General features: G+C 40.2%; 1 protein-coding gene across 1 annotated transcript; it reads right to left on the bottom strand.

Moving 5' to 3' along the window:
- Nucleotides 1-18,326: 18,326 nt before the first annotated feature.
- On the bottom strand, nucleotides 18,327-44,124 carry LOC142465471 (uncharacterized). Its single transcript, XM_075569430.1, has 5 exons — nucleotides 44,007-44,124; nucleotides 20,894-21,199; nucleotides 19,425-19,502; nucleotides 18,381-19,061; nucleotides 18,327-18,334 (listed from the first exon to the last, which is right to left on the bottom strand). Exons 1-5 carry the CDS (start codon nucleotides 44,122-44,124, stop codon nucleotides 18,327-18,329), a joined length of 1,191 nt encoding a protein of 396 aa, XP_075425545.1.
- Nucleotides 44,125-72,089: the final 27,965 nt, after the last annotated feature.

A 72,089-nucleotide genomic window follows, 5' to 3' on the forward strand; every position in this document is an offset into this window, starting at 1 on the left:
AACAAAATGTTTAAGCTCATTAAAAAAATTCAACCCGTGCATTCACTTTTATGAATTGTACCTTATCAAATTAAAGTAGGATATAGAGATACATTTTTACTAAATAAGAGCTACGTTATAAAAATGACTCTTAATAAACCCTATATATGAGACTTTCATTTTTGTTTGCGCAGTAAGATAAATTACACAAATCCTTTTCCCTTATTTATATTTCTAGACAACATTTGGCCTTTCGAGGTGACGCAAGGGCTGGTCTTTGTTTGGGTTTCGAACCCGCAAACGTGCCCCTCCTCGGCATCCAACTATTATTGATTGCGTACATTCCAAATATTATTTATTCTTTTCCCCTCCTGTAACCTATCTGCAAATGTCATGTTAATTACTGTAGATATACTGTAAGGTAGCATGGCACCTCAGCACGTTAATGTGTAGAGCCTCACATACTGTACTGTAACTGAATCATGGGACGAAAATGAGCACGTGAAACATTTTTGCTCAGTTAGAAAACAATGAATATACAAATATATTCGGGGACAGAACAAGGAGTTTTTCATCCCCAGAGCAATACAAAGGACACGGGACCATCCCTTTACTGTAGATTGGAGGAAAGGAGTTCACCAGCAACAAATGGTTCTTTACAGTAAGGGCAGTTACAATGTGGAATTCAGTACCCATGGAGACTGTGATGGCAGATACAATAGATATCTTCAAAAAAAGGTTGGACATCTTTTTAGAAAGGAAAGATATACAAGGATACCCAAATAAGTAAACATGGGAAGGATGTTGATCCAGGGAGTAATCTGATTGACAATTCTTGGAGACAGGGAGGAATATATTTTTCCGCTTATGAAATATCATTGGATGATATTTCACTGGGGTTTTTTGTTTGCCTTCCTCTGGATCAATATAGGGATATAGGATAAAGTATCTGTCATCTAAATTTATCATAGGTTGAACTTGGACATATGTCTAAGGTCCAATTATAAGGATTGAAATGTTGGCTAATAAACCAACCTAATTATTAATCTCAACGTGGAGGGCTAATCAGTTATTTTACCTATAGGTCTAAATACTGGTTTACCGCAGTGGGGAGCTTGGCACCCAAAAATTCATTTTGAAATAATATTTTTTTGCGATTCATAGGGAGTGTGCTAGTATATTTCATGTTTCCATAACAGACACCCTAAAAGGAATTTATCAGAGTGCCGACAAAATCCAACATAGTATTAAATGATACAGAAACTGGAAATATGTTAACAGATGTCAAAGAACAACAGGTTTATCCAACAAGTGAAAGGTAGTTGTTGACTGTTGAGTAAAGATATGTTTTCAAAGTAAACTGCTGCAGTTTGATTTCTTAACTGCAGTTAAAGTATTAGTAATATCCATGTCTGTATTATACGTTTCAGAAAAGAAAACAAAGAGAAAAGAAAACAAAAGATTGGTAAATGTGATAATGCATTTTGTGCAGTACTTTACTAAATATACTTATTATGGCAGCTGCAATTTTTTCTCATGCATCTACACTAATTATCCTGGCTAATTACAGTAGGGATGTAGAATTAGAATCTGTGTGCTACATTAAAACGAGAGAAATTAAAACAACCATTTTACAGAACAATTATGTTCTTTGGGGGACTGTAGTTCCTAGTGATGCATTGGCTAATTAAAAACACCAGGATAGTTCCTGAATAAACCATTAAAGCTAAAGGTTACTTTCACACTTGAGTGGTATATGTCAAAACACCTATTTTTCTGCAATTTGTGGCTCAGTAGCCAATGTAATGTGGTGACAAAATATAAAACATTTCTATTTACAGTTTTAATTTAATACAGATATTTGCTAGAGATGCCAATCTATTTTTATATCACAGCGATAGAGCATTATCGATTGTTTCCAAATGGTAAAAAAAAAAAAACAAGTTAACAAAACAATTATTTAAAATGTGTGTGTCGAATGAAAGTTAAGGTTATCACAGACCTTGATATTTAAATACTGCTAATGAGAACAAAAATGATTCAAGAAATTGTAATTCTGTTAGAAACTACTATGAAATAAATTGGACAAATGTATCAAGATGTTTTAATTTGCTCCATAACATAAAGTTAGATGTTTCTCTTGTGTAAATTTGCACCATCAGTGCACTGTACTGTATGTTATTTGAATGTCTTACATCTATTGCTGGGCTCTTCTTAAACAGAGATTCATACCAGCAGAATTCTGCTCTTTTATTTGAAGGTGATAAGTACTTGTTTTGTTATATTTTATGATCATGTATTTTTGTTTATAAGAAGAAGAACATAATATACTGTATAACCCGTACTTTACAATATTTTTTTTAACTTGGGATTCCCCATAGAAACATACAATTTTACAGCAGATCAGAAACACTTTGTTTTTCTTAATTAAGAATATAAAAATTTCTGTGTAGCTTTTTTTTCTATTACGAACACAGTTATACAGTATCATTGTGTATTCTAGTGCTTCTTTTCCAACCTCTGCTGCCTAGATCAGTTTGTTTCCATTCAGGTATGGCATAGTACTGGATATTCTACTCGTACAGATGGTATTTTCATTGGAGTATACCAGAAAAGTTGAGAGGATTTGATGAGGGTGTCCTTTACCAAAAGGTTTCTGTCATATGGATAGGAAAACTTCATTCACATTTAACAAACTTGAGTTGATGTTATCTTTATCTGACACAATTTTCTGATAATTGAATGATTGATGTCCTAGATCTTTTTATGCTATAATTGTGTTATACTGTATGTTTTACATTACCTTTTAATTAAAAAATAAATAAATACAGCATAACGAAAACTTTGTGAATGTGGTTGTAACTTATGATTAAAGAAAAAGGGTGTTATGGTAGCGCCAACCGTAATTTGACGTACACGTAAATATTCAGTCCCACACACAATGAAGTCCTGCTGCCAGAGTTCTTAGAGGTGATTCAGCATCCTCTAAACAATATCAGTCATGGAAAAAAGGGAGATTCTCCGGCGCATGGTTACACTCGTGATTCCAGGACACATGAAATAAGAAAAGAGAACAAAACCACAATGAGGAGTGGTCAGAGTAAAACAGAATATAACTTGGTTAGTTCATTTAGGAAAATGCACTCTCATCAAAAAGTTGCTCCTTAGGAGGGATGGGAAAAAGTTCCTGATGGTGCCTCAAAGTACAAGGAAGAAAAAGAAGACATAGGGGGCTATGCACTAAGCAGTGATAAGTCGTTTTAAGAGCGCAAAGTGCTCTTAGAACGTGAAGTTCTGCCGAGCGCTATTCACTAAGCCGTGCAAACAGGCACTTTGCGCTCTAAAACTGACTTTTTCCTGGAAATGTTTCAAAGTCCAACTTTGCTCGTACGATGAGCTGTTTGCGCTGAATCCTGCCCTTCTGCGGGATTCACTAAGCAACGCAAACTTATCGTACATGAAAGTTGCGCTGAATAAAGCTCACCAGCTAAAGGCAGGTGATACAAAAAGCAGGACTTAGAAAAAATTCTTTGTTTACCTTTTTGCAGGAGAAAAACCAATACAACAGGCCGGTGGGTGTCCCCGAGGGAGGCCGGGGGTCGCGCGGGTGTCCCCAGCTGACCCCGCGGCTGTCCCGGGGTCCCCGCGGGCCTGCGGTACCAATGTTGTGCCTACAAAAATATTAAACATTATTTCTAACTAAATACACCCCCCTAACACATACCGTACAATAATGTGCAAAATAACTATTATCCAGATATGGACAATAGATTATTTGCCCATTATTAAACTCTGCATTAGCATACCTAAATAAAGTAAATAAAAACAGTAGCCAGCTAATCCAATGAATACAAGCAGTAACAACATCAACAATGAATTAATTAAACCATTAACCAATTAAACCAATTAATTCCTAAACCAACTCAAAATTAATAGTAACACTAACCAATCAAACCAATGAATTACTACAACATTAATGAATGTAAACATTAAAAGACAAAGAAATAAATTCAAACAATATCTGAAATAACCATAAAACGCTTTATCTAACATAATACAACATTAACTACAAATGAACACCAATCGCAAACATTTTATTAACATTAAGCAGGAAAAAAAAAACAATCACATCCACATAAGAAATTGAAATTAAAAAAACCAACAGCAATACCAAGCCACAAATGCCCCCCAAATATTGTCATAATAATGTATTAATCTGTACCCTAAAGTGGTACAGATTAATATATTATCAGTCAATGTGCCTCCCCCAAAAATAAAAAAACACATCCAATGAAGAAACCTGTAAAAAGAGACATTTACAAACATTCAATATATTACTTACCATTAGAAGCGGTGGCCCTCACGTACCTTGAAGGCCTCCAACAGCATCCGATGCCATCCGCCATGAAGATCCGAATCAGTTACCCAAATCTTCTTTTTTCTTTCTTTAATCACCTTCTTCTATCTTCATCTGTCTCCATTTCTTGATCTTCTTTATCTTCTATCTTCATCTGTCAATCCAAAAAAACCCATGGTAAATCCCGACCGATGTTGTCTCATCGTCTTCTTGGGCTCAAATGAAGCGTCACGGCCTTAAATAGGGCTTGTGACGTGACATTTGGCCTCACAATGGTTAACAGCCACCTGATTGGCATTTTGAGTTGGTTTAGGAATTAATTGGTTTCATTGGTTAATAGTTTAATTAATTAATTGTTGATGTTGTTACTGCTTGTTTTCATTGGATTAGCTGGCTATTGTTTTTATTTACTTTATTTAGTTATGCTAATGCAGTGTTTAATAATGGGCAAATAATCTATTATCCACATCTGGATAATAGTAATTTTGCACATTATTGTACTGTATGTGTTAGGGTGGATGGGGGGGGGGGGGGTGTCGTGTATTGATGTTTGTTAAATCTTTTTTTTAATATACATCTGTTTCATAGTGTAGATGTGCAGGGGGTCTCCGGAGCTGAACCGCATTGGTTTCAGGTCCGAGGACCCCCTACTTCAGGAGATACATGCCTGGTTATTTGGTGCCGGTATCCCCTGCACTTTCAAGCGTCCGCGTCACGTGACCGGGACATTGAAATTCTGCAGGGGATACCGGCACCCCATAACGGGGCATGTATCTCCTGACATAGGGGGTCCTCTGACCTGAAACCAATGCTGTTCAGCTCCGGAGACCCCCTGCTCATGTACACTATTATTCAAATGTTTTTATTTAGTGTTTGATCGCCTGTAACAGCCTTGCATGGAGATGGCAAATCTCCATGCAAATGTTACATGCGGCTTATTTTTTCTATCAGCTAGCGTATGGGAAGTTTCAGTGCGCTAGCAGAGGGAAAAAAAACATTGCACGCACGATAAGCCAGTTTTGGGTACGTCCCATACAAAATGGGCTGAGGGCCTTAGTGAATCGCGCCGCCGGCTTCATTTTTTATCGGACGTGATAATTTTTTTCAGGCCGGCGTGAAAGCACGGAGCTTAGTGCATAGCACCCTTAGTGTAAAACCATTTATTAACAATAAATAAAAAAATCTCCCTTTTTTCCATAACTTATGATTAAATGACTTGTACTTGTAAATTAATCTTTGTACGTTTTCAACTTATTAGAGCAGTTCATAGCATTATTTCTTTGTATTTTGTAATGCAAATACAAATACCCCTTGTTGGCACATTCGCATGTCTCAGTCAGGTCTGCAACCCGGCCTTTCCCCATTATCGCTTAGCATGCAATGCTTCCACTGTAGCCCGGGATTCTGGGTAATGACATGAAAATGAGCACTCACAATATTTTGTAATGGGAACCCAATATGACAAAGCCCACAAGTGAATCTTCTTGACATAACATTGATTACTCAGTTACTATATCTGTGTAAAATGTTCAGACTTCTCCAGATGGTCAATGACCCCTTTTATTATCGAGCTAGCAGTCTCATAATAATAATGGTAGAAACAGCTTGCTGAAACATTTTTTCTATAATAAGGGTTTAATGTAATAGCTTGAATAAGAATCTGCTATTGAAATGGTTTCACTGCTTGCTATAAAAGGTGATGATTTTATGCTGGATACACTTTCCATTTCTCATCTGATATTTTGGTGAGATTTTAACGTTAGAACACATTTTTATACATTAGATTTTAATTTTAAACAGATGACTATAATATAGAAATGTGCACTTGACCCTGTGTTTTAGTGGTATGTTTTTGCATGGATTTTTTTTTCAAAAACTTATCAGTACGTTTTGTATAATGAGGAAAAAAAGGCATTTGATTTTTTTTAAAAAGGCATGTAATCTGTAGCAATTTTTTGCTTCCTATTTAATTATTCATCATTTACAATCTATATAGCAAAAATAATGATACTCAATTATGTGGTTTATGTATGTTTCCAAGTCTGACAAAGAACAGGATGAGAAAAACAAAGACATGACAAGAGTAGTTACAACAAGGAGACTGTTTAGAAAGACTGTTTGATCAAATCAAGTATGCTATGTTGGAGACTGTGTGCATGAATGATGTTGTTTCCAGATAAGATAGGACAAGACTACTACTTGGAGATGGAGATTACTATGGTGATTAAATCAAATAAAGTATGGTATCCTGGAGGCTGAAACATCCTCCTTCATGCATCCTGTCTCTAAGATACTTGACTTGATTGAATAAGTCATAGGAGTTCCCCAACTCCAACTCCAATAGGTAGTCTTGCCTTGTCTTACTTTAAAACATCATCCTTTATGCACCTTAAGTTAGGCCAGGTCCCCGCTGGCTACTGCAGCGCCTGCTGTGGCAGACGCTGCAGGGACAAGAGCCGCCCCACAATGGGACCGGGACCACTGTGAGGGGGGGCTGCTGTGCTGCGCCGAGAGAAACTCCTGCTTTCAAGAAAATTGAGAGCAGGAGTCGCGACGGAGCGCTAGGCCACCCCCCCCGGCGATTCAGACAATGAGGGCGAACCTGCCGGGTGATGTCATGCCCCTGTCACTCCCCGGGCCCCTGTCACTCCCCAGTCACTCCCCCCTGTCTTTCCCTCTGCAGATCTCTGCAGACCTGGGAATTCGGCTGCAAGCGCCGCCTGCCTCGCAGACGCGCATGCAGTGGAAGCAGCGGGGCCGCAGCCTAAGATAGGACAAGACTGCTACAGTGTAGCAGGCGTTATTGAACCTGCTTGGGTGTGCCAACGAGCACAATAATGTATTAGCCCTGCCCCATTTTTGCGCACAGCTAATTGCTACACAATGGTATTTGCTCCTGCTGGCACATTATGTGTGTCCCGCGACAATGCCCCAACTGGACCAATAATGGCTGCTGCATCTGTAGTTTCAGATGGAGTCTACTATGACCATTCAGTAAAATCAAATATAGTATGTTATGTTGGAGATGAAGTGCATACGAGATGTTGTTTCTAGGTACGACAGGCCAAGACTAATAGATGGAGATGGAGACTACTATGACCATTAAATTAAAACAAGTATGTTATGGCCGAGATGGAGTGTATAAAAGATGCAATTTACTTTGTGGCCTTTCATCCCGCAAAAATTCTCTCGCTAGACCAAACTGATGTGGCAGCTGTCACATAACTATTTTCTGTACAATGTACATGTATATATTTTTCACAGGGGAAAGAAGAAAATAACAGGCGAGTCCTTTAGTCATCCATCCCACACACATCACAAATTAAACTGGACAAACATGTAGAACAAGCCACGCGCTGTACCCACAAGGATGTCACATCTGTGACTGGCCTTGCTGTATGAGGGCTGACATGATTGGGCCCCAAAACTAGAAAAAAAAAGGAAATTATGCCACTGGTGGTGGTGGTAAAATGGGTGCTGCTGGGAGTAGTAATATGCCATGGGCTGGAATGCACTGGGGTCAGCTTAGTCAGTCAGTTCAGTCAGCAGCTGCTTAGCTTATAAGCCTCAGGTTCTCCCTGCTGATGGGCAGCAGCCACAATAAACTGGTCTGTACAATGTACAGTATATGTACAGATGTAGCAGACTTCATTGGTCCCACTGATAACACAACATATCTCGTTACAATGCAGAATATTACAGTTTTTATATGATTCAATGGCATCGATAGCGCAGAATATCATAGAATATCTCATCAAGCAAGACGCCCGCAGAAGCAAAGGCTTTTGATAGATCTGTGTAAGCTTTGCAGGAATAAAAAAAAAACTTAAATGGACTAGAAGGTAGACCCTCGCTCCCAACATTGCATAACAGATGAGGCAGTTAATACATACATGGAACAAGCCAAGTAATGTACCTACATGGATGATACCTCTGTGGTTAGCAATGCTGGTCTGCTTGTTTGTGCCCTCACAAAATTACCAGGGTGACCACCAACTTCCCAACTCTCCTCTTTTTCCAATATACAACTAGACATTATTTTCTGCTGTGTGTATATCTGTCAGAATACACGCTCCCTTCCCAACTCTATAAACCAAATGGCTTTCTTCGCTCGTTGTAATTTCATGCTGGCATTTTAGCACCTCTTAGACCACTACTTTTTCTAGACGTGGTCAAGGGGATTAGCCCATTACGTATTAACGGAAGGATTCAAATGGATTTGTATATTATCAGCAATCTCTTCTGTCCTTTGGGCATGTCCTTAACGTCGGCCAGATATCTTTATCTCTGTCTCTGATTCTGCGATTACATCCTGGTTTTATATATATATATATATATATATATATATATATATATATATATATATTTTGCTAATTGGCACCATAACTTTTACCCACAGCAGAAGACACCGAAGTTTGAGGAGAAGCTGAAGGAGATGGTACATGTGACTTTTGAGCTGACACCTTGGCAACAAGGATCTCTTTGCAGGTGTTTACACTGTGTCTGGTAGAAGGAAAGAAGACATGCTTGCTCTAAACCAAGCATAGTTACCAAATTGTACTCAGATCTCAGAACAGTTTAAATCCTTGAGTTCTCATTAAGCACAGAAAGAACATAATGAACAAGGCCAAGGAATCTAGAACCATATTTTTTCATATTGTCCTTCTCCAGTCACTTTTAAGTCGCTTACACAAATCTGCAAGGACTTGCCAGCATGCTGGAGTAAAATCATTAATTTATCTCACTACCTGCTGTGTTGCTCATGGTAAATTGTACCTTGTTGCTGTTCCTGAACTCACTGAAGCATGTAGAGGGGGGAATTCCACCTTGTTACAACCTCTCGCTTCAGTTTATGGAGTGACAGATTATACTTTTTTTTCGGGCAGCTGTTGCAGTATTCTGCAAATGCCAAAAATGAGCAGAGATTTTATGTGAGACATCCACCATCTCTTGTACAGAGCATGTTTCAGAAATTGATAGTGTGTGCAAAACAACTAATATATTCAAAGTCTCCAAATCGTAGTGCACATACAGGGTTTGCTCTATTATCTGAAATGATGAATTCTTTGCAGGAGGAGTAAGGCATTCTGCATGGGATGTTGGGTATGTTTCTTCCACAAGTTGAAAATCAACATCACATTTTTTTTCTCCAAGCTTGATAGAGATTTTTGGGACTTTTTCGGGGAGCCCGGCTGCCAAGCCTCTAGTTGCCCCTGGGCCCAGCTCTCCCCCAGCTGCGGGCCTCCCTCCCTGACTGTCACATGCTAAGCTTCTGATGGCACGTGCCGGACCTCTCTGATGTCAGCACGCACCGGAAGAAAGCTGGGCTCAGGTTCCGGTATGCACCATGCATGCAAGAGAGGCCCGGCACGCACTGATATCAGAAGCTCTGTGTAGGACAGTCAGTGAAGAAGGCCTGCAGTTGGGGGAGAGCCAGGCCCAGCAGCAGATAGAAGACCGCCAGCCTAGTCCTCCACAGCCACCAGGCCTAGCTAGAGGCCTGGGACCATCCCCAATGTAAGTCTGTATTTTACATGTAGGTGGCAGATTTTTTTTATATGCATTTGGGGTGTGTTTTTTACATGTATATTTATATATATATATTTTTGCATTTGGAGGGGGTGTTATATGTATTTGGGGGGTGGGGGAGCACTATAGAGTCCGCAGCTAACGTCATACATAATTCACAAGTGAAGACGCCCTGTTTGATGTGTTGTCACATACAATACGTAATACGTGCAACAAATACAACTTTATTAAAGAAACAAAAAATATATATGAAAGAAATCTAGAACATCAGAAATATAAAAAGAACCCACAGAATAATTCTATAAATAATCCAATGACCACAATGTTTAAAAATACATACATATAGTTGAACATTGTCTGTCTGTATAATTATGTCTATTGAAAAGCCTTGATAAATAGCAAGGCCATGTCAAACCTAACACAGACTGCACTGCATATGGAGAGGGTACATGTTAGAACATTATAATCTCACAATCAATTGACACATACTATATATTATATATATATCCTGGAGTTTACAGTTTTTGTTGATCTCTCTGTTTTCATTCATGCATATTAGTTCTCGTTTTTACAGAGATCTGCTCCCCTCCCTTTACCCTTTTTGTGTTTCACTTAAGCACTATGGGCCTCATGCAGTAAGCGTTGATAAGGGAAATATGGCCATGTTATAGCCAAAATTGGGTTTGAGATTCAGTAAGCGCCGATAAGTGCTTCATATCGCCAGGTTTCGGAGCCGATAATTTGGTTATGGCCAGTCGCCTGCCGATAAGCCTGTTTTCGACACTGATCGCCACTTTTTTAAATCGGCTGGATTCAACAAAAAAAAACAGCTTATCGGGGCTGATCGGCACTACGAAATTGAGATGTTATGGCCGATTTCTCCCGCCAACTAAAGTTGGCATTTTGGACGGGAGAACGATCGCTAAGGCTGCCGGAACGGCACTTAGAAAAAAAAAATCTTCTGTACATCAATGGAAGTCAATGGAGCGGGGACGTATAACAGTATAGTACTGTTTACGTTTCATTGCTCACAATACAAGGGGGATTTGCATTACAGTGTGGGGGCATTCCCTGCATTGTGTCACAGCTGACGTGTCTTATTTGCATAACATTCGACTTTTACATGTTTTCAGCATTTGCGGGTCACATTACTCATCATGTGATGATGTGGCAAGGGAAAATACTATACTACACTCTTAAAGGAGAACCTCACATCATATCACACATTTTACTCAACTCAGCGACAATTATTTACATGATGTCACACATGTCACACATGTCACACATACACAGTATATTCATCTTCCTTTACATTACACAATGCTTGTAATGTGACACGCATCTTTAAACGTTCATGTACATCTGTATTCTCATGTTTACATATACTTTTGGGTCCTCCCTATTTTCATGACGTCACTTATTGGACGCTCAATCACATTGCATGTTTACATTGTAACCGTTGCATTACAAGCACTTCAACCTAACTTATACACACATGTACAGTAATTCATCATTGGGACACCTTGTAAACTCATTCTATACCAACTATCCTCCTTACACAAATGCATGCATATGCACACGACTATTCATTGTTGCCAACATGTCACAATAACATGGATAATTACACATGTTACACAAAACTTTTCCCACGTCAATCTCAGCCTTTTTGTCTCATTACATGACTGACTCTTGCGTTCACAAGTGTTACATGCATTGCACATGCAACTATTTATTTGCAAGCAATCTTTGTACAAAGCTTCACGTCACATCATTGCCAAATATCATCATTCCCTGCAGAATACACACAACAAATACTTAGAACAACAAGTGCACACAGCTTGCCACAGAAGTACTTTATTATGTTAATGTAACACCTTGCATTTTACTATGTCACCTGACATCATCACATACCTATTTAAAGGACGCACATTACCTGCTCATTCACAGCTACTCATTTCAAAATGTTGCGAATGTTTAGGAGACGCAGGAACATTCTTTTCTATGACATGCTTGATGATCAAGAGAATCATATAGGGCAAGGTAGGGACACACCGAGGGACAGTGACAGTGACGCGGATACGACAGGGACAGGGAGAGGGACAGGCCGAGGGACAGGTAGAGGGACAGGAGATCAGAGGAGAAGACAGAGGAGACAACTTGTGCCTCGTCCGCGTCTGTACAGGGAGAGAACCCTGTTAGATGGGATGAGTGAGGAGGAGATTGTAAGTCGCTATCGTTTGAGTTCAGCAGCAATCTTAGCTCTTTATGAGGAGATAAGGGGGGATTTAGATTTTTTCACAGCCAGAGGTCGTGCAGTCCCTGGGCTTGTTAAAATGCTGTGCTCATTACATTATCTTGCTTCCGCGTCATACCAGACAACTGTGGGCATAGTGGGCGGGGTCTCGCAATCTACATTCTCGCGGGCCTTGACCCAGTTTCTCTATGCACTCAATAGACGCGCTAGGAATTATATTCATTTTCCTACAGAGGCGACAGAGTGGCTGGAAGTCAGGACTGGCTTTTATAATATAGCAGGGATACCATCTGTGCTGGGTGCAATCGATTGCACACATGTTGCTTTGATTGCACCTAGTCAGAGTGAGCATGTGTACCGCAATCGGAAGCACTACCATTCACTCAATGTACAGGTGGTATGTGATGCGACGATGAGGATAATGCATGTGGTACCCAAGTTCCCTGGTTCCAGTCACGATTCCTCTATCCTGAGGAACTCTTCAGTCTTCCATGCGTTCGAAGAGGGACATTTTGAACCTGGTTGGCTGCTGGGTGAGTACATATTTACATGTTCTAACACAAAACCCATGTTGATTTAGGAATGTTGGCATTGTACAATTTGATCACTAATGTCAGCTTATGTGTGCTCCATTCATTATAGGTGACTCAGGATACGGAATTAGGCCGTGGCTCTTGACTCCGGTGCTAAACCCTCAAACTGAAGCAGAGGACAGGTACAATGCAGCCCATATATCTACAAGATCTGTTATAGAGAGGACATTTGGCCTACTCAAGACCAGGTTTAGGTGTCTGGACAGAACTGGTGGGGCTCTTCTATACAAGCCTCAAAAAGTGTCTGATATTATCCTTGCCTGTTGCATTTTGCACAATGTTGCACTCAGGCACAATGTACAGTCAGACCTAGCTGAGGCTTTGGTAGACGAGCATCCCACCCATGTAGCTGCTGAAAATGAACAAACAGCCAGTGGTGGCCAGACACGACAGAATCTCATCAATTCATTTTTTTCTTGTAAGTACAAACTCATATGTTCCTAGTACTACTTTTATAGTTTAATTATGTTATATTAACAATAATGTTTCTTTATATAACCTTCTGTTAGGACACAGATGAATATGGGTTGCACACCTTTCTTTTCTCTGCTGTGTGCACAAAGGGATGTGGCACCGGTATGTTATTGTTGCACAGGTTATATAATCCCTCTTCAATTGTACTTTAGTTGTGTGTATGTGAATACAACTTGGGTAACAAAGCAATAATATTGTAGCATTGTGTTATTCCTTATGCTAAGACAAAACACATATTATGCCCATAATCATTCATGCTTCTAGTATGCTTACATACAATGTTATTGGTGCAGTGTAACATGTACATCCATATGATGTGTACACCAGGCTGATTTACATTTTGAATGTCATGAAATATACATGGTGTTGTACATTTAACACCAAATACACACTTTGCTGTGTTGTTTACGGTACTGAAGATGGCATGTCAATGTTTGCAATTTATATATTGTTCCTTTGCATTATAGGTATATCTCCAGTATGACTGATCATGGTATGTATATTTGCTGACATCTCTCATAAGATGTGGCTACCTCAATCTTCCTATAATTATTGGAACTAAAAACCCAACATATTGGTTTAAACACAAATGTTACATATATGTACTTTCTGTATCATGTATATGCATTTAGCTACTCTTGAGCTTTCATGTGCATTGTATTACAAAATGATTACTCACATTTCATCACATTTTATGTATGTTTCCTTATAATTTCCATTAATGTAATATAGAGGTGGTTGGAGAAAAGGGGATAACTGTACTTATTTGTTTACTTACGGGAGCACATTCATCACTAGCATAGACACACTTTTTAAGACAACTGTTTGTGTCTCTATCAATTGGTGTAGGATCCATGTATAACACCGACAAATGATAACACCAGCTTTATTATGGTAGCTTATATCATCATATTGACTATACTATGTATTTCTAAACGATTAATAAACACAGTAAACTATAGTTAGTTAGGTTAATGAAATATACACAGAAACGTACTTCATAACATGATGGTGATGTCATATTCAGAACATCATGCATTGGAGGGGACCATAACATCTGGCCAGTAACATTATTTGCTACAGTCCCAAACCATTTTATCTACATACCCATGTAACAAGAGATTTTAAAAATAAATGGCTACTTGGTTGTAAGTGTCCTTTACATTGGGAGAAGGAGTGGCTCACTGAGTAAAGACACACACTGGCACTGATAGTTTGAAGCAGGGGAGTCTGGTTCAATTCCCGGTGTGGGCTCCTTGTGACCTTGGCCAAGTCACTTTATCTCCCTGTGCCTCATGCGGCAAAAAAACATTTGTACGTTCCACGGGCCAGGGACCTCAGGCTGAAACATGTGTCTGTAAATCGCTGCGTACAACTAGCAGCCCTATACATGAACATGCTCATATTATTATTATTATTGTTACATAGTTTCGACAGTCATACGTTCCATTACATATTAGAATACACAAATGTGTTAGCAGAGTGGGAATGGTTGTTATATATAAAACACACCATGTCATAAAATGTTAGTAGTCATTAAAGAACACTCAATAAAAATTCATGAGGCACTCTTTTGCAACATCATTATGTTAATTAAGTGCTTATGCAATATAGGCATAAGGGTATCACATTTTTAATTGTTTGTTAATAAGCGCTGCAAGCAATATAAAATTAGTTCCATATGTAGTATAGTAGTCGGTGGCTCCTCCTCACAATCATCTCATATAAAGGTAGACTCTTCTGAAATCATACATTGATCCGATTGTATCTTCCCCGACATCTCTGAAATACAGCAAACACATGATGGTCAAAGATGGCACCTTACTAGATATGCATCCGTGACAACGCGTTACGCAGCTCTATATGATTGTGTAGATACACACGTCACTCACTTATATGTTAGATTAAAACTGTTCATCAGTATGTAATGTTTCTTTAAATTTGTAGCAGGCATAACTATGTATAAGAAGTGAACGTTGCCTGTATACTGAAAGATGTGCGCGCACATCTTTGTGTGCGCACGCACTTCACGCTTGGCTCCACTAACTGTTAGCGCATGCGCAAAACAAAGCGTACGTTGTGCGTTCAATACATGTTGAAAATACCAGTAAACATAACATCTTTATTTCAAATACAATGAAGACGAAACTACATTCGTTCTAAACGAGTACATCTGTATTCTTTTTAAACAGACGTGTTTGAACAGAAAGCACGGCCGATAACACAATGCGCAAATGCAATACGTGTGACGTCATGTTAAGCCAGCGTGAAACGCACGCTAACACTCCTCCCACTCAATTAACATTCGGCTAACGCCCAGGGTACGCCTACAAACACTGAGCCGCACGCATCACACACTGCAGTTACCGTTACTATAACAAAACATGACAGCCAATAGGCTTTGAGGCGCGCACGTCGCTTGGGGGCGGGACTTACATCACTAATCCTTTTTAAGGACGCCTTGGCCCATGACAAGGGTCCCACGTCATACGTGGTGGACCCGGTTTTCTATGTTGTAGATGTTGCATGATAACAAAACAGGTATGTGTTAGAGTAATGGTAAAATGTTGCTAATATGTTTAAAGGGATAGGAAAGTACGTATATTTATTCCGTCAGCAATGTGTACTACTCTTTCAGGTCCTACTATATTGTATTAGGAAACAATTTGTTTGTGATCGCTACATGTTATGCAGTCTGCAATGTTACGCTGTATCCACGCATTGAAAGTGAAAATGGTGGTTACAAAAAAAAAAAAAATTTAAACGCAGAGTCAACGCATAACGATTGTTATATTTACCATTCTTCTAGAATTAACTCTTCGCCTGGCTGCAACTGGTCGCTCCAGAAATGCAAGCCATTTTCATCCACGCTTAACCCAACCGCTGAATCCAGTATGGCACATATCTCCTCCAGGATGCGCTCATAGGAATCGCCACTGCTTTCTTCAAATAATTGGTCGGGAGGTAGGTTCATTTCTTCCGGTTCCCATTCCAATGCAATTTCAGCTGAAAGGCTTGGTACATAATCATAGTACTTTTGTTCTTGTACAATGTGGGTTTCAGGAATGGAGGCTGCAGATATTGCAGCACGTATCGATTCAAACGGATCAGTAGTAGCGGATACATTGCTATTGCCATTAGGAATAAATATGCCTTTCACGACAATATAAGTGCCGTCTTTCAGGATAAATTGTTTTTCCGGGGCAATCTTCCAGAAACCATAGGTGTGTTGTAGCTTATCCTGGTCACGTTCAAAAAAGTCATTACTTGATAAAGTGAATCTTATTGAGGAATTAAAATTCCGTGCATGCTTACGGTCTTGGTAATAAGGATATTTTGCTCGAATGAAATCATCGATTTGGCGTGTGCTTGCTTTCTGTCCGCGACTGTTCAAGATGGCTTCACAGATCATGTACTTATACCCTAAAAGGGGATTAATATTGTTAACGAATTCATCAGCCATGTCTGAGTAGCACAAAAGCTGTGTGCAGGTCTGTGTTATTTGCTCATCAAAATGAATGTGCTGAATGGCTAACAAACTCCTGTTTTTCCTTGTCAAGGTCAACAAAAGTAACTACTTTGACTCCTTATTTCAAACGCCAATTGGATTTGTTTGTCTAATTGGGTTAACAGTTGTGGTTCGTGATATGGGACTGTGGGAGAAACATTTCTCCTTCTTTTATCTCGTTTGTGAAAAACATCCCTAGACTGTGAATGCGTTCACATAGTGTTTTTTTGAAAACTAACAAAGACCAGTGTGTGAAAATATTTCTTAGCCAGGCATATCAGTAAAAACACACCTGCAAAAAGAAATGTTTTTTCCCCGCTTACATTTCTGTGTGTATGTGAAAGTCTGGTTAACTCCCTGTCTGCATGAGTTTAAATACGTGTGTATATATATATATATATATATATATATATATATATATATAAATATATCTCTTATAAAAATATATATATATTTATATATAATATTTTTTTTTTTTTTATATTGCAGGAGTACACACAACATTGATGGCATTAAGTATACCTTGTATGAAACCTATTTAAATGGTGAGAAACATGATTGAATTAAGTAATAAACATTTGTTTAAGCACAATACTGTTAGAGTCTCATACTTAGGATATTTCTCAAACATTAGGCCTGTATTATTAAAATAGTGTTTTCACAAGGAAGCATGAAGTGTATTAGTTTGTGTATACCAGTTTATATAGTACTATATATATATATATATATATATATATATATATATATATATATATATATATATATATATATATATATATATACACTCACACACTCACACTCACACTCACTCAGTGTGTGTGTGTGTGTGTGTGTATATATATATTATTATACATTCTGAGATGTTATAGAAACGAACACACAACTGATTAAAGGACAAAATTACAATGGCCAAGCAAGGCAAAGGTAAGTAATAATTTACACATAATCCTGCTGTACACGTACAAGAAAGATGTTTGCAGTTACTTAGGTGTTTTAATAATTGCATGTGACTAATATGCATATGCAATTCTTACATCAATTAACACACCCAAATGCAATGTTTTGCTGCAAAGTCAATGGCAGCTTCTCTAAACTTAGCAACTGGCTCCTGGTGGACCATTACTGAACAGACGATTACAACATAAATATTTATAACACAATTAATTATGAGTGTTAACATTTCCAAAACTTCACGTGTACAAGAACATAGTTGAAAGTTTGGAAACAACACAGTCTTCAGCATACATACAATAGTAATTAGATAATCTGAAGTCAACAAAACAAGGCCAAACACATATTTTCTGAATTATAACATTTATTTTTTTTGTTCCTTTTGCGAGCGAGTAACAGGCCTGCTTGTTGTCTCTTGAATTTTCCTTTTTCTTTTGCCACCAACTTTAGGCACAACAGAGCCACTTTGAGTGGCCTCTGGCACTTCACGGGCAGGGCTTGTGGCCAGTGACTGTTCACCTACGGGGCTTGTGGCCAGTGACTCACCTACAGGGCTTGTGGCCAGTGACTCACCTACAGGGCTTGTGGGCAGTGATTCACCTACAGGGCTTTTGGGCAGCGATTCACCTACAGGGCTTTTGGGCAGCGATTCACCTACAGGGCTTTTGGGCAGCGACTCACCTACAGGGCTTTTGGGCAGCGATTCACCTACAGGGCTTTTGGGCAGCGACTCACCTACAGGGCTTTTGGGTAGTGACTGTTCACGGACAGGGCTTGTGCCCAGTGACACATGTGAGCAAGTTGGTAGACACTGCACAAGTGATGGTTGGTCTGTTTCATGTGTGTCTTGTTTTGTTTTTGTCGCCTCCTTTGTAGGTGTCTGCTGCTGAATTTGTACAGATGGCAGCGGTAGGATGTCATCAGGAACCTGCACAGCAATGTCTGCTACTTGACCGGTAACATTTGGGCCTGGTGAATGAATATCAGATGAATGTGGTGAAAACTGACCTGCATGAACAGATCCTGGCTGGGAGGTGTTGAATTGTGGTACATTAGTCATTCTCCAGTAATTAGCTTGTGTTTGCTGAACAACTAATGCTTCGAATGAGGTGTTGATTTTTTGCAACTGTTTAGGCACTTCAATGAAGACTCTGTGGAGATGTGCCAATTGTGATACTGTTTCTTCCTGCAGTCCAATCATCCTTTCCAGCACTGTCATCATGTCTGAATGGCGACGATTTTCTGCGTCCACTATTTTTCCCTCTGAAGCTACAATTGCATCGTATGTGGAAGTTGATGGACGATTTGGCGGTACAACAGTTTCTATTGGCACCTCTTCATGGTCACATGATTGTATTTCAGTCTCTTCTGTGGCGTCATCCTCATCATACTCATCATCCTCATCACCATGATGTTCTAAAAAGAAATGTACACATTATTAAATGGCATGTTAATGTATGCTGTGTTACTATGTAATTGTACTGTGTCCTAAGTAACACCTAACATGTTAGCATACGTTTTATAACCTCATTAAAAACTACCTTGACTTACGAATAATGTTTGGACTCAGTATGAAATATGAATGAATGAAAAGTTGCTCTAAACTCAGAAGTCCTACATGATAATTAACATCACTAACACAATACATGTTGCCTTACACTTAATTTTCACTGACACTAAGTAATCCTATTTAAAGAAGATGTGCAAAACAAATAATGCACATGACAACATAACATATAGAAGAGCACATATTATATGGCCAGCAAATGATACACTCACCTTCTAGTAGTGTTGAGCTGGCTGACCCAGGTGAAGACACTTGTTCCATCTCAGGTGACACATGTCCTCCAGGGGCAACTATATATAACAATAACATAAGTTTTACATTTACATGTGTAAATATTGAACAAACACTTATTGTATGTTCTGTATTTATGATTAACTAACAACATCAGTTCCTTAACCGAAAATGTGTGTGAAAGTGAACATAAATAGTTGTAATAACACTGTACATGCCTGTGTACTTAGAATTTTTGAGTTCCCTAACATACAACATACTATGTTTCTGCAGTAATGCGTGAGGATAAATAGATTAAATGAGTACATAAAAATCATATGTTGTGTAGTGATATCAGTATCATAATGTACATAACTATCATGAGATGACCATTCACAATGGTTATCATGAAGGTGGTCATATTGCAAAAAGTGTTGTTTTTGGTAGAGGATATGTGTGGTACATTAATCGAAGATGTGGCACACCTGAATGTGGCTGTGACTCAACAAGACAACACATGCAGTGTGTGATAATGTGTCTTTCATAGTAGTTCAACTATAGATATGAGTGAACTAATGTGTGACGTACGCTTTGATAAGTAATGAGTTGTTGGGGCATTTAGTAGCTAGAGTTAAGCTTTCAAATGAGTGTGATTAACTTCAGTTGTGCTATTCAGGTTGTAAGAAAGGTATTCCCTTCCCCAAAAAGCCTAATCAGCCACACCTTTCAATGACTTGAAACAGGTGCAAATGGTGTGAACTAAGTTGACCGTGAAATGAGGCTGTAATTAGTGTGTGTGCTGAACCCCACCCCCTCTGTTGAAGTGTATGCTGTGATGAGATATTAATTGCAGCTGCTTTAACACAATGGTAGATGAGCTAAGTAGTCATCTGCAGTGTTTAAGTTATGAAAACAATGACATAACATATGCTACGTGTGCCTCATTATGCTGTCTGTATATGACATAAAGCAAAAATGGACCTTTTCATAAGCAACTATAGATGTGTTAGTGCCAGTGATGTTTGTAGGCCGTTACATGCAATTTCTTTGATGCATGCTTAAAATAGGCAGTAATGTCATGTTTGTCGGAGTAAAATCAATAAAATACACAATAACATGATACATATTTCTGTTCTGTACCTGTAGCTACTAATAATTTCTCATGAACATGTGTTACACATGTGTACTACCCTGTTGTTCCCCATCTTCGCCCACCATCAATTGCTTCCACTGCAGCTATGCATTTTGGGAATTCACATGTAAATGAGCACGCAATGGCACGTGCTATATTAGTTACTGCTTTTAGTAGGACTACTACATATATGTCTATTTTGAGATATATATATACAGAATCAGACATATACATATATAGATGCAGGTATGCTTATATTGTGAAGACAGTATAAAAAGCAGTGTAACTATGCAAAATAACTGTAAGCAACGACACGCCTAGTACAGTAATATTTATCACCTGCTGGAAATTGTGACGGATAAATTCCAATGTCACGGTCACCAGCCAAGCCTTCCACGACGACGGTAAGTAATTTTGGCCGAAGCAGCTCCTCCAATGGAGTCAATATGAGACGTTGTGGTGTGGGCCCACCTCCAGTGCCAGTAGCATGCACGCGTTGGTCTTGTATTTTCTTTTTCAATTTGGACCTAATATCATCAAATCTTTTCCGACAATGATACTTGTCCCTGACACTATTCCCACAGGCATTGACACCAATGACTATTGTGTCCCACATTTCTTTTTTGCTTGCTGCACTTGTCCGCCCTTGAAAAACATATAAAAGATATGAGGTAAATGAATAATAATATAAGCACCAGTTTCCTACACTGCTAGCTGTTCCAAGTGATAGCAAACATGCTGTTTTATGTGTAATATGTGCAGCACATGAGCATTCACTACTAAACCTATACATGTAAGCAAGGTTGCATTCATATTGTATGCAGTTCTGGCAAATTGACCGCCTGTGTTTATTTGTCCTTGTAAGGCATGATAAAAAGCTGTGTTTCCACACTAATGAACATAGAAAGATATTGTGTACCCATATTTGCATATGAACAAAACTCAGATGACCTAGGATCACATGTATTTGAATAATAAATGTAAAGTTACACTTACCTACTAAATGTCCATATATACTGTCATAGTGCTCCAGAATGCCAGTGACAAGAGCCCTATTTTCCTGGTCATTGAAGCGAGGATTACGTGGCTTCTCCACACGTTTTTTCCGAGCAGGTTTAGGGTCAGAGCTTGGCTGGTGCTGACTGGACTCTCCTTCTTCCAATGGAAGAGCCTCCAAAAGCTGGCCACCAGCAAGCACGCCACCACCATCCACCCCATCAGCAACTGCGCCACCAGCAGCACTCCCAGCACCAGCACTCCCACTCCTAGCACCAGCACTCACACTCCTAGCACCAGCACTCACACTCCTAGCACCAGCACTCCCACTCCCAGCAACAGCACTCCCACTCCCAGCAACAGCACTCCCACTCCCAGCAACAGCACTCCCACTCCCAGCAACAGCACTCCCACTCCCAGCAACAGCACTCCCACTCCCAGCAACAGCACTCCCACTCCCAGCAACAGCACTCCCACTCCCAGCAACACCACTCGGTGCACCAGCAACATCACTCCCCTGAACAGTACGTTCACTCCGACGCGTACTCCCACGAGTAGCACTCCCACTCCCACCAGCATCACTCTTCCCACGCTTTGCGGGCATACTTCCAGCACTCACAAAAAACAGACAATAAATGTACAGGCAATCACACGACCCACTTCCACATATAAAACAAGACAAAGATGTAAACAAAACAACAAAGGACAAAGCTCACCCAATACACAACAAGTCTCTCAGTCAATATGCAAATGTTCAATCGTCCAGCTCTGTGCGTCTCTCTCTCTCTCTCACTCCCAACAACACAGAGAATGATTAGCAGTACACGTTGCCTTTAAATATGGCGCGCAATCAAAAACATGCTTGTTTCGCCTGATTCAGCAAGATTTGTGATTGTGCAACCTAACAGCACCCCGCCACGCACGCCGATACACCTGTGTGTGATCGGCTCATCATCGTGAGAGTGGGCGGATTTGTTTTCTGGTTGATTTTGAATGTATTCGGCACTTACTGCATACGGAGAGGGAAAAACGCCAATAACATGACTAATCGATAAGCTTGCCGATTTCACATAATCGTCGCTTACTGCATGAGGCCCTATGTGTCCACTGCACTGCACTCCCCCCGGTGGCTTGTTGTTTTATTGCATGTTCTTCGTCTTGATGTCTCTCTTCAGACACTGCTCGCAGCACTTGTACTGTGCTGCGCTTTGCTCATGGAGGTCAGGTGGTGGCCTAGGTGATGGATGAAGCCTGTGCTTGATCAGCTTGCACATTCAGCAGCTGGGGCTCGCTCCGGAGCACTGACTGCAGAGGCAGCTGTTTCTAATTGGTTGTCGGCAGCAATTAGCATAGTTGGAAAGTCATTATGTGGCTACAATCAGTGTTTGCATTGTTTTCAGGTGATGGGTTCACAGGGGTTTAGGGTATTTAGTCACAGTAAGTCTTAGGCATCACTGCACACCCAGGAAGAAGATCCCTCTGTGGGCTCGAAACGTTGGTTTTTTTTTTCTGTTACAATACAATTCTTTATACACTTAGCTCTAAGTGCTGCCTCACTTTGCTGTTCCACTGCCCTTCTGGATGGTAACCTTAAAAAATTAATGAAACAAATACAAATAAATAAATATATAATATATATATTTTTTAAATTGTTTTTTAATATATATATATATATATATATATATATATATATATATATATATATATATATATATATATATTATATATATATCTCAACTGTAAATATTACTGTATGTTCATTTGCATGTCTTAGACAGGTCTGCAACCCTGTCTTTCCCCATTATCACCCAGCATACAGCGCTTCCACTGCAGCAAGGGATTCTGGGAAATGACATGCAAATGAGCACTCAGTGCCACCTTTTTTCTCAAACTCGTATTACACAAGCAAATCCTCAAGCCAATGCATGCAGTTTTAAACACAGCTTTTAGACAGAGGCTGGGATGAGATGCAAAGCCATTAAACCCACTCACAGACATGTTTCAACCTTGATGGATATCATCAGTGTGAGGTTGGTTGTAATGGCTAAGCTGGTTTGAGACTATAGACTAGGTAATCACCACAATTATTAAGGTTATGGTGGGTAAAAAAAGTGACAAAAACCCTCCACAGTAAAGCATAATACGAGCTTGAGACAAAAGGTGGCACTGAGTGCTCATTTGCATGTCATTTCCCAGAATCCCTTGCTGCAGTGGAAGCGCTGTATGCTGGGCGATAATGGGGAAAGACAGGATTGCAGACCTTTCTAAGACATGCAAATGAACATACAGTAATATTTACAGTTGCTTTATGCTTTACTGTGGAGGGTTTTTGTCACTTTTTTTACCCACCATAACATATATATATATATATATATATATATATATATATATATATATATATATATATATATATATATATATATATATATATATACTTTAAGAGATTACTTACTAATATAAATTCGATGTGTGGCCCTTGTTAAACTTGGATTATATACTTATATACAATCTTTCTCATTGCTTATTTGAATGGTATATCTTTGTGTCCACATTATACATTTGGACAGTATCTCACTGAATCTATCCACTATTGTTGTATCTATGACTCAGATGATTAGTATCAGAGGAACAGTATAAATTGACTCATCCATTTATGATGACATCATGTATCTTTAATGGATTATGTCTGCACATGTATTTAATAGATTGAACAATATCTATCCACATACATATTCATTTGCGGTTTTACTCTTGTTTCATGACTTCTCTTTGTGTCTTCATCATTATTAATTCTTTTGCATTAATTACATCATGCCAGAAGGAGATATATCTATATCTATATATGTGTGTCAATTGATTGTGAGATTATAAGGTTCTAACATGCACACTCTCAATATGCAGTGCAGTCTGTGTTAGGTTTGAAATGGTCCTGATATTTATCAAGGCTTTCCAACATACATAATTATACAGACAGGCAATGTTCAATTATATATATGCTAGATATTATTTTAAACATTGTTGTTATTGGATTCATCTATAGAATTATCCTATGGGTTCTTTTTATTTTATTTCTTTATTTATATAGTGCTGCACAGTAGTAATACATGACAATCATATAAATAATAAATAATACAAATAACAGGTCATGGGAATAAGTGCTTCAGACATAAATGTAACATTTAGGAAGAGGAGTCCCTGCTCCGAGTAGTTTAATATCTAATTTGTAGGTAGGAAGAACGTACAGAGACAGAGGGAATTCTGGTAAGTGCGTCTGCAAGGGGCCAAACATGATGTATCATGTGTATAGTATTAGCCACGGTGGTATTGATATGTTTCTTTAAGCAACTGTGTCTTAAGCTGGGTCTTAAAGGTGGATAGAGAGGGCGCTATTCGGGTATTGAGGGGAAGGGCATTTAAGAGGTGTGGGCAGTCAGTGAGAAAGGTTTAAGGCTGGAGAGGGCTTTAGATACAAAGGGGGTAGAGAGAAGACATCATTGAGCAGAACGCAAGAGTCGGGATGGTGCATAGCGAGAAATTAGTGCTGTGATGTAAGGAGGGGCAGACATGTGTAAAACTTTAAATGTGAGGAGGAGAATTGAGTGTGAGATGCGGGATTTTATCGGAAGCCAGGAGAGTGATTTCAGCAAGGGAGACGCTGAAACAGATTTAGGAAAGAGTAGAGTGATTCTGGCAGCAGTGTTTAGGATAGATTGTAGGGGAGAGAGGTGAGTGGCAGGAAGGCTGGACAGCAGGAGGTTACAGTAATCGAAATGGGAGAGGATGAGAGCTTGAGTCAGAGTTTTAGCAGTCGAGCAACAGAGGAAAGAGCGTATCCTTGTAATATTGAGGAGTAAAAGGCGACAGGTTTTAGAAACATTTTGAATGTGAGAGGAGAATGTGAGAGAGGAGTTGAAGGTGACCCTTAATCAGCGTGCTGGGCTACCGGGTGAATGATCGTACTTCCAACAGTAATGTGGAAGGAGGTAGTAGGGCCAGGTTTGGGAGGAAGTATGAGGAGCTCTGTTTTTGCCATGTTAATTTTAAGTCGGCGGAGGCCCATCCATGTTTAGGATAGATTGTAGGGGAGAGAGGTGAGTGGCAGGAAGGCTGGACAGCAGGAGGTTACAGTAATCGAAATGGGAGAGGATGAGAGCTTGAGTCAGAGTTTTAGCAGTCGAGCAACAGAGGAAAGAGCGTATCCTTGTAATATTGAGGAGTAAAAGGCGACAGGTTTTAGAAACATTTTGAATGTGAGAGGAGAATGTGAGAGAGGAGTTGAAGGTGACCCTTAATCAGCGTGCTGGGCTACCGGGTGAATGATCGTACTTCCAACAGTAATGTGGAAGGAGGTAGTAGGGCCAGGTTTGGGAGGAAGTATGAGGAGCTCTGTTTTTGCCATGTTAATTTTAAGTCGGCGGAGGCCCATCCAGGATGATATCGCAGAGAGACATTCAGAAACTTTGGTCTGTACAGCAGGTGTAATGTCGGGGGTTGAAAAGCAAATTTGTGTGTCGTCAGCCAAGAGGGGATATTTAAACCAAAGAGATGTTTTTAGGTAACCTAGAGAAAGTGTGTACAGAGAAAAGAGAAGAGGTCCCAGGACAGAGCCCTGGGGTACCCCCACAGAGAGATCGATAGAGGAGAGGGAGGTGTTAGCAGAAGAGACAATGAAGTATGATGGAGAGGTAAGAGGTGATCCAGGATAGAGCTTTGTTATGAATACAAAGAGTATGGAGAATGTGAAGGAGAAGAGAATGGTCAGGAGGGAGACACGTCAATAGTTATAAAGACAGGTAAGTCAAGCTTCTGTTTTTGAGTAATGGTATAACTGTTGCATGCTTGATGGAGGATGGAAAGGTACCAGAGTAGAGGGAGGAGTTAAAAATGTATGTAAGTGTACGGATTATAGAAGAGCAAGAGGTTTAAGGAGATGGGAGAGAATGGGGTCAATAGGGCAAGTGGTGGAGGGAGAAGAGGAGATCAACAGTGACACATCCTCCTCTGAGACAGTTGAAAAAGAGTCAAGGAAGGCAGGAGGAGAGTTAGGAACCAGTGTAGGATGGGAGGAGGAAAAAAAGAGGATGTTCTGACTTATGGATTCCACCTTTTCCTTAAAACAGTCAGCAAAGTCCTGAGGTGAGATGGAGGAAGAAGAGGCAGCTGAGGGTGGTTTAGTAGCTTGTCAAAGACAGAGAAGAGTCGACGTGGGTTAGACTTGTGCGTGTTGATTAATGAAGAAAAGTTGGTTTGTTTAGCTTGAGAGAGGGCAGAGTTGAAACAGAATAGCATAAATTTGTAGTGAATGAAGTCTGCGAGAGTGTGAGATTTCCTCCAAAGGAATGAGTGGAGAAACGCTGCATGCGCATGTGGGAATTTAGCCAGGGTCTGGGGTTAGAAGGGCAAGGATGGCAGAGAGAAAGCGGGCATGTAGGTCAAGAGAGGAGGCTAAGGCAGAGTTGTAGTTCCTGACCAGATTGTCAGGGTCTGTAGCAGAACTGAGATAGGAGAGGGAGGAGCATAAAGTGGAATCAAAGGTTGGTAGGTTAATAGCGCGCAGGTTTCTGTAGAACCGAGGGGTAGATGGAGGTGGGGAAGGGGAGAAGCGAGAGAGAGAGAGAATGAGATGAGGTGATGGTCAGAGAGAGACAGGAAAGGGGGACATGGAGAAATCGGAGAGAGGTTTTTAGTGAAACCTTGGTCTAGGTATTGGTCATCTTTGTGGGTGCTGGCTGCAATCCACTGTTGAAGGCCAAAAGAAGAGGTTGAGAGAGAAAGCGGGAAGCCCAAGGGAGCGAGGGATCATCAATGTGGCAGTAGAAGTTGAGAAGAACAGGGGAGTCTGAGGAGAGAACTAAAGGGAGCCAGGATTCAAAGTGAGAGGGAAAGGCAGAAGGGGGAGGAGTAGAGGTAGATGAGCGATAGATGACTGCCACGTGGACAGGGAGAGGAGAGACGATCTAGACAGTCTGAGCCTCAAAGGAGGGAAAAGTAAGAGAGGGAGAAATAGGAACGGTAAGGTAACGGCAGAGAGAGGAGAGCAGGAGCCCCACGCCTCCACCACTGCCATCAGGGTGTGGAGTGTGGGAGAAAGACAGGCCACCATAAGAGAGGGCAGATTCCAGAGCAGAGTCAGACTGAGTGAGCCAGGTTATAGGTCTCAGTTATAGCAAAGAGAAGCAGGGAGTGAGAGAGAAAGAAGTCATGCACAGAGAGGAACTTGTTAGAAAGGGAGCGAGCATTCCAAAGTGCACAGGAGAAAGGGAGAGAGGTGGGAGGATGGGTATGAGGTTGGAGGGGTTGACACCAGAAGGAGTAAAAGTTGCATTTGGTAGGCAAGGACGAGAGCATGTAGAAATAAGGCAGGGACCAGAATTGGGAGAGATATCCCCAGAATCAAGGAGGAGAATCTCCCGATTGGCTGGATACATTGGCACATTAGATACATCAGGAGGTATGAGATGTTTGCCAATTTCAAACTTTTTTGAAACTTTAAAAATGCCTTTTTTTAGCTGCTTACAATATATCTAAAAAATGTGAAAAGTGTTTATTTTATTTTGTACAGAATGTAGGGCTGGTGCCAAAGTGCCTTTTGGTATTTTGTATACAGTATATATATATATTAATGAAATGTGGTATGTGAGAAATCTGTGGTTCTTAAACTTATTTTCACCCATGGATTTTTTTCCTCATAGGAGGAAACATAATGAGCTGAAAAGCAAACTGACATACATTTTGCATTCCACATCATGTCTCTCCTCTCTGTTAGCACCACACTGCAAGCTGCCCCCCCCGCAGAATGTCTTTCCCCCACTAATTTCAGAACCTCACCCTCCTACTCACTCTTATCAGCATCTGCCTACCCTTGTGCAGTAAGGATAACAAAACTATCTATTTTGAAATAGTTATCATTTGGAAGTCTGTGGTGTTAAATAACGAAACATACAAGAGTGAGTTGAGTGTAGCGTCAAAGTCATGTAATTCTAACAGATTCCGATTACATAAAATGAGATAAGATTCAGGCCCATGGTTATTAAGCAGTCTTCTGCCATCTGACCCCCTTACAACTAGAGTTGGGCGAAACGGTCAAAATCCATTTTGTGGAATTTCCCAAGCTTTCCATTCAAAATCCGTTCCGCGGTGTAAAATCCGTCGACGGCTTGTTCCAGTTTCAATCCGTGCGCATTAATCAGAAACCGCCATTGGATACAATGCGCTGGCGGATTTTAGGAATGCAATTCGCGGATTGCTGAATCCACAGATTGGATTCTTAAAATCCAACATTGGATTGCGGAATCCGCGGATTGGTTTATCAAAGATAAAAAACCATCCTGAAAAAGGCGATTCGCCCTTTTTGAGATTGATCTGCCGAAATCCACGGACCTAAAGAACTGGCTAATCCGCTGCGGATCCAAATCTGCCAAAATAAATGTGCCCATCTCTACTTACAACCCATTCACGTAAATATACTGCATGGTGTTTTATGCTTTAGTAAGTATGGGCTTCTGTGTATCGGCTTTGCTACATCAGTAATACATCTATGGCATAAAGGGAATGTAACCAAATTCAGTTGTCCTCAAGCCCTAATCCAAATGTGTGATGAAAATGAATAAAACGTATCATATTTATCTGTCATAACATGTATTACATGTCTGAAAATATGACATGTATCTAATTAATAAATGAACCTGATAATAAGATGGTATTTGTGACGATATTTGAAGAACAAAAAAATCTGATGCCTGTAAAAATTGGCCTCTTTTATTTTTTATTTAACAATGTGTTCACATCAGTGTTTTCAATTTTCTTGTTATTGTCTGATTGATGATATGGCCATAACTGCAGCATATGGTGAGACAGTTATCAAATGTATACCTGGAAGATTTATGAGAGTGTTGCTGAAAGAATGATACAAGTGATCTAGTATTCAAGAATTTGGAGTCACGTCTGTTGATGAACTGGGGAGTGTTGCGAGCTTTGTGAAATGAACATTAATCAATTATAACATATGCAGTGACGCTAGTTAGTTCATTATTGGTCGTTTTTTGGTTTAGCAAAATATTGCTGTTTATTTTGAATGCTACAGTATGTTAAATCGCATGACATAGCCACGTTAGTGAAAGGAAAAAACCAGTGTAATATGGGGGAATACATTTGTATGTATGTATATCTTTATTTATATAGCACCATCCAGAAACACAGAGTTTTGCAATAAACGTGACATAATATTGTAACACTTAATGGGCGTAAGCGCTTCAGACATAAAGCAATAGGAAAAGGAGTCCCTGCCCCAAAGAGCTTACAATCTAGGTGGGAATAATTTACAGAGACAGAAGGAGGGTGTTCTGGTGTGTCTGCAAGGGGCCATGGTCAGTGCATACGAGATGTATAGTATCAGCCTTTTCCACATCTGATTTCAGAAACAAATACATATTGTATGTTTTTAATTTTAACGATTCATTAAATAATGGGTTTTTGTAATTAAATGTTGAGGCCATATCTATAAACATTGCTAAGTTAGGGGACACCTTGGTCTGGATTCATAAAGCCGCGAGATAGGGTATTACACCACAATCCAGTAACGGATTCAAGTCGAATCAAGTCAATGACCGTTAACACCGGACCGAGGTGTGATACTTGTATCGTAGCTTGAAGAATCTGACTTATTGGACCATATGTACCAAGCAGTCTTCCGTCAAAGACACATTGGAGCAGATTTATTTGAATGTGTCAGACATTTCTTTCCTCTTTTAGCAGCGATTAGTAAATTTGGGTCCGAGTACATCTTAAATTCTACGGAAAATTAAAGCAGGGTGCAAAAAAACAAACAGATTTCAACCGAGTCTTTTTTTTAGTCAAATACATCTAATATCAAACGAACCACAAACAAATGATGTAAACATTTGTTTTATTTTAGTTTCTCGTGAAAAGGGAAAAATTACATTAAAATGTCTAGTAATTGTTTTCATGTCGCTTTCATAAGCTGGAGACCTTAAATTGCACATAACCTCTCTCCTAATTAACACTTAAAGGTAAAAACACCTGTTTCAGTCACTTTAAACTTTAGATCCTCAAATACTTGTCTTATTTTTTGCTCATAGAGACTTTCTGAATCTGACTGGAAATCAACAGTATCTACCTGTATTATACCCAGATACACTAAAAGGTGGTAGGTGTTGGCAAGCCTTAACTACAGATGTAGTAAGATTTACTGCCTCTGTGACCAATGGGCTGAAATTTGCAGCCTTTGTGCAGTGGTTCCGCGCCCCCCGAAAGCGGTAGACTTTGCAGCCCGGGAGGATTAAAGCAGTGTTACTCATCCCGGGCCAGACAGTCTGTAATAGCTATGCAGAGGAGTCCCAGAGAGATGCAGTCTCTCTGTGTGTCTCCCTGAGCAGCTCTTAGAGGTTTTTCCTTTAAATAAATGCTTATATACTATATTGAAGGAAGGGGGTCTCTGGAGGTCAACCCCATTAATTTCTGCTATGGATACCCCCTGCTTTCAAAGATATAGACCTCCACAGGGGGTGCCGGTAGACAATCAGGCTGGAGTTTAAAGCTCCGGTGCCACGTGGGCTCAGCCGTACCAGCTACCAGGACCCCTACAGAGGTCTGTACCTCCGTAATAAGGGGGTACCCAGAGCTGAAATTCATGGGGTTCACCTCCGTAAACTCCTTACTGGAAAAATAAAAATGAAAAAACACAGTAAAACATTAAACATACTATATATTACCCCCCTGCATTACCTTAGTGGCTAACAGATAAGGTAATGAAGGGATTACCCACTCCTAATACATGCACAGGAGGCTTAACCACACGCCACAGGGTAACAATCCCCATCACACACAGTAACGAGCAATAGCCGTATTAGCCAAATCTGGCTAATAGCGCTTTTGCCCATTCCAAAGTGTGCAAAATACACATTATAATAAAATTAAAACACAAACACTAACCATTTAATCCATTGATTGTCAATGTGATTACCTATGCCCTCAACGGGGGCACAGATACCCACACTGGCAATCAATAGACAACCTATAAGAAATGTGTTACTTACCCCTGCCAGGATGAAGGCTGTCCTCCTCTTCATCATCCTCAGTGGCATCAATATCCAATAAAGGGCCGATGCCCAACCATTAAAATACTCCGCTTTAACAAACTGGTGGCTAACTTGGTAGGATTAATGCTTTGGGGTTCCGTTCAGAAGCAGGGACCTCCGCTGAGTTAATCCTCCCAGGCTACTTACTGCTTTCTTGGCCGCAATCAAGCCCCGGCCCGATCACATGCCGGCCCTCACAGACTTTTGCAGTCACTGATGCAGTAAGCCATGCTCTGTCTATACTATGCATTTGAATGGGAGTTAAGGCACGCTAAAGCTCAGCACAATTTAGTGACTCTGGGCCTAAATATTTAAAGGCGCTCTTTGAGAATTTAGGACAGCAGTGGCCAACTCCAGTGCTCATGGACCACCAACAGGTCAGGTTTTAAGGATATCCATGCTTCAGCACAGGTGGCACAATCAGTGACTCAATCAGAGCCATCTGTGCTGAAGCAGGGATATCCTTAAAACCTGACCTGTTGGTGGCCATTGAGAACTGTAGCTGACGATCACTGGCTTAGGATATAATGATATTTGGGATTTTCAATCATCAAAACAAAGATCTTAAAACCTGCAAATCTGTTTTTGGTGGTTTTGTTTGTTTTTCATCAGAGATTGATAGTGCTAATAGCTGGCAAAGAAATATCCATAACATCACTAGTGTTCAGCTAGATATGTAACTGTGAAATTAAATATATTTAAAGTATTGATAAAGTGCCCAGCAGAGATGTGAAAAAGGCGTGCATGACCAGAACAATAATGCATGATCAATTAGACCTCTTATAGTTAAAAGAAATGCCAAAGTGTCACTGTTATTCTGACCTATGCTGTATTTTGATAGTGCAACAATCACTCTTCCTGCTGCTGAGCTTACTGTAGCAGAACACCCGGTCACACTTTCATTTTTTAGAACCCTGCTCTGCTTAATGAAGTGTGAAGATCATGGTCCAAAATAGAGTCCACTGATGATTGAACAACCACAGTGCAGGAATTCAGACACGTCCTGTGCAGGCATAAACTCAGGTTAACAAATACAGGCCGTAATAAATTCTAAGATGTGGATTTATAGCATGACATTGATAGAGGAAGGCATTGTAATAATACATTTTAAGGTTTCAACATATGTATTATATGAAAATTGTGCCTGTTTTGCTATGCCTGTGTCAGCTTAAGATTTGGGAAGTTATGATAGGTGTTACTAGGCATATGTGGGGAACGCGCCTATAGATGTGGAATTATATACGGTATACACAGGTATACTGAAACTTGCATGCAGTTATATGACCAAATGTTTTTGTAGTATCTGAAGAGCATAATTGCCTTCACACAGCTGTAAATGTATCTGCAACTTAGATCAGATCTATTCCCGCTGGATTTCCTTCTTCATGTATACGTCCTTTCCTTCACTTGCCGCCATATTAAAAATGGGTGTCTGGGTAGAACTAAGAAAAGGTTTAGGTTATAGGCTCTGCACTTACTTAAAAAAAATGTTTTCAAATAAATCATAAAACAAAAAGGTGAAAAAAGCAAGAAGATGATCAGTGCAGCAAGAAACCCTGATACAGAAATAAAGTACTGTATGGGGGTGTGGTCATCAAGAATAAAACAGAGACAAAAGGCAAAACGAAAGCAAGCACAGTGAAAGTGTCACTAAGACCCAGAGACAGACACAAGCAAGCAGAGAGACACTGTATCATAATATAAAGACCCTTTTCTTACTGTAAATACATTAATGAATCATTTAATATGACACCAGTTTTGGTTAAAATCAAATTTGGCATTTGTATATACAGATACTAGCATAAATATGTAATAGCAACACCCTCTTGTGTCTGCATATCAATAATTTCCTGTTGGTTTAACACCCTGACATTACACCAGTTTTTGTTCAATCAATATTAGCAATTGGCATACAGGTACTAGTGTAACAGCAGCACCATCTTCTCTCTGCTTGTACTACAAGGCAAACTTTTCGTTGGTTTAATTTATTTAAAAAACAATCTTTTTTGTTTTACTGATTTTTTTACATTTTTTAATTTTATATTAAAAGTTGTAACTTTTGTGCTTCATTGTCAAAAGACAGTGTTTGGTATTTGTTCGTAATCAGAGTACATCCCAGACAACTTGTCAAAGGCGGATTCATATGCTATCTCTACATCCTGGACTCTAGCTCTACTCCAAATCCTTCTGGGATGTGCAATACCCCTAGTAGCAGTGGTATGCAGCAGTTTACCACTAGGCCACCTGTGTATGCAGGCAAGGCAGGGCCCACTAAATGTGTAGCCAAAACCAAGTATATAAGCAAACTCTTAATTCTCTGCAGCTACGCCCGCATGTAATGCGAAGTTTAAACAGGATTTGAGTGCTGGAAAGTGAGAACATCAGTATGCACTCACAAGGTGCTGTTTACCCAGAAATCCACCAAGTGCTCTTCGTGCTCTGACTAACTGAAGCTTAGGGGCACTGGCAAGAGAGGTAGCGATGGGTATGGCCCAGATGACACAATCATTCTTGGAATTGTAGCCTTAGAGTCAGAGGAAGAACAGCAACGGGATTCAATATTGTGCTTGTTTCTGCTCTTGGTAGTATCAGTACTAGTATTGTTACTAAACCTGGCGAACGTCCTGCATTGACGATGGAAGTTTCAGCTACCCTTCCAGGCACTGCAAAGTAGCGTGGCACCGACTAATTCCCTCCTGACTGATATTATTAACATAGATCAAGGTGATTGAGAGAGTAATCATTGTGGGGAGCATCTAGTGATGGACGAAGTAGTCCAAATCTGTTCCCCAGAATTCAGCGGATTGTTTTGACCAAACCCATCTCCTCCCCTCCTCCCCCCAATCCATCTGGGAATTTGGGTATTTCAAAATCTGAGCGGATTAATCCGAATTCGCCATTGGATACAATGCGGGGGGAATTTTTGAGAATCAGCACTCAGATTGCATATTGAACCACAGATTGTTAAAATTTCTCTCTCTCTCTATTTCATTAGTCTTCCATTTGGACCGAGGCAGGTGCAAATCCGCCCCACAAAATGTGCCCATCTCTAGGAACAGCACAAGCTAAGCAATATATTTTGTCCTACTGTAGGTTTTCAACTTCTCCTATCTTATTTTACTATTTTAATTGAAGGCAACTAAGCAGACATTGCCCACCTTTCAAGCTCCAGTAGGATTCATCACGATATATAGTCATTCGGTAGTTTTTCACTATAAATCACTATATCAATGTACTATTTTTTGGGGTGACTTGGTGTCATTGGTTTACTTTCCCCTAGAACAAGGGTTCTTAACCTTTTGTACCTTAATCACCCCTAAGGGACTAACAAGGTCCCTAATCACCCCATAGCAATAATTTTATATACTATGTAACGTGCAGGTACCATTTCAATATTTTAATTTCATATGCCAGCAAAACGAATATAAGGACATACTCAACATAGGTACCAAGAAAAAATACCAGTAGTTAGATAAACATGTAATTTAAGTTTACGAAAACCGAATAAACAGAAAACTCAAATTGTTAACAAAAATAAATAAACGCACCAAAAATCAATGAGAACGCTGTTGTTTTTTTTAGCAATTCAAATCTGGTAACAAGGGAGAGTTTTTTATAAGGGAAGATGCATCTCTCTTTTTAGTAAGTACGTGTAATGAACAGAGATGGAAAATAATGGTGGAACACTATCGACCACATATTTATGTGGTGGGAGATGAAGAAGCTTTCACACGATGTATAAGCCATGTGTTATTTTAACAGAATAAAAGTAATAAAATAGTACAAATAAAGAATGCATTCTTCCCGGTACCTTCTCTTGAATGGCCGCAATGTAATCTCGCGCTCAGTGCGACCTCGTGCACATACGCAGTGTCGTGATGACGTAATGGCGCGATAGAATTCCCTGACGCGTTTCGTCACCTGAGGGTGACTTTCTCAAAGTCGAAACGTGTCAGGGAGTTTGATCGCGCCATTACGTCGTGATGAGGCGCACGAGGCTGCACTGAGCGTGAGATTACATTGCGGCCATTCAAGTTTGAGAGGCTATCTCTGGGACTTCTACAGACTGATTTCTGTCGGCAAATTACACCTCTGGCCTCTTGTGAGCAGCTACTACTTCCATGTAGTCCTGAGGGAGCTTCCATTTGCGGACGTCTGCTGTTTAGAGAACGGATTGTGGTGGTTTATTCACAAATTGCTTGATTGATTTTTACTCTTGTGAGTTCATTTCTTCCCCCCCTCCCTTCCCTTCCTTTTCAATATTAAATGTACTATTTTATGCTATGGGGCGTGCGCTCTCTCTTCTTTTTCTCCTCTATATATATATAAGTATATATATATTTTTTTTTTTAATGATTTTATCATTATTTTATTTATTGTTTCATGCTTTTGATGATTCTTTGTATGTATTTTACATTTGTAGAACCAAAGTCCCATCTAAAACAAAAACATTGTTTTAAGACCAATACCAAATCTGAAAATGCCCATCTTACTACTTACAGTACATCAAAAATATCGGCCATGTATGAAATAGCTGAAGTTCTCCATCGACATAATAAACCTGATTGGCAAGTTTCTTAAATTTGACCCTGCTGCAAGCAATTAAACTACAATAAAATAAATTGATGTGCATTTAAATACTCTTCTAATTAACTTTTATACATTGAAACCTTTGTTTAAAAGCCAATGACTTCCAGTAAAATTGAACTAAATGTTCTATAAAAAAAAAACACCACCGTTTTTTTTACTACTAAACTGCCTATTAGATTACACCACATAATACTCTTGAGATTCTTTTCATTAGCGTGTTCTTCTGATCTGATATTGCCTTTCCTGTGAGATTTATGTTGTGTGCAATTATTGCGACACGTTTAATATTTACATGATTACTCTATTCACTTTAGTAATTCAAACGGAGATCAGGAGGATTGATCAAAATTAGTCAACATTAAAAAGCTGTCACAAATCCTATTGAAATAATGCACAATCTTAATCCAGTTCATTATGCATTTTGTTCTGCTTGAACCATGAAGTTAATTTTCCACCGAACTATTGGTATATATAATAGCAACTACAAAGATAATGAATGCATGCATGTATCAATGAGCATATGGCATATATGCACACGGCCCATTAATATAGTAACAATGCAGTTCCACTGAGCAATATAAAAAGAAGCTGCCATTCGATTTTGGATGTTTGTTTTATTATCATAATGTAGACCCTACATACTTTGCATTATTACATTGTGAGGGAACAAGTGGTCAACTTAAAATATTGAGGACCAATCATGTTCCAGTTGTACAATGTGGTTAATGCATGAAGATTGTAAGTATATTTTTATTCTGGCTATATTGCAAACTAGGTGTACTTTACAGGAACAAATCCTCTCTAAGTCTGCTGGTCAGAAAGCGTATCGCACAGCTAATGCTAATGCCAATTATCGACTATGGGGACATAGTATAAGGCATGGCACCCCAAACCCACCTTAGCAAACTTGACACCCTCTACAATTCAATATGCAACTTTGTTCTCCAATGCAACTACAACACACATAACTGTGAAATGCTCAGAGAATTAGATTGGTCATCACTTGAGTCTAAGTGCAAAGTCACCTTTCCTGTCTTACCTTCAAATACTTTCTGGGCAAACTACCGGTCTATCTGACAAGCTCCTCACCCCTACCACATGCAGCGCTTATCATCTGAGATCTGACTCCAAAAGACTGTTCATGGTCCGAAGGTTCAGCAAAGTATCCGGCCGCTCCTCATCTTACCATGCCCCCCAAAACTGGAACAATCTACCGGATACTCTCACAGCCTTCACCAGTCTAAGTTCTTTCAAAACCAAAGCTGTCTCACATTTTAACCTGGTCTGTAACTGCTACATACGTCTATAATATATTATCTCTAACTGTGCATGCAATGTCTTGTATATAATGTATACCCTGTTCACTTATGTAACTGTATTTGTAACCTTTTTATTATTGTCATCTTAACTCTGTGCCCAGGACATACTTGAAAACGAGAAGTAACTCTCAATGTATTACTACTGCCTGGTAAAACATTGTATACGTAAATAAATAAACAATATTTCAATCAAATGGAGTAAAGAATACTTACCGCCCATGATTCCAAAATAAAAATAAAAGCTCCACACAATTTTGTCTCTTTTTGACTCCTAACCTTTTTACTGTTTTTTTTTTTGTAAAAGACAAATATGTACAACTAATTGGGTGGTAAGTGGTAAGTATTTTAATGTTTATTTTTACTTGTGTTTTCAGTGGGGTTTTTTTTTGTAAATGTTCCCTCTCTCCGCAGGTCCTGTGCATTTGATTGGCTGGTCCATCAATATACTATAATTAAATAAACTCTGTTTAAAGTGGAAAACATATATGTTAATGCAATGGTGCATTAAAAAAAAACATGTGGCCAGATCAGCTAATTCAAACGAAATAAAGTCAAAGATAGACATAGGGTGTTATACTGGGAAGGCAGCATCCCACTGACAAAGACAGACCAAGAAACTGACAGTGACAAAGATATTGAATAAAACAGACATAGTATCACCCACTGGTAGATGGTGTCTCTCTTTGGAAGCAAGTCTGCCCCATCTGAAGGCAGTGTAATTGAATGAGGGTTTCAAATAGTCAATCAATCAATAATTCTGTATCTGCTAACTACAGGCATACCCCGCATTAACGTACGCAATGGGACCGGAGCATGTATGTAAAGCGGAAATGTACTTAAAGTGAAGCACTGCCTTTTCCCACTTACCGATGCATGTACTGTACTGCAATCGTCATATACGTGCATAACTGTTGTAAATAACGCATTTGTAACGGGCTCTATAGTCTCCCCGCTTGCGCACAGCTTCGGTACTGGTAGGGAGCCGGTATTGCTGTTCGGAACGTGCTGACAGGCGCATGCGCGAGCTGCAGTTTGCCTATTGGGCGATATGTCCTTACTCACGAGTGTATTTAAAGTGAGTGTCCTTAAAGCGGGGTATGCCTGTACTAGTTCTACACGTGTTTACATTGTTGATGAGGAGAGGTAACAGAAGTACAGTAGGAACAGGGAAAATCTCAGAGCAAATAGTTTGAACTAGAGATGCACAAAACTTTCCAAACTGTATTTGTAAACGTTTTTGCCCTTTTTTTTTTTTTACCAAAATCAATTCCTGACAAACAAGTTTACAGAACTTTTCAAAGCTAAAAGTTTCTCAGAAATTGCACATTTCCCCAGAAATTAGCTGTTTTGCCAAAAATAGCATGTTATTCACAATTCACAAGTGATTGACCAAGCATTTTCTTCTCTCCTGTCCAACAAAACCCATATTTCAGTCTTTGAATGAGAATTGGCAGCATTCATTGAAATGCTTTGGTAATTTTGACCTTGCTGCAAAAACAAAAGGCCAATTTTGCTTAGTTCAAACATCTCTAGTTCAGACCACCCCAAAATGAGCATGTTTCAATACTGGAGAACTCAAGAAGACTACTTTGTTTACCATTACTGTTCAGTGAAGAAGCCAGGGAGGAGAAATAGATGACATGCACATACTGATGCATGTCTATTTTGCTGTCTTCAGTGAACTCATTTGCCTTTCAGCACACCTTACCTGGAGATCTGAAATGTCAACATGGTGTAAGGTTTTGGACACTGAAACAGGCTTGGAGAGCAAGTCATGTAGAGTCACTACAGTGGATGTATTCAGTGGATCATAATATGTCTGAGAGTGCAATACGTTCTCTTATGGTGTAGCACTGCAAAGTAAATATAACTGTCAAGTGTGGCACACCAGTGAACACGTGACCTGCATACAGGACAAGGGTTTATACACAGCTACCTAGCTCATAAACCGATGTCTGTGAACAGTATTTTTCTTTCTTTCATACATTGCATAAGGGGATTGGGACCCTCTTTTATTTCCGGCTGCAAAACTGAAAGTCTTTGATTGTATACCCTACTTAAATGTTTTAGGTATATGCCACAGAGAATCACTGTCTTAAGTGGCACTATACATTAGCACCCCTATCACTTCTTTATCACAGCTACCTAGCTAACCCACTTTTCACCTTCCGCATAATCCCTCAAATGAGTAATATCTCCCCTCTATCTGTCCCAATATACCATCTGTCATGGACAGCAGACTTGTGAGCACATGATTTATGTATGCAACAGGGTTATAATAAACAGTTACTGTAGCCAACTCACCTTTCTCCTGTGCAAGGTACTTTCAATGAGTTTATATTTACCCTTTACTCGGTTGCATTCATATCTATACGCTGCTACCACCCAAGAATGATACAAATAAAATATGTATCTATCTGCCAGGGTCTAAGGTCCCTGTTTATTAAAGAAAAAACTACTGTATGCACATAACACACAAAAACCTGTTGTAGCAAAATGTGTCCGAAAATGTAATTTACTCTATACAAAGCATGCAAACAGGTCATTCCTAGCCCAAAGCATCACTTATTATATTTTTGCTTTAATCTAAAAATACAGAACTTAGGTTACAGAAAAAAATATTTACAATAATATACAGTTTAAACAAATGCAGACCAGTTTCTAAAAATAATAGAATAAAACATAAATAGAAATTCCTAGATAATACGTTACCATGTGTCATCGGTTTTTCCCAGAGGGGCCACTGGCGTAGGAAAGATGAGAACTCACATCTGGTCCCAAAATACACCTCTTGTTGAATTTTAACGCATAATTAAAAATGAGGGCTTTATATTCTAGCTCCCCTTCATTGAGAACACCATAAGCCCACCCCTGTTATCGATCAGCCACGAGGTTGACAGCTCTAGACTTAGAAGAAAAAAAAAATTCTTGACATTTAAAGTCTGACTAAATATATAGAAGACTTCATATCTCAATTTCTCTAATACTTAGACAGCCGCGAGACATATCAATAAGTTCAGGTGAGTTTTCTGAACATTACAATTTTGACAAGCTTACCCATACATTTGAGCGACAAATGGATATCTGTTCCTTGCCACCTCTGAAAAATCAAGTGTTTGTCCTTATTTCAGCCGTCTCCTTGCAGCGAGTACAAATATCTACATGTTATTCATCAGAATAGATGTCATCACATGATATCATTATTTTTTTTGTTTCAATTTTTTTTATTAGGCATTGATACAGTGCACATAGTTACAGAAATATTTTGGCCTAATACAAGGTTTTTCCTTTTGTTGACATTATCAGGAAAAGTCTCAACGCTCTCCCGACCCTTCTCCTTGGGTCGACAGGGCTAGCGTGAGGGTAGAAACAGAAAGAGGGAGCAGGGAAAAGAGAGGGGGGGCGGGGACTCTATCCTCCTCAGTTTCCATTGATGGGTTTCTCTCTTGTCTCCTCTATTGCCCCCTTGAGGTGTGTAAAGTTTAATGTACTGTTTGGGGCAACCATGGTTCCCATGTCTTGTAAAAAGATACCATAGTCCTTTTCAGAAAGGATGATAGCTTCTCCATTTCCATCACCTCTTGTATCCTTTTTTTTACTGTTTGCTTAGGTGGGGGAGACACCTTCCTCCATGAGGCAGCCACCGCACATCTGGCCGCTGTGAGAATGAAGGAGATTAATTTTCCTGTTGGTCGGTCAAGTTTCTCTATTGGTCTGGCCAACAATTAGGTCAGCGGGTAAATGGGTGTTATGAGGTCAGTGACCTCTTTTATTATATTTTGTATGGTTTCCCAATATTTCTGAATTTCTGGGCATGACCACCAGATATGGGCCATGTCACCCTTTTGACCGCAGCCTCTCCAGCATAAATCGGAGGCCAGAGGGTAGATTTGATTTATTCTGACTGGAGTAAGATAACAGCAAAACAGTATTTTGTAAATATTTTCTTTGTTTGTGGTATATATGGAAGTTCCTGAGGCTGCTTCCCAAATACTTTCCCAATCCTCTCGGTCTATAACTATATTAAATTCTGCTGCCCAATTAAGCATGTAATCATGGATGGGGGCGTCTGTCGCCCTCTCCAATTCTGCATAAATTTGTGTTATAAGACCTTTTTGGTGGGCTGTTTCCTTGCATAGTCGCTCGAAACCAGTGAGAGGGGAAATTCCAATGTTGGGGATAGAGTTTGAATAAAATGTCGAATTTGTAGGTATTTGAAGACGTTCAGCCCTACTATTTCATATTTATTTTGTAATCTTTGATAACTCAGGAACTTCCCTAAACTCAGGAAGTCGGCAACCGCCCTAATATTTTTAGCCGTAAATTGGTCGATTTGTCTGGGCTCACAGCCAGGTGGGAATTTGGGGTTTTTAAGAATTGGGGTAAATTGAGATTTAGGCGCCGTGAGCTTGAATTTGAGTTTGCATTTTGTCCAGGTCTCCCATGTGTGTCTCATTGGACCTAATTTGAATTTACTATTCTGCATATCTTCCCTGCTCAGGGACCAAAGGCATGCTGGCAGAGAAGGCGTCCCGGCGTATTGCGTTTCTATATCTAGCCAGCAATATTGGCCTGGGTCTGCGTTCCAAACTACTACGTGTCGCAGCTGGGTGGCTTGGTAGTATCTTGTAATATCTGGTACCCCAAGGCCCCCTCCCCCCTTGAGGCCAGTAAAACTGCCCTGGCGATTCTGGGTTTTTTACCCTGCCAGATAAAAGGAAAGTTTAGTTTTTGGATATTCTTTAATTCTGAGCCAGGGATCTGGACCGGGAGAGTCTGGAAGCAGTATAGCAATCTAGGGAGTATATTCATTTTTACCGAGATCATTCTCCCGATCCATGATATTTGGTATCCTCCCCACTTATCTAGGTCCTGTCTAATTTTCCAAAATAAGGCCGGGTAATTATGTTGGTATAGAGATTGGTAGTTCCTCGATATCTTGACTCCCAAATATTTGATACAGGAGGAGCTCCATCGGTTGTAAAAATTTAGTTTTAAGAGTTTCACCTCTGGCTCTGGCAGGTTTAAATTCAGTGCTTCGGATTTGTCACTATTAATTTTATATCCTGATATTTTTCCGAAGTCTAGGAGTTCTTTTGGAGGTTGGGGAGGGAAATTTGGGGTTTGGAGAGTGTTAAGATGACATCGTCTGCGAATAGGGATATCTTATATTGTTTATACAAAGATAATAAAATAACTGCGCCAACCGTATAAAATGGATTCAAGGTTCAGTCCCTCATGGAGTATAGTCCCGCTGCCAGAGTATCTTTAAGAGGTGATTCAACAACCTCTTAGTTGTCACAGAAAGGTAGAGAAGGGGGGGGGGGATCCTCCGGCGCGATGTCTTACTCAGATTTCCAGGACACATGCAATGTAAACAGATAAAGGGACCACAATCAGGAAGGGTTAAATCACAGTGGTATGTTGAAGATAGGATGTTAAAGAAGCACACTTACATTAAAACATTAAAGTCCACCTTGAGTGTGGTGTGTGTTTCTTAGAACAACCTCAGGAGAAGGGGGAAGACAAAGAAAACATAGTATAATACTGTTTTATTAAACAAAATTGATTAAAAAAGAGATTGCCAACTCACAAGCGACCATTAAAAAATGGCATAGAATGGTGAAGTTTTCAGTCTCTTCAACATACCACTGTGATTTAACCCTTCCTGATTGTGGTCCCTTTATCTGTTTACATTGCATGTGTCCTGGAAATCTGAGTAAGACATCGCGTCATTTGACGGCTTTTTGGTCCTCGCAAGCCACCATACTGAGGAACAGAGTGAATCCCAATTTGGCAAACACCTCCACCGGAGCGCATGCGCATGCGCGGACGGCAGAAGCAGCAGCAGCAGCAGGGAGCCTGACGAACGGGAGGGGGACCAGGCTGTGCACAAGTCTGGGCGAACCACCCGATCCTCACCCACACCACTGGATTTCCATCTTACCCATTGGGACAGACCCTACGCGGACACCTAACCACCTGGGAGGAAGTCAGACAGAGACTGAAAACTTCACCATTCAATGCCATTTTTTAATGGTCGCTTGTCAGTTGGCAATCTCTTTTTTAATCAATTTTGTTTAATAAAACAGTATTATACTATGTTTTCTTTGTCTTCCCCCTTCTCCTTAGGTTGTTCTAAGAAACACACACCACATTCAAGGTGGGCTTTAATGTTTTAATGTAAGTGTGCTTCTTTAACATCCTATCTTCAACATACCACTGTGATTTAACCCTTCCTGATTGTGGTCCCTTTATCTGTTTACATTGCATGTGTCCTGGAAATCTGAGTAAGACATCGTGCCGGAGGATCCCCCCCCTTCTCTATCTTATATTGTTTATGCCCAATTTCTATTCCTTGGATGTCTACATTAGTTCGAATTGCAGATGCCAGGGGTTCTATGGTTAGTGCAAAGAGGAGAGGGGACAAGGGGCAACCCTGTCTCGTACCGTTTGTAATACCGAATCTCTGATTGCTGCCCCCTGGTAATTTTACCATTGCTGACGGGTTCTGATAGAGTCTACGGATCCCTTCTAGGTATGCGTCTTTAAAGCCAAATTTACGCATAGTGTGGTCTTAGAATAGCCAATCGATTCTATCGAACGCCTTCTCTGCATCTAAGCTCAAGAGTAGTGCTTTGGTTCCTGTGAGGTGGACATGATCAATAATATTGATTATCTTACGAGTGTTTTCTGAGGCTTGCCTGCCCGCGACAAATCCTACTTGGTCAATGTTTATAAGTCTCAGTAAGATAGGGTTTAGTCTATTTGCAAGTATTTTACTATATAATTTAAGGTCGTTGTTGAGAAGGGAGATTGGACGATAGCTTCCACATTGCATCAGGTCTCTGCCTTCCTTATGTATGATGGCTAGGTTAGCAAGAGACATTGAGGTGGGGATTTGATTCCCTTCCATAAAGTGGTTAAACGTTTTTAGTAGATGCGTGGATAGTGTGGGCAAGAATCTCTTGTAATAGACATTGGTGAAACCGTCAGGGCCAGGGGACTTAGAGGGTTTTAGCGCTTTGACTGCCTCTTCCAGTTCCTCTTTTGAAATCTCAGCATTGAGGACTGTGTTTTCCTCCTCTGTCAATGTAGGGAGGTGAAATTTGTTTAAGTATTTTTTTATAGATTCGGATGCTATCGGTTCAGGTCGGCCATTTTTAGATCTTAGGTTATATAGCTCGGTATAATATTTAGTAAACTCTGCTGCTATTTTGTTATCGCTGTATTGTATCTCACAGATCTATTTTTGATCGCCGTTATTTGGGATCTCTTTTGTATTCCTCTCAGTCTGCTAGCCAAAAGTGTGTCGGCCTTATTACCCTTATCATAGTATTGTTGATTGGTCCATTTGAGGGCCTTCTCAATGTCTTCCAGTTGGGCTTGTTTAAGTTTTATTCTGGCTGCGGTTAGAGCTTTATATATTCTTATTGAGGGATTAGCTTTATGGGCTTGTTCTAGTGTCCTAATGTTATCTGTAAGTTATCTGATTAGCGTCTGTCTAACTTTTTTCCTATGGGATGCAATAGAGATGAATTTCCCTCTAATTGCTGCCTTATGGGCCTCCCATAGCATTGCCGGGGAGGAGACTGATCCTGAGTTAAAGAAGAAGTAGTCCTTAAGTGATGTTCTAATCTCCCTCTCTATCTCAGGATGATTCAGAAGGGAGTCGTTTAATCTCCAAGTATAGGCTGTGTTTTTTTCAAATGGAACTGATTGGGTCAAGGTGATTGGGGCATGGTCAGACCACGTGATCGGGCCAATGCCCGAGCCAATGGACGCCTCCAAACATTTTTGGTTACCAAAAAGTAGTCTATACGGGAATAGGTCTGGTGAGGTGCTGAGTAAAAGGTGTAGTCCCTCTGGCCTTGATGTTGGGATCTCCACATGTCTACCAATGAGAACTCACTCAATATTCCCCTGAACCTTTTCCCTGTGAGCTGGGAGTGGGTTGTACGGGGGTGACCCATTGCAGTCGATCTGTCCTCGGTGGGGTTTAGGACCATGTTTAGGTCCCCGCCCAGTAGTATCGATGACAGATATCCCGGGTCAACGCTCTCGAGAACAGTTTTTAGAAATTCCGTTTGATTCTTGTTAGGGGCGTATACTTTAATCAGAGCGATTGCCGAGCCCGCTAAGGAGCCGTATACCACCAAAAAACTACCCTCTGGGTCCATTGTCGTTTTGACGTGATTGAATGGGGTGCCTTGTCTGATTAGGATAGCCACTCCCCTTTTTTTACTACTAAATGATGCGAAAAAACACATTGGGAATACTTTTTTCAATACATTTGGGGGGTCTTGTGATGTGAAGTGGGTCTCCTGTAGGAATATGATGTCTCCCCCTGATTTTTTCATGTCCTGGTGGGCCAGTCTCCTTTTCCTATTATTTTGTAGGCCTTTAACATTTAACGACAGTATCTTGATTGGGGCTGTAGATGTCATTGGAATTTTTTAATGGTTCGAAACCTTAGGACCCCTCCTTTCCCACTGGGGGGGGGGGTCTTGATTCTGTAGCTTAGAATCTCGTAGTGCCCTAGCAAACATATAGGATGGGCCCTTTTTCCAAGTGAGGCATACAGGGTGTACCGAGGAGGAGGGAGGGGTGGAGGGGTGTGGGAGGGTGGGATAAAGATCTGCTGGGACAGGGTCAGCAGATTGAAGGTAGAGATGATTAGGTCCCTTCTAGGGCCTAATAAAAATTCACCAGGTCCTTGGGCGACTGGCATTTGGGCTAGGGTGCCCTTCTGGGGTGGTTCCGGTGTCGATGATCGGTGGGCAACAGAGGGGTCCAGACCCTTAGGTGCCTGTAGTTGACACTTTCCCCCCTCTTTTCCTTTGCACTGGTTAGTTTCTCTATTATAGTATTTTTTTTAAATAGCGGAAGCGAGGTATAGAGAGGGGGGGGTAAGAAGAGGGGGTGGGTAGGGGGAGGCTAGAGAGAGGAGGGGGGACCAAGATCTTCAGGCTTTGTTCTGTATCGTGTTCAGACGAGGATCCGCAATATGTGACAACATTCAACAATAACATTGGCTTTATCGCATGGTATTAACATTGCACCAGAGTTATTTACACTACCGACACACTTTATTAAAGTGTGGCCGGTTCCGCAAGCCGGGAGATTTCCCGGCTTGCTAGTGGCCGCCCCTCGGCGTGCCGCGCATCATAGATGCGCGGTCACGCGTCTTCGGGAGCCAGCACCCCCTGCACGCGCGTCCAGGGCTCCCCGAGGGAGCCCTGGTGTCCCGCGATGTGCGGGACGGCGGCAGGGGGTTCCGGGGGACCCGGCGGACCCGGCAGCGGTAGGGAGAGCGCCCCGATCGGAGGGCGCTCTTCCGCTGCTTCGGCGCGCGCCCGTCACACTCGGGCGCGCGCCAGGCTACTGCTGCGGCCAAGAACGGGCAAATGCTCGAATAAACTTGGCCGCAGCAGTAGCATAGTAATAGTTTGGCCCACAGTTTGGGCGCAGTGACATGGAGATCTGGAGCCTGGGGGCCTGGGATGGCCATGTCCATTCCCCTTAGGGTTAGTAATGTTATGATCTCCTAAGGAGACCGTGTCTCTTCAGCTGGGGGGGTGGGGGGGAATGGTGTGGTTAGGGGGGGGAGGGGATAGCGGGGGCATGGGAGGGAAGGGGGAGGTGGGAATTATATCATTATTTTTAATAAAGCCCTGCAACTAAGTGGTGACCTGTTTGTCATCTCTCTCAGTGATGCACAAGGAATATTTCAAGAATGTTACAATTTTCTTTGAGGCTGACAGTCCATGATCTGGCTATCGTTGATAACCTGCTAAACTGTACATATTTCACTTTTAGTGGGCCAACAATGATAGCCCCCAATTAAGCTCTCTCTATAGATCAGCACAGACACAGTAAGAGACCTGACCTGTCATAAAAATAATTTCTTTGTATTTTATTTTTAAGTGAAACTGTAGCTATATTAACCCCTGAAGTACCAGATTGATTAAAATACTTAATATCCCTTGCCATTTTTATTACATAATTCCAAATGTCATTATGAACATTTTGCAATATTGTGTAACTGCTTACCTGGGTATCAGAAATATCACTGAAAACTAAAAGTTATTTTAAAAGTATTGCACAAAATTATGTTTTAATCATAAGTGGAAATTGCCCATTAGCATCTCATCTACTCATTTTAATACTATCTGATTAACTACTATAAAGCAATATATAACCCTTTGACGCTTCCTTAGAATTATTTTACAAATCCTCTAGCATCATGGCCAGAGAATGGCTTCTCAATATCAATGTTAATATTCACGTACTTGTAGGATGATATTTCATAATACAATCCAATATTATATACAACAATATTTCGTTGATAATAGGTACAACAATCATGTGTTCAGGAAAAAAAATGAAATAAACTATGCTACTGCAAACTGAAGAAATCATTTTAGTGCCAGAATAATAAGATAAATTATTCAAGAGCATCTCAACTTAATGTACAATTTCAGCTGTATTGTTGTCAAGGTCAGTGAAACATTTTCTCATATAAAAGTAGCAATCCTGCAGAATACGGCAGGTTTAACTGAGGTATGTTGTTTTTTGTTCTGATTCCAAGTTTTGATTTTAGCTTTATTCCCAACCTAATCAATTCCTTCTTTAAAATAAAATCCCCTTTGATCATGTAACACAGCATTAAATAAGTTTAACATGTTTCTTTTTTGTAACTCCATTTGCTAGATGAAAATTACACCAAATTGACCAAAATAAGACAAAATACTAATTCAATACTTATTTCAACAATATTAATAAGGTTGAAATGCATATTTGGTAAAATCAGTAATATTTTGGAAAGATGTGTTTCACATATTTCTATTGCTTTCTATAGTGTCTAATTTCATCAGATCACTACTGTATAATAGAGACATTGCATATAACAGAAATTGTGAAGATAATATAGTGTATACAGTAACTACACATTAAGCAGACTATTTGTGTTGGTCTGGAACGCTAATTATCTCATGTACTGTTGGTCCTTATAAACCATAAATATTCAATACACTCTGAGGCTCTACTTGCTATGTATAATGAGGGAAAGGAAAGCCATGATCAACCCTCAATTGTAAATCTTACCAAGCGACAGAACAGTGTTTTGAAATTTTCCAGCAAAAAACCTCACTAATAAGACAACAATTACTGAATATTGGGACCGTGAACATATACATATGAAAATAAAATAGATTAATGACTTGGGTATGAGGCACATACATTTATATATTTAATAATTCATCTACAGTTATTATTGCACCAGTTGAGTACACCAATTACAACTCCGTGTAAGCACAACATGGAAATGCACTTAAATAAAGGTAGACTCATGTATATTTCTGGAGTAAGGCCACAGACCAAATGTGGCCTGCAAAGAGCCTTTATATGGCCCTTGAACTTTCTGCTAATGTCACACTAGTTGCTTAGTGCAGTTTCTCACACTGACACTCACTTGAATGTTAGAGCTGCAGACCAAGCAATATCCTACACGAGTTTTTTTTTTTTTTTTATAAAATCAGTTCTGTACTATGAGAAAATACTTGTAGCATTAAAAACAAAACAACAACAACTCTGAATGACATTTTTTATGTATTGTAATGTAACCAGCCTTTTTTGTTTCTATAGCAACCATTTACAAAGTCACACTGACTGCAGAATACTCTTCTGCAGTCATTTAGTGAACCCCAAGCCGAATCGTTGCCAATTGATCACAGGAGAAAGGATCAATCGGCAACTTACAGTAGCTAATTATTTATCATTGTTTTTTTTTTTAAATAGCAGCTTGGACTGCTGCTTTAAGGCAAGGATGCACAAACGGGGGGCAGCAACATTTTCTGTGGGGGACGCTGAACCGAGTTCTGTGCTTCCAGAAGCCCCACGATCTTCTCCACAAGATTTTAATTGATTGCCAGGGTAGAGCGTGGGGCCTCTGTAACTGCCTCCCACCTTCTATCCAGCTTCTCCTCCTGCATCTTCTGATATTGATGACGCGTCGCCATGACAACACGATGTCACATGACACTGCGATGTTGCAGAGGAGGAGATGCCAGAGAGCAGGTAAGAGGGCGGGGGTGTGACTCCAACAGTTTGAATGGGACTGCCAGGGACCCCCGCTGTGTTAATCCGGTGGGCCATTAATCTGTCTGCAGAAATGTCACTGAAATGTTGCAGCATGTACCCAGCATGTACCTGGGTCCTGTTGGTGATAGCCCCAGATAAGTTTTAGAATACTCGTCGGTGCACCTGTAAGTCTTTAAATTTATCAAAAATGTAATTGTAACATGATTGTAGCCCTTCTACTCCTAAATGTTTGCTCGTCTAACCCCTTTGACAAGTCCTGTTTTAGAGCATATAGTTTGGCTTTGCTTTTTTCCTATAGCTTGTTGCAATATTCTCACATGTACAGTAGTATGCTAAAACAGCAAGCACAATATTGCAAGACAGTGTTGGTTTGAATGCAGTCCAAAATGTCTAATTTTATAAATTGGCTTAAATTTCTAATAGGGGTGGACACTTTCACTGGTGTTTGTGGTTCTAAGAAAGTACTATGTGTGTATTCATTTTGTAGGAACCTGTTTGGTTTGGGGTTTTTTGTTACGATTTTAGATTTTTGGTTTTGTTATGGAAATTCTCAAAATCAGAAGGAAAGTTTTTTTTTTTTTTTTTCAATTTACCTTTTTTTTTTTTTTTTTAAATGGTTAAACTAAGAGTTCAGCCCAGTGATTTAAAAAATAATAATAATCCACAATGAGCTTTTCTTGGGTTTTGTAAATTTGTTCCGCACTTAGAATTTCGATGTTTGTCATGTTCAGATGTTGAACCCTTAAATTTGTCCATTCAAGTGAGGCCAGTGCAGAATACATTTGTAAACAGACAATTCGTTTTTTTGTAGGGCAGTATACAGTACTTAGTGTAGAGTTTTGCAGTCAAAATCTGCAAAGCTTAGAGCAGGGGTGGCCAACTCCAGTCCTCAAGAGTACCAACAGGTCAGGTTTTCAGGATATCCTTGCTTCAGCACACTTAACTCAATCAGTGGCTCAGTGGAAGACTGTACCATCTGTGCTGAAGCAGGGATATCCTGAAAACCTGACCTGTTGGTGGCCCTTGAGGGCTGGCTAGCTCTGTCTTACAATCTAGTTTTGTTACCTGATTACAAGGAGATCGGACAGTGGGAAAACAAACTGATTCATCGACAATAAAGGCAGTGTTCTTACCGCTAAGTGATATCTTCATCCCAAAGTTGAATATAAAAGTTCCTCTCACTATCCTTTGACTATATAAGATTTGTATCTAGTTAGTCGACCCATTTGGTTATTTTTTATTAAATTAATATTCTGATTTATTGATGTATTTAATAGCTCTACAAAAGCACACTTTGTTTTCTCGTGTAATTGGTATTACAGAGCAATGTTCATTATTCAATATTATGAGTCTTTTAATAAATTAGTTCCCAAATTTACAGCGCAGCAAACTATTATAAAGCTTTCCAAATCTAATTTTACGACTCATTTTGTCCTTTGATTAACAATACATGGATTGAAAATAATATTTAGAAAGCACCCTATAAAGGGATAGATCCACAGAGCTCCGTTAATGACTTAACAAGACGTTAACTCAGTTAACGTCTCGTTAAGCACTAACGGGGATTTTCAGAGATCACTAACGGTGCATTAACTGCCGTTTTCAACGATCCCTTGTGTTACTACTGTTTAACTGACATTGGTGCTAATGATATGCAAGAGGCGTTCCCTGTAACAGCGCTGATCCCCAGCGCTCCGATACAGTTACTGCAGGGATTTAACGCTATGTTAGTTAGATTAGAGCTAAAAGTGGCGTTACTCACATCCAGAGCCTGAAAAAGGTCTGTTACAGGGTTGGGATAAGTGTAATACCAAAGATGGGTAGGATTGAACTATTCTACTGTTATTTACAGGGTTCTTTTCCTATCCTGTCTTCTCTTTTTTTTAAAAACTTTTGTAGCCCCCTTTCCCTATGACTAAGGGAACTACGAGTGGTGATATACCTGTTCGCTTACAGGAGGCCTAAGCCTCTCTGTACAGTGCCTCCAACTATGAGGGATCCCAGTGTTGGCGGGATAACCCCTCAAAGGAACCAATTCAGTAATAAGTAATACACTCACAGGTCAATAACATGGTTTTTACTGACACACACATATACAGTATTAGAACACTAATAAAGACACTATCCCCGGGCAATACCTGCCCACAACAGGAGGGAGTCCCTAAAAGTACTTAGGGTGCTCTGGGCACCTGTAACCCTATGTCCACACAAGCAAGTCCAACCAATTGGTCCAGGACCAGGCAGCCCACACACCAAACATAGATGCACGCTACACGCACCCTACACACATGTACACACCATACAAGAAGCAAGCTCCTGACACATGCAATTGCACCATAAACAAACACACTCCATAAACAAAGACACAATATATATATATATATATATATATATATATATATATATATATATATATATATATATATATATGTATTGTACACATCAGAAACACAACACACACGATAACACAACAAATACACGCATTGGTTTTACATATACTGTATTTAGCTTTGTGGATTCCTGTTAAACTCAAGGAAGCTAATGGACGTTACCTATTTAGGAAATGTCACTCTAGTAGCCCAGATTTAATGGAGCAGTGTTGATATACCCCAAAGTGAGCCTGGGATATCTATCCCACATAACCAGCTGATCAAGCAAAGTAAAAGTCCCCACAGCCAAAATATTGTGAGGGACTTTTGTTTTTTGTTTCATAAGCGTTTCAAACTTTTTCACCATGGAAATTAATTCTGTTTATTAATTCAAAAATGCTTCAGATTTAAACAAACCAAATAAAAAGAAAATACATTTTCCTCCTTTCAGCATGCAGTAAATATGTAAACAGAACCCAGCATAATAAACTAAAGTGACCATCTTACAGGCAAGGATTTATCTGAAATTAAATGGTTTTAATTGTTTTATGCTTTTCTCGTGTGGTTAATCAGAACTGCTGATCCATGATCATAGAGAGCTGCATCAAGCTCTGAAAAAAGCAGCTTAACTCACCATTTAATCAGATGATGAAACCAAGTGGGAAACACTGTACTTGTTTATCTGTAATAATTATCACAGACATGCTGTATACAGTATCTGCCAAAAAGGTTAACAATTCATGAAATCCTTCTATATAAAAAATATTATATAAATATTCTATAAAAAATAAAGAAATATATATATATATATATATATATATATATATATATATATATATATATATATATATATATATATAAAAGAGAAGAAACAATAGCGCATCAAAATAAAATATCAACACAATATAAAGTGATTAATAACACAATATATAAATCTGGAGGAGGTGCTACCAGTGACTACCTGTCCCTATCTCAGATTCTGCAATTAGGTCCACGGCCCCACCACCGCCGAGAAGGAGAAATTGGTGAAGATGACCTAGGCGCAAATAGGGAAGAGAACAGGAATGTGAAAAAATAATAAATCCACACTATATTTGAAAAATTTTGAGGCACTTTAGTAGATGGGGATCCCGAAAGACAATATCACTATATCCAACTGGAAAAAGGGAAAAGTAACTGGATTCGTTGAGACTATGGATAATTTGACCATAGAAATGAAGGTGAATAAACCAATATAATTGGATGGGTAGTAGTCTTCTAAAAATACATTTATTGTATAACTTCCTCAAGTACAAAAATAAAAAACATCAATGTTTAGTTGAGAGAGGATAAGTTGGTAAGGGAATAAACCCTAAAAGGGTGCTTCAAATCGATGTTGGCTGAAGACCGTTATCACAGTCTTCAAGGGATCAGTGGTTATTGATAATTCATGAACAGTGTGAAGGTTCCCCCATTACATTCATCAGTTCATATAGACAGATATATGTAGTATAAAACTCAGGCACATGGGGTAAACCGCTATGGGGAAAGAGAGACCTCTAACCTGACCGGAGTGCTTGTCCCATCCGGCGGTTCCTTCTCTGGCGGGTCACGTGTTTCCAGCGTGTCCTTGAGCAGGGAGTGCAGAGACTCACGGGGCTGTCTCAGCCTGTGCCTGTTGAGCTGTCCGTTCGGGGGAGAAAGAAACCTCACCACTGTTCTCCTTGGCGTGCATCCGTCCCAGCAATGGAAGACCAGGTAAGTGAAGAGGAGGGGGGAGGTGTTGGAGCACTGCAGTAAAAAATACCAGGCTGGCGGCGGCGTGCAACAAAATAACTTTAATGCGGCATATAAGCCCTGATTAAAAAGACAGAACAACTTCCTCAAGTACAAAAATAAAAAACATCAATGTTTAGTTGAGAGAGGATAACACTGAATATAATAGGAGTATGTCCCAATATGTATCCCAGCCTTTAAAAAGACTTTGAACAACCTGTTGGATCCGTAGGGAAAAGTTCCTATAGTATAGGATATAGTACACACAGAAATAACAATCGAAGTGCGTCTCCTTACCCTCCGTGATGTTCTTCTGGGTGGTGGGAGATTTGAATATTGTAAACTCATGGTCAGAGTTCAAACACTGCTTTGAGAGAGGGAGGGGAGAATGTGGGGTGGGGGGGAGGACACTTGTGGGAAGGGAAGTAGCTCAATCTTATCTCCTTCTCACAGTTCTGAATCTCTAAACCGCAACTCAACCCTCTACCTCTGTCTCCTCCTTTCTTGCCGACTGGGCTTCCGTGAATTCGGCATATCCATGTATACGGCTTGCTTCCTCCACACTCACCGCTTCCGTACCACGTGGGGGAGTCAATTCACGTCTCGCGAGACGTTCCACTTGAAGACTGAACTGTGTGTTATCCGATCACTACTGCGATGATAGCAGTCTAGTTGGTTGTAAAGCAGATGCTGGGATCGGAAAAGAACTTGTTAACGGTGTACTGCTGCGGCAGCCTTTATTCTAACAAATCAAAGGTTTTTCCCTGGCTTGTTCCTGGAATGCGACGCTGTTCACCCGGAGCATGCCGCGTTCGTTTTACGTTCCCAGCCACGGGTCATGCCCGGCTGACGCGCGGTTGATGCGTTTATTGATAATGGTTCAGGATTTAATAGGCTGCGATGCTTCGCGTGTCCGCCAGATGGCAGAAATTCATGAATTGTAATGCAGTATATATATATATATATATATATATATATATATATATATACATATATAACAACAACCCCTATAACCCCTAACATACACATACTGTATATGCACATCAATGATACTATAGGCCGGTGGGGGCGAGATGTGTTTGCAGCAGAGAGAGATCCGCTGCTCCCTCTGCGCAAACATCGGCACATTAAAAATTATTTAAAATACATTTTTATTCATAGTGTAGATGTGCAGGGTGTCTCCGGAGCTAAACCGCATTGGTTTCAGGTTCGGGGACCCCCTACTTCCCGAGATTCAGGCCCCTTTATGGGGTGCCGGTATCCCTCTGCATTTAAAGGTCCCGATCACGTGACCGCGGAATGTAAACAAAGCAGAGGGATACCGGCACCCCATAAAGGGGCCTGTATCTCGGGAAGCAGGGGGTCCCCGGACCTAAAACCAAAGCGGTTCCGCTCCGGAGACCCTCTGCACATCTACAGTATGAATAAAACACCCATATCAATAAACAATCATTCCTTACCTTTGCGGCTATATGCTATGGTAACGAAGCAGCATGAATGTATTTTTAATAATATTGTACAGTGAGCAGGGGGTTCCCTGAGCCACAAATCAAAGCTCAGGGGACCCTCTGCTCCTACACAATATTATTAAAATAAAGAAATGCTGCTTCATTACCATAGCTGATAGCAGCTAAGGCAATGAAGGGGTTAACCCATCGTGCCCGCTTTATTGTGGGTAGCGGGGGTGGGTGAAGGGGGTATTTGGCCCTTGGTGTGAGTTTAGGACTTGAGGGGGGGTTGCAGGTGCACTTAACCCATTCACGACCGTAGCAGTTAATACCGCTACGGTCATGAAGGGGTTAACCCCTCCCGCTAACCCCCGCAAGCCCTAAACAACCACCGTTGGGGCTAATACCCCTTTCACCCACCCCCGCTACCCACAATAAAAAAAATTCACACACAGCAGCCCCATAATAAATAAATAAATCTAAATAAATAAATAAATACATGAATATAAATATATATATATATATATATATATATATATATATATATATATATATAAAACAACCCCTATAACCCCTAACATACACATACTGTATATGCACATCAATGATACTATAGGCATGAATGTATTTTTAATAATATTGTACAGTGAGCAAGGGGTTCCCTGAGCCACAAATCAAAGCTCAGGGGACCCCCTACTCCTGCACAATATTATTAAAATACAGAAATGCTGCTTCATTACCATAGCTGATAGCCGCTAAGGCAATGAAGGGTTAAGGCAGAATAGCATGTTTATTGGGGACATTTGCCCCCAATAAACATTGCAATAAACAACATACAGTACACCCCCTGTGTATTTAAAATACATAAACAACAATAAATACATTAAATACATATTTTTAACATAACTGTTCCCTTTTGGTTATAACCCCACCTCCTTGACTGTAATCTGTGTAAGGCCCCCTCCCCCTAATTTGTCTGTTAAATCTCCCTGCCTTGACTGTAATCTGTGTAAGGCCCCCTCCCCCTAATTTGTCTGTTAAATCTCCCTGCCTGTGTTCCTGTGAGTGCAGTTTATGTAAATGTGGGGAGTGGGAGGGGGATCCCGATGTGCATATAATGCAGCGCCTCACTGCCAATGTGCCACCCCGTGAGGCCTAACCACCCTCACCCACTACCCACAAGGGAGGCCTACCCACATACCGTTGCCCCCCCCTTCATCCCCCCATCCTGCCCATGGCCCCTCCGCTGCTGCAAAACAGACACAAAAATTAAAACATCCAAAGTAATGTCCCCTAACCCCTTAATCACCATAGCGGTTATTAACCGCTACAGTCATTAAGGGGTTAACCCACCCTCACCCACCACTCGGGATGCCTACATACCCTCCCACACTAACCTGCCACCCCGTGAGGCCTAACCACCCTCACCCACTACCCACAAGGGAGGCCTACCCACATACTGTTGGGGAACCCCCCCCCCACCCCCAGTACCCACAATAAAAACAATACAGTGACCCACAATAAACATCATTATATTTATTAAATACATTACCCACCCCCTGTGCCCCCCCATAAATACAAGATTTATCCTTTTACAAACAGGGTTCATAATGCAGCCCCACGCGAGTCCCCGGTGGGCTGGCGGGGCACCTGACAGACCAACAGGGTACCTGCAGCCCTTTTCAAACAGGTTCTGGAGGCCTGCTGGTGGGTCCCGCCAGCACCATGGCCCCCAGGTGGTCTCCTTTGGCCACCGTGGGCCACAATTGGGTCCCCACGGTAGGCCCAAGGATGTCTGCGAGCCCAGGGTCAAACCCACAGGTGTCTGAAGGGCCTCGGGTGGTTCCCACGGGGGTCTGGGGAACTCACGAGTGCTCACTACGGGTCCGCGGTCCCCCCACAGAAGTGGGACCACCGCTTCATCCCCGCACCTAGTGGTCGGCGGTGCCCCCACAGATGTGAGGCCACCGCTTCATCCCCGCAGACTACGGGTCCGCGGTGCCCCCACAGATGTGAGGCCACCGCTTCATCCCCGCATGTGCCAGGCGTGGAACCACCAGCCTGATACCTGTGAGATTCCCGAGGAGACCCGCAGGTGGTTTTCCAGAGGTCCCACGCAGAACAACGGAACAAACCCTGAATGTAAAAAAAATAAACCTGGCCTATACATTCAATACATACACCCCCCCCCCCCAACACCTACAGTACAATAATGTGCAAAATAACTATTATACAGATATGGATAATAGATTAATTGCCCATTATTAAAAACATTAACTAGCATATTCAAATAAATAAAGTACTACTGACCTCATCGATAAGATGTCTCCGTCGTCAGCAACATCCTTGTCTTGCCCACAAAATACATAGCAAATACAAAGCCAATACATTGCAAGTACATTCAGATATCAATTAACCACTTAAACACCTTATCGGATAATAACCGCAAAGGTAATTAAGGGGTTAAGCCACACTGGCCCGATACCCACCCTTCACCCATGAATTTGTACAGTGGCTTCATCATGCAAATATATATATATATATATATATATATATATATATATATATATATATATATATATATATACACAGAGAGAGAGAGAGAGAGAGAGAGAGAGAGAGAGAGAGAGAGAGAGAGATACAGTATATACACACACACATGATGAACCAATATACAAATAAATGTAGAAGGGTTATCAAAACCATACTGTACTACAAATAACACTTCTCCATACAGACACACTACATTCAAATGAATTTCCTTTAATAATCCTAACTGATCTTACAATCTAAATCATCAAATGCCAATGAAAAACCTCACATTCCAATCAATACATTGCATTTACATTGTATATATGATGCATAAAATCTAGGCACCATATACATTCTGCAAATGAATGTTAACAATATCATTGCAAGCAAAATACAAATACCTCCAAACAAGTAAACTATTTTAACCAATCAAGTAAACAAAAATCAATTAGCATTCATTATTTACATCCCTAAACAATTGACAGTCCATCCCGAACAATTAAACAATTAACTAATTCAAGCCTGGAGCAGAACAATTTAGCATGTGAAAAAGTGTAAGTACCAACCAGAATACAAAATTTAAAACCAAGGCTAACCCTGACCACAAGAACACAATACAATACCAAGGATTACATCTATTTATTGTAAAAAAACATTATACACACATTGAAGCATAGCAGCATAGCCAAATTAATTTAAAACACATGAAAGAAAGCTTTTAAAATAACAACATTTCTTACCCTGTATGTATATATCTCTCTAGACATATATACATACATACATACAGTGTCAAGAACTGATATACCACAAATAAATAAATACACATGTTAAAAAAAACTTTAAAAAAAATTACAAACACAATTAAATACATTTCTTTAGTTCACTTACCATTACTTGGCCCCACCAACTCCCGTTGAACAGCTTACTCACGTACAAAACCACCAGGCACAGGAACCCATCAAATAAAAAACCATAAAAAAAATAAACATTAAACTAAAAATCCAAATCAATCCACGGATCTTCTACTTGTAATCCATCTTCATCTGTATTCTTCTTTCTTCTACCTTCTTCCGGGGTCTTCTTCCCATCTTCGGCCACGCCCTGGTCTTCTTTCTTCTGTAGGAGGTCCTTCCTCCTCGGCGGCTGGCTTCAAAAGGAGACGACATAGGCTTTTAAAGGCCTATGACGTCACATTTTCGTCATATGGTTCCCACGGAACTGATTGGGCCGTGAAAACCATGTGTTTTGGCCGATAAAAATAAAAATGATGACGTCACTTAAAGGCAATGAAAGCACAGCCAATCAGAATGGCTTTGCTTCAATTGCCTTTAAGATGACGTCATGAAAAGAAACATGGCCGTCCTCACATGGTACGGTAGCAAATCAGAGCGTGGGAACTCCATCCCTACTCTGATTGGCTCTAGTACCATGTGACAGAGGCTTGGGGGAGAATGGATGTGACGTAATTGAAAGCTTCTCACATGGTATTAGAGCCAATCAGAGTAGGGATGGAGTTCCCACGCTCTGATTGGCTACAGTACCCTGTGAGGACGGCCATGTTTCTTTTCATGATGTCATCTTAAAGGCAATTGAAGCAAAGCCATTCTGATTGGCTGTGCTTTCATTGCCTTTAAGTGACGTCATCATTTTTATTTTTATCGGCCAAAACACATGGTTTTCACGGCCCAATCAGGGCCATGGGAACCATATGACGAAAATGTGACGTCATAGGCCTTTAAAAGCCTATGTCGTCTCATTTTGAAGCCAGCCGCCGAGGAGGAAGGACCTCCTACAGAAGAAAGAAGACCAGGGCGTGGCCGAAGATGGGAAGAAGACCCCGGAAGAAGGTAGAAGAAAGAAGAATACAGATGAAGATGGATTACAAGTAGAAGACCCGTGGATTGATTTGGATTTTTAGTTTAATGTTTATTTTTTTTATGGTTTTTCATTTGATGGGTTCCTGTGCCTGGTGGTTTTGTACGTGAGTAAGCTGTTCAACGGGAGTCGGTGGGGCCAAGTAATGGTAAGTGAACTAAAGAAATGCATTTAATTGTGCTTGTAAATTTTTTTAAAGTTTTTTTTAACATGTGTATTTATTTATTTGTGGTATATCAGTTCTTGACACTGTATGTATGTATGTATATATGTCTAGAGAGATATATACATACAGGGTAAGAAATGTTGTTATTTTAAAAGCTTTCTTTCATGTGTTTTAAATTATTTTGGCTATGCTGCTATGCTTCAATGTGTTTATAATGTTTTTTTACAATTAGAAACTGTAGATGTAATCCTTGGCTTGTGGTCAGGGTTAGCCTTGGTTTTAAATTTTGTATTCTGGTTGGTACTTATATTTTTTCACATACTAAATTGTTCTGCTCCAGGCTTGAATTAGTTAATTGTTTAATTGTTCGGGATGGACTGTCAATTGTTTAGGGATGTAAATAATGAATGCTAATTGATTTTTGTTTACTTGATTGGTTAAAATAGTTTACTTGTTGGAGGTATTTGTATTTTGCTTGCAATGATATTGTTAACATTCATTTGCAGAATGTATATGGTGCATAGATTTTATGCATCATATATACAATGTAAATGAAATGTATTGATTGGAATGTGAGGTTTTTCATTGGCATTTGATGATTTAGATTGTAAGATCAGTTAGGATTATTAAAGGAAATTCATTTTAATGTAGTGTGTCTGTATGGAGAAGTGTTATTTGTAGTACAGTATGGTTTTGATAACCCTTCTACATTTATTTGTATATTGGTTCATCATGTGTGTATATATACTGTATATATCTCTCTCTCTCTCTCTGTGTGTATATATATATATATATATATATATATATATATATATATATATATATATATATATATATATATATATATATAGTTGTATGATGTTGCCACTGTACAAATTCATGGGTGAAGTTTGGGTATCGGGCCAGTGTGGCTTAACCCCTTAATTACCTTTGCGTTTATTATCCGATAAGTTGTTTAAGGGGTTAATTGATATCTGAATGTACTTGCAATGTATTGGCTTTGTATTTGCTATGTATTTTGTGGGCAAGACAAGGATGTTGCTGGCGACGGAGACTTCTTATTGATGAGGTCAGTAGTACTTTATTTATTTGAATATGCTAGTTAATGTTTTTAATAATTGGCAATTAATCTATTATCCATATCTGGATAATAGTTATTTTGCACATTATTGTACTGTAGGTGTTGGGGGGGGTGTATGTATTGAATGTATAGGCCAGGTTTATTTTTTTTACATTCAGAGTTTGTTCCGTGGTTCTGCGTGGGACCTCTGGAGACCACCTGCGGGTCTCCTCGGGAATCTCACGGGTATCAGGCTGGTGGTTCCACGGGTGACACATGCGGGGATGAAGCGATGGCCTCACATCTGTGGGGGCACCGCGGACCCGTAGTCTGCGGGGATGAAGCGGTGGCCTCACATCTGTGGGGGCACCGCCGACCACTAGGTGCGGGATGAAGCAGTGGTCCCACTTCTGTGGGGGGACCGCGGACCCATAGTGAGCACTCGTGAGTTCCCCAGACCCCCGTGGGAACCACCCGCGGCCCCGCAGACACCTGTGGGTCTGACCCGGGGCTCCCAGACATCCTTGGGCCTACCGTGGGGACCCAATTGTGGCCCACAGTGACCAAAGGAGACCACCTGGGGGCCATGGTGCTGGCGGGACCCACCAGCAGGCCTCCAGAACCTGTTTGAAAAGGGCTGCAGGTACCCTGTAGGTCTGTCAGGTGCCCCGCCAGCCCACCGGGGACTCGCGTGGGGCTGCATTATGAACCCTGTTTGTAAAAGGATAAATCTTGTATTTATGGGGGGGGCACAGGGGGTGGGTAAAGTATTTAATAAACATAATGATGTTTATTGTGGGTCACTGTATTGTTTTTATTGTGGGTACTGGGGGTGGGGGGGGGGGTTCCCCAACAGTATGTGGGTAGGCCTCCCTTGTGGGTAGTGGGTGAGGGTGGTTAGGCCTCACGGGGTGGGAGGTTAGTGTGGGAGGGTATGTAGGCATCCCGAGTGGTGGGTGAGGGTGGGTTAACCCCTTAATGACTGTAGCGGTTAATACCCGCTATGGTGATTAAGGGGTTAGGGGACATTACTTTGGATGTTTTAATTTTTGTGTCTGATTTGCAGCAGCGGAGGGGCCATGGGCGGGATGGGGGGATGAAGGGGGGGGCAACGGTATGTGGGTAGGCCTCCCTTGTGGGTAGTGGGTGAGGGAGGTTAGGCCTCACTGGGTGGGCCATTGGCAGTGAGGTGCTGCATTATATGCACCTCGGGATCCCCCTCCCCCTCCCCACATTTACATAAACTGCACACACAGGAACACAGGCAGGGAGATTTAACAGACAAATTAGGGGGAGGGGGCCTTACACAGATTACAGTCAAGGCAGGGAGATTTAGCAGACAAATTAGGGGGAGGGGGCCTTACACAGATTACAGTCAAGGCAGGGAGATTTAACAGACAAATTAGGGGGAGGGAGCCTTACACAGATTACAGTCTGGAGGTGGGGTTATAACCAAAAGGGAACAGTTATGTTAAAAATATGTATTTAATGTATTTATTGTTGTTTATGTATTTTAAATACACAGGGGGTGTACTGTATGTTGTTTATTGCAATGTTTATTGGGGGCAAATGTCCCCAATAAACATGCTATTCTGCCTTAACCCTTCATTGCCTTAGTGGCTATCAGCTATGGTAATGAAGCAGCATTTCTGTATTTTAATAATATTGTGCAGGAGCAGGGGGTCCCCTGAGCTTTGATTTGTGGCTCAGGGAACCCCCTGCTCACTGTACAATATTATTAAAAATACATTCATGCCTATAGTATCATTGATGTGCATATACAGTATGTGTATGTTAGGGGTTATAGGGGTTGTTTTATATATATATATATATATATATATATATATATATATATATATATATATATATATTTATTTATATTCATGTATTTATTTAGATTTATTTATTTATTGTGGGGCTGCTGTGTGTGAATTTTTTTTATTGTGGGTAGCGGGGGTGGGTGAAAGGGAGTATTAGCCCCAACGGTGGTTGTTTAAGGCTTGCGGGGGGGTAGCAGGAGGGGTTAACCCCGTCATGACTGTAGCGGTATTAACTGCTACGGTCGTGAAGGGGTTAAGTGCACCCGCAACCCCCCCGCAAGTCCTAAACTCACACCAAGGGCCAAATACCCCCTTCACCCACCCCCGCTATCCACAATAAAGCGGGCACGATGGGTTAACCCCTTCATTACCTTAGCGGCTATCAGCTATGGTAATGAAGCAGCATTTCTGTATTTTAATAATATTGTGCAGGAGCAGGGGGTCCCCTGAGCTTTGATTTGTGGCTCAGGGAACCCCCTGCTCACTGTACAATATTATTAAAAATACATTCATACTGCTTCGTTACCATAGCACATAGCCGCAAAGGTAAGGAATGATTGTTTATTGATATTTGTGTTTTATTCATACTGTAGATGTGCAGAGGGTCTCCAGAGCAGAACCGCTTTGGTTTTAGGTCCGGGGACCCCTTGCTTCCCGAGATACAGGCCCCTTTATGGGGTGCCGGTATCCCTCTGCTTTGTTTACATTCCGCGGTCACGTGATTGGGACCTTTAAATGCAGAGGGATACCGGCACCTCATAAAGGGGCCTGTATCTCGGGAAGTAGGGGGTCCCCGGACCTGAAACCAATGCAGTTCAGCTCCGGAGACCACCTGCACATCTACACTATGAATAAAAATGTATTTTAAATAATTTTTAATGTGCCGATGTTTTCGCAGAGAGAGCAGCGGATCTCTCTCTGCTGCAAACACATCTCGCCAGGGGACGGCTTCTCGGCTTCAAAGACAACAGCTCGCAAACGCCCCCATGACTTTTTACATGACATTGCAGTATTGCAGACAGCGGGAATAAAATGCTTAAATCACAGCCGGGAAAATAACGCAATTCACCCGGGCGAAAACGACACAAAACCGCACATAACCGGGATAATCTGAAATTCGTGGAGCTAGCCGAGTTAGAATAAAGGTTGTCGCCACTGTACCTCTCTTCAACTGAGTAACCCTACGCGTTTCAACATAAATGTCTTTCAATCGATTGAACCCCTGACAAAGACATTTATGTTGAAACGCGTAGTTTTACTCAGTTGAAGAGAGGTACACGTTGACAAGTTTTTTTCCGATCCCAGCATCTGCTTTACAACGAACTAGACTGCTATCATCGCACAAACGCTACAATCTATAATCACCCAATATAAATAAAATATTAATACAAATGGATAAACACAATATATTCAAGTGGAGAGACGTGATAAAGTGTAAATACTTTCCCTATTCTTTGCTACCAAAAGGTCCACGACCCCACAGGTGCCGATAAATATCACACGTTGCAGAAGATGACCTAGGCGCATCAGAAAAGAAAAAAAAGGAAGGGGGGAAACAGAAAACGCACATAGAGTAGTATGTCTGTGTAATTCACACCTCAAAAAATGCTTTAGATTGCACTTACACAGAGATGAAGATATTAAAGCATGTTTCCAACATTGGGAATCTGGCACCTCTTGAAGACTGTTATCTGTAGAGATGCAGTGATGCATGGCTATTCACCGTCTCACTTTGGAGAGAAAACGACATGGATGAGTAGGCTCCAGCCAAAAATCAACGTCTTGGACTTTCTTGCTGGCCTTCTGACCGAAGAAAAGAAGAGGAGTACGCCCAGAACCCTGATGGAGGACAGTGACAAAGAGCCCTAGGAGCTTCCTGGCCATCAGGCTGAAGATCTTTGGGAGGAGTAACAGGACTTGTTCGACTTCGGGTGAACAGTATCAAGCAAGAGCACCAAGCCGCTGACGTGGCTTGAGTTCAAGGGGGAGGGGAAAAAAAGAAGCTGTCTGTGAGTAGCTTTTACTGATTATGAAATTTTTAACCTAGGTTGTGCTGGAAAGATGTGTAATGTTGCACACATACTATACGCCATATAGGGGTCCATAATAAAATTGGTTTGAGGCAAAAGTTTACACACTGTGTGCATATTTGCATGCAATTTCCCAGAATCCATGGCTGTAGTGGAATCAATGTATGCTAAGAGAATGCTGAAAAGCCGGGTTGCAGATCTATCTGAGACTTACTGTACTGTATGAATGTGCTCACAAGTGATATTTTTATTTGCTGTCCAGTGTTCAAAACTGTTATCTAACACTGGCGTCTTTATCCAGCTGTTGGTTACATCTGTATGTGTGGGTGTTCCTCTTCATGTGTCTGTGTTTCTGCCTGACATGTTTTATCTAATAATAAGATCCTACATCGCACAAAGTAAACTTAAAACATTGATTACTTAGTACTGACAACATTTAAAACATTAGTTGATTAACTTGTTTCTTTAAAATAACTTTTACGTAGGTGTTGTGGCTTAGTCCTTAAACCTACTGTTTTACTTTTCCAAACATAAATGTACAAGAAATGTACGCTTGTACAGCACATAACTTGCTTTTTATCACGAACAGTAGTTGCAACATACAATTGTATCAATCAAAACCATCAGGAAAAACTCTCCCTGTAGTCGGCAGGATATTGAGCAATTTTGTTCTATTAGCCTCCACTAAAAAACATTGTGGTTGAAATAAGCCTGGGTAATTTATAGTAAATGGACTTGATTGTACAACAGCAGGCTAAAGGTTTAATGTATTTACAGTATTGCAAAGCATTAATTTACCATGTCACATGTACTTACATAAACTATTTTATTTGGACTTAACAAAATCACAGGCAATTAATATTTCAAAAAGTACATACAGTAGACTGCCATGTTACCGTCCGTAGGATCAGATATTGATCATAAGATGATATAATGATTGCATGTTTGTACAGTAGTTACTTACAAGGCACATAAACACAAGTTGTTTTGTGTTACCAAATGGATTTTTCTTGGCCTTTGGCCCAAATTTTGAACTCCGGTGAAAAATGAGACTGCTTCTAACAGCCTTAAAGTGAAAGCTGCTTATGGATACAGGATGTCTACTAAGCGAAATGCAGTGGGGATACAGTTAGTGCACAAGGGCTGGATCAAAGTCTCATGATGACATGGAGTCAGGTTGGTAATATTGTTGATCGCAATTTATGGAAATGAATTTGTATAAGAAGTAACAATAATAATATATTAATAAATAATAATAAATAAGGGTGAAAACGTTTTACTGGTTAATACTGATATCCGTACTGTACCGATTTCTCTACGGTTTTCCGTTCTGACACTAATTACATAATTGCGCAGTGTGCAGTGGTCAAATTTAGAGCTACCATTTTACAAAACTAGAGTAAATAAGGAAATTATATATATGAGCAACTGTGTCCTAGATCAGGGGTGGAGCACTCCTGTCCTCAAGGGGTCACATTTTCAGGATATCCCTGCTTCAGCAGAGGTGGCTCAATCAATCCTTAAAACCTGACCTATTGGTGGCCCTTATAGGCTGGAGTTGGCCTCCTCGGCCCTAGATGCAAAGCCAGCAGCAATGCCTGAGCTCATAAAATGGGAGCCTTTGATGCATGAAAAGATTGTATCTTCAATTATTTATATGTTTTTTTTTCCTGGTACAGTATGCATATATTAATAAATGTCTTTATTCCTTCATTCTCTCCTAACATCTTAATAGCAAGTTAACATAAAACAAGTTTCAAAAAGTGAAAATTTGCGTAGAGACTCAATTTACTCAGCATGGATACAGCACGTCAAATTATCTGCATCAGTTGTCTCTATTGGATGAAAGATTACTGAAGAAAAAAAGAAAAGCTTATGAATTAATTGTTGATTAAAGGTTTGATATCTTGCCAAGAGCAGCAGTAAATTCTTGGTCTCGGCTATAATTTTGTAATAAAATCGGGGTACAATTAGATTGACCTTCAGTAATATCCAGTTACATGAAGGTCCCTATTGTCAACCGGGTTCTCCTTTTTTTATATAATACTTTAAAGGAGCAATCCAAGAAGGTGATTTATTTTCATTTTTTTTTTTTACATAGGATTGAAGCAGGGGGACTCCGGAGCTGAATCCCATTCATTCCAACTCAGGGGACCCCCTGCTTCCAGAGATACAGACCTCTGAAAGGGGTGCCGATATCTCTCTGCTTTTTAAAGCTCCCACGTCACTGCCAATAGGAAGCCGCACCAGATGACTTCACAGCTTCCTATTGGCCCGCAGGGGGGGCGGGAGCTTTGAGACGCCACCATTACGTGAATCCTACTTGCCAAGTGGTTATCGTATTTCCAGAAGTAGGGGGTCCCTGGAGCTGAAATTAATGGGGTTTAGCTCCAAAGACCCCTTGATTCAATCCTATGTAAAAAAAAAACAATTGTCAGCTTAGATTGCCTCTTTAAGAAATACATGTAAACAAATGCATTTCTAAACAATATACAGTAGGCTAATGTTACACACCTTGCAAGGTCAAAGGTTGGGAAACGAGGAGATACAGGCCCTTTTCTTTTTTGTTTCGTGAAGAATTTTCTTTCATGTTCCCATGATTCTACCATCTCTTATTTACCGGTTGCAGAATATTCTTTCTGGTTAGTGTTTCTCAGGCTTCTTTTTTCATTCTGACTGAGTCATTGATTGAGCCACCTGTGCTGAAGCAGGGGTAGCCTTAAAGCTGCAGATCAAGCAATATCCTACATGCGTGTGTGTTTTTTTTAATAAATCAGTTGTGTACTATGAGAAAATACTTGTATTTTTTTTTTAAATCCAACCTAAATTTTATATATATATATATATATTTTAAACTTGTTCTTTATTTGAGTTTTCTATGATTATAAAGTAAAAAGCATTTTTTTGTTTCTATAGCAACCATTTACAAAGTCACAACCCCCTCCTTTTCTGAAACAGACTCTGGTACACCTCTTTTTGTGCCCTGCCATCTCTCTACCAGTGCACCAAAATAAAGTAATGCGTACAAGGAAGGACCACCTGTCAGTGAGCTGGTTCTCTGATACTTTGCCTCTGTAAACCATGCATGTCTGTATGGATTATGTAATGCAGCAGTCAAACTTGTTAGAGATATTCATGTTTGAAATGGATAGGGTGCTAAAAAGGGGGGAAACTCATAATGACTAATGGGAAGTGATCCCTGCCTGCAGTTTACAGTAACTGCTGTATGACAGGTAGCAGAGGGATACACAAAGCACATGTTTTTACTGTATTTGTTAATATTTATGTATTGGCCATTGGTTGTATTTTTCGAACAGTGTGTGTAACCCCCGTTAATGCCAGAGCACCAACATATATTTTTCTTTCTTTTGAACCCACTTGGCATCCATTGCAATACATAAAAACAACTGGTTCCTACAGTCAAAGCAATTCTAAAACATGTGACACTTTACAGACAGCATTAATATCACATAAATCTTCCAAAAGATCACCTCATATTACTTGTTTTCATAGACGGCTCTTTATGTTCTCAGCTGATGAAACAAGCAGATTTTCTGTCTTAGTTTACATTCATTTGAGACCTACTATAGGAATCAAACAGATGTCACTACTCCATCACATGTAGACTCTGTTTATAACAAGCACTTCTCACATTTATGCTGGCAGCTCTGTGGTATCTTTGTGTTGAAGTGGCAATCCAAGCTGCCAATGTTTTTTGTGATTTGTTTTTTTTATATAGGATTGAAGCCGGGGTCTGAACCCCAATCATTTAGACCCTTTGCTTTTGAGATAGAGACCGGTAGGGGGTGCCGGCAGCCACTCCGCTCAGCTAGTAGGATTGACGTTATGGGCGGAGTTTCAACGTTCCCGCACCCTGTGGGCCAATAGGAAGCCGTCACATCAGGTTCGGCTTCCTATTGGCCCATGTGACACGGGAGCCTTAAACTTTGCCAAGATACCGGTATCCCCTTTGGTGGTCTGTATCTTGGGAAAAAAAGGGGGTGCATGCAGCTGAAATGAATGGGGTTCAGCTCCAATGCAAATATGGTCCTAGTAGCATTTACTGTATATACATGTTTACCTAACAATCTTCACAAATACTTTTGCAAAAATCCACATTTCCTGTAAAATTCATAAAGATATTTGTGCGGCAAACTGCAAGACATTCCCATGTCTGTAATCCTAATTAGAGAACTGAAGCCTGAGATTGGGGGGAGGGGGTATGTATACATTGGAACATCACACTCTCCACCCCTAATCCTTTCATAGTCTCCTTCCCCTCCCCCTTCTCCAGTCCTTTGGAGGATCCTTGTTCTGCTACGCCAGGGGTGGCCAACTCCAGTCCTCAAGGGCCACCAACATGCTAGGTATTAGGGATATCCCTGCTTCAGCAGAGTTGGATCAATCAGTGGCTCAGTCAGTGAGCCCACTGATTGAGCCACCTGTGCTGAAGCAGGGATATCCTTAAAACCTGACCTGTGGTGGCCCTTGAGGACAGAGAGTTGGCCACTCCTGTGCTATGCCCTAATTCTAAATAGGGATATGTAAGGCCAAACATTTAATGTATGACCTCAAGTTAATATCCATTTCTATATATTTTTTAGTATATTTGTCTGACCTTTTCTTTTTAAAGATAATTTGGGATGTTGAAGTTTTTACTTAAATTTTCAAATGTATGGACATTTCTTGTTTGTTTTTACCTATACTATGAATGTACATTATATACTTGTTAGTCTTTAAGAACAAGGGGAATGTAATTGAATAATTGATTCAAATAGGGGTGGTTTGTACAGTTTGTCAATAGAACATCTTGAATATACTGCACACATTGGTCAACCTCATATTTTCAAAGAGATCAGCACTGATGGAAAAGTAAAACTGAAATTACTTTCTGAATTATTTAGGACAAAAGCAGGAGATGGAACTGCTTAGTAGTTTCCACAATGTGAGTAATGCATCTTGATCGATAAATGCTGCATATGCTCTCGTTAACATTAAGGTATAATGTATGGCTGCATTATTAAACAAGTCTGCATTTGCAGGCTTTATCACTTATTCAGAAGTCATAAAAATTATTTAAAAATTAAATGCAATATAGTTTTCTAAATAGAGTGGAAGGTAACAATCAATGCAGGAAGGACAGGTTGGAAAGCTCAGCATGTGTTTATTAATTTATGTAGATTAACAAATTAATGGATTCTTAAAATGTAACAATAGGCTTCATTAAATGGTTTTATTATTATTAAAAAAAATAAAGCTAATGTAGGGATACCGCAAGTAGCTACAGCTTTCTTTTTATTAAAGGAAAAGGAATGCATCAATTTACGTTCTTTTATAAGTATATATATAGTAATGTCGTTTTCACCTGTGAATGTCCTTTTGTGTCTCCCAGTGTAAAGAGGAGCAGAGTCAACATCCAACTTCTGAAAGTTTGTATTTCTCACACCGTTCAAGCCTCAAAGTTGTGTGACTATTAATACAGCACTGAACATATTTATTAATGTTAAAAACATACATGTTTATGCCACCTTTTATTATGTATAAAGATTGGCACATCCATTCACGTTTTGGTTTTCCGTCTACACCTTTGATGTGTTTTGGTTTTGGTTCTAACAATTATTTTATTTTTTTTGGTTCTGGTTTTGCCAAACCTCAATTTGTTTTGGTTTTTGTATTTTTACTACATTATAAAAAAAAAAACATTAAGTAAAAAGGCAAAGGATAAAAGAGCATAGCAAATCATGAAAAAATGTAATCATAAAATAAAATAAAAATTAGGAAACTTAACTAATATAATTGAAAAACTTTAAATACTGTAAGATATAGCTTTAAACACCATGCGTTTTCAACTCCACTATAGACGTGGGCACTTGCCCTGGAGTTCTGGTTTTGGTTCTAAATAATGTTTCGGTTTTGGCAACCTTCTACAATAATAATAATAATAATAATAATAATAATCTTATGGGTTTTGTATTTGATTTTGGAGTTTAAGGTTCTGATTTCATATAACCAATTTTTGCCATCTCTAATATACACATATACTGTTTTTCAGTTCTAGATGTTATATTTGTGTTTATGTTGTGAGACTGAAGATATCTGCTTAGCTTTTGTAATCATTAAATTGCTGCTTTTCCTGCTTGTAACATACTTGTCTCACGTTGTTTTATTATATCACCTCCCAATGCTCCATCTGCTCAGTTTTTCTTCCTTCTCCTTTCTGGTTTATATTTTCACACTGCAGTTCTCCTACTTCTATTTGTTTAGTACACTCTTCTGCCGTGAGTGTACATCTCAATATGGCTGTGTGGCGTCAAAAGGTACCGCGTTGCCATGACAATTAGATGCTATGTGACGACATGTGACGTCGTAACATCACGTAGGGTCCTGTTGTCATGGCAATGCGGCACCATTTGACACCACGCAAATAATCCTAGAGTTGGGCACCCCTGCACTAATGTACAGGTAGATATACTGATTGTTTAAAGGTTAAAATAGTGAAAACCATTGCTAATAAAAAGCATATATTTTTCATTAACATAATATTCTTTTCTAAGAGACAAAACTATCACAATAAACTAATCTCTGCAGAATAAAAAGATAAATATAATCATGCCCAACAGCATACATTCTTTGTACCACGTCTTCTTATAAATAGGTCGATCCTGCCATTAGCCTTCCATGGCTCTAACATTTTAGTCATCTTTAATATTTGATGCTGAAACAAAGCAGCTATTTTATTCTGAATTATTTAAAAATAATATAGAAGGCATACAATGATTGACTTAACAGTTACAGAGTGCATAATGGACTATGGGCCTCATGCAGTAAGCCCCGATACAAAATTTTCGGCACGAATTGCGAAAATGTATTTTTTGGGCGATTTGCCCTCGCAGTATTCAGTAAGGGCCGAATCCCTCCGATCCCTGCTGAAGCACTGCGAAAGCAAAGCTGCCGATGAGCTGTGGCGATACAGCCTGGCTCCCGATAAGGCTCCCGATAAGCCTTTGGTGCCGATAGATGTTTGCAGCTGAGAGAGACAAGCCGCTCTCTCAGCGCAAACTTCGGCACCAAAAAAAGTATTTAAAAACAACTTTTATTTATACTCTACATGTGCAGGGGGTCTTCGGAGCTGAACCGCGTTGGTTTGAGGTCCGGGGACCCCCTGCCCCCCGAGATACAGGCCCCTTTATGAGGTGCCGGTATCCCTCGGCGTTTAAAGGTCCCGATCACGTGACCGCGGCCTGTAAACAAACCAGAGGGATACCGGCACCCCATAAAGGGGCCTGTATCTCGGGGGGCAGGGGGTCCCCGGACCTCAAACCAACGCTGTTCTGCTCCGGAGACCCTCTGCACATGTATAGTATAAATAAAACACA

The sequence above is a fragment of the Ascaphus truei genome, chromosome 14, assembly GCF_040206685.1.
Source record: "Ascaphus truei isolate aAscTru1 chromosome 14, aAscTru1.hap1, whole genome shotgun sequence".
NCBI classification, from domain to species: Eukaryota; Metazoa; Chordata; class Amphibia; order Anura; family Ascaphidae; genus Ascaphus; species Ascaphus truei.

Bases quoted from the DNA above. Each gene is read 5' to 3' on its own strand.
- LOC142465471 (XM_075569430.1), bottom strand. From the start codon at position 44,124: ATGCGTAAATTTGGCTTTAAAGACGCATACCTAGAAGGGATCCGTAGA. The intron at 21,200-44,006 runs GTACGAGACAGG...ATGTTTTTCAAG, and splicing joins GAGATTCGGTATTACAAACG to GGCGGACAAGTGCAGCAAGC. The intron at 19,062-19,424 runs GTGAGTGTATCA...ATTTCTTTTTAG, and splicing joins CAGCTCAACACTACTAGAAG to AACATCATGGTGATGAGGAT.